The sequence below is a fragment of the Vipera ursinii genome, assembly GCF_947247035.1.
Source record: "Vipera ursinii genome assembly, chromosome: 2".
Taxonomy (NCBI): Eukaryota; Metazoa; Chordata; class Lepidosauria; order Squamata; family Viperidae; genus Vipera; species Vipera ursinii.
In genome coordinates, this window is record NC_139513.1 from 20,230,553 (window position 1) to 20,301,010 (window position 70,458).

At 42.9% G+C, this 70,458-nt stretch overlaps 4 protein-coding genes across 10 annotated transcripts; 3 read left to right on the forward strand and 1 right to left on the reverse strand.

The window, feature by feature from the left end:
- Positions 1-3,777: 3,777 nt before the first annotated feature.
- On the reverse strand, positions 3,778-27,850 carry NFKBIL1 (NFKB inhibitor like 1). 4 transcript variants are annotated; one of them, XM_083355138.1, is made up of 5 exons: positions 27,495-27,509; positions 9,555-9,871; positions 6,798-6,913; positions 6,282-6,399; positions 3,778-5,357 (listed from the first exon to the last, which is right to left on the reverse strand). In XM_083355138.1, the coding sequence occupies exons 2-5, from the start codon at positions 9,829-9,831 to the stop codon at positions 4,819-4,821; spliced, it is 1,050 nt and encodes a 349-aa protein (XP_083211264.1). In that variant the 5' UTR covers positions 9,832-9,871; positions 27,495-27,509; the 3' UTR covers positions 3,778-4,818. The 4 variants fall into 4 exon arrangements, with proteins under 4 accessions (XP_083211264.1, XP_083211266.1, XP_083211263.1 ...); XM_083355140.1 differs by lacking the exon at positions 27,495-27,509 and adding an exon at positions 11,766-11,946 and having other exon boundaries at positions 3,778-5,354; XM_083355137.1 differs by lacking the exon at positions 27,495-27,509 and adding an exon at positions 11,766-11,946.
- Positions 27,851-27,928: 78 nt separating this feature from the next.
- Positions 27,929-36,910, forward strand: CSNK2B (casein kinase 2 beta). 4 transcript variants are annotated; one of them, XM_083355141.1, is made up of 8 exons: positions 28,191-28,253; positions 28,571-28,653; positions 28,909-29,011; positions 32,333-32,448; positions 33,254-33,329; positions 33,645-33,834; positions 35,577-35,681; positions 36,160-36,910. In XM_083355141.1, the coding sequence occupies exons 1-7, from the start codon at positions 28,232-28,234 to the stop codon at positions 35,665-35,667; spliced, it is 681 nt and encodes a 226-aa protein (XP_083211267.1). In that variant the 5' UTR covers positions 28,191-28,231; the 3' UTR covers positions 35,668-35,681; positions 36,160-36,910. The 4 variants fall into 4 exon arrangements, with proteins under 4 accessions (XP_083211270.1, XP_083211269.1, XP_083211268.1 ...); XM_083355144.1 differs by lacking the exons at positions 28,191-28,253; positions 36,160-36,910 and adding an exon at positions 27,929-27,965 and having other exon boundaries at positions 35,577-36,153; XM_083355143.1 differs by lacking the exons at positions 28,191-28,253; positions 36,160-36,910 and adding an exon at positions 27,933-28,065 and having other exon boundaries at positions 35,577-36,153.
- A 5,536-nt stretch (positions 36,911-42,446) lies between these two features.
- On the forward strand, positions 42,447-46,654 carry LOC310635841 (galectin-1-like). Its single transcript, XM_083355145.1, has 4 exons — positions 42,447-42,877; positions 44,833-44,909; positions 45,935-46,106; positions 46,462-46,654. The coding sequence occupies exons 1-4, from the start codon at positions 42,869-42,871 to the stop codon at positions 46,606-46,608; spliced, it is 405 nt and encodes a 134-aa protein (XP_083211271.1). The 5' UTR covers positions 42,447-42,868; the 3' UTR covers positions 46,609-46,654.
- Positions 46,655-54,390: 7,736 nt separating this feature from the next.
- Positions 54,391-58,842, forward strand: LOC310635842 (galectin-1-like). The gene is made up of 4 exons (XM_083355146.1): positions 54,391-54,616; positions 56,884-56,960; positions 58,079-58,250; positions 58,643-58,842. Exons 1-4 carry the CDS (start codon positions 54,608-54,610, stop codon positions 58,787-58,789), a joined length of 405 nt encoding a protein of 134 aa, XP_083211272.1. The 5' UTR covers positions 54,391-54,607; the 3' UTR covers positions 58,790-58,842.
- The last annotated feature ends 11,616 nt before the right edge of the window (positions 58,843-70,458 follow it).

Sequence of the window (70,458 nt, forward strand, 5' to 3'; positions counted from 1 at the left end):
CTTTTCTGTCACTGGATTCCCAGGCAGAACTCTGCTATTTTCAGATTCTGTTCAAAAGTTGGACCAAAACATGCATCCATTTCCTGCTTCCTTTACTGCTATTTCCTATCCCTCATTAAAGTCAGCAGAAATAACAATGACCCCAAACTAGTAACAACCGGAAACTCTTCCTGAATTTCAGTTTTCCAGAGTACTTCTGAGAACATGTTTTTAATCATCTTTTCCCCTTTTGGATTTTCTTGGGGAATTCTTCAAAGCATGTCTCATCTCGTCAATCAAGTGTTCCAAAACTTCCTCTTTTTCTAAGGATTCCGCAATAAAAGATATTTACAATGGACTGTTCAGGAACAATCTAGACCATTCAGGAACAATCTTCTAAAACGTCTGTAATACTGGGAGTTATTTGCCCTTCTATCTAGAACTTTTGAGTTTTAGGGTGAGAGGTTACACCTTCTCATAGCTTCAGATTTAGTGTCTGTATACACTAAATGTCCAAATTGTGAAGTGAGCAGTGACGTAGGAATATTTTCTTAAGAAGGCACGGTCTGACCTCTTCACTGCACAGTTCAAAGCAGTTTCCTTTTTCGTCATCTGGAAATATTCTTTGCTGACTCATGAAATATGATTAAATGCCATTAACTTGTCACAATGAAATTGTCAACTATATGGGAGCGCTGTAAAAATTCAGGGAAAATATCCTAATCTACCACACATTCAGACATGAAAAATATCCGTCCCTTCGGGTAATGTTAAAAGTATTCTCATTCACAGCATCAAGGGAATCTAATGATTTGAGTAATTCTTGAAATCTAGAAAGGTCACCATTAATTCAGACCCAGGAGAAAACTCATCCAGAGTGAGAGCCAGTGCACAAATTAAAAGCTTGCCTCAGATTTGTGATATCTAAGCATGTGGCCAGGTGGGTGGTGTGAATCAGTGGCCACAGGCACCATGAAAGATTTGGGGATCGATCAATCAATCAATCAATCAATCAATCAATCAATCAGAATAGAGCTGGAAGGGACCTTGGAGGTCTTCTAGTCCAAGCTCAAGCAGGAAATCCTATAACATGAATGCTTGACTGAAAGTCCCTTGGGGAGAAGGTAAGTATGCTATAATGGTTTCATGAATCGTAATCAGATTAACCCAGGGCAGGGTGGCTTAGATCTTCAGGCTGGATTATCACTCATGAATCAAATCAGAATAGAGCAGACATGTCAAACACAAGGCCCGGAGGCCAGATCCGGCCTGCGAAGTGGTTTCATGTGGCCCGTGAAGCCATCCTGGAAACTGAGGGAACGGCCCCCACTGCCTTGGCCCTGGCCCAGAGACCCTCAGATCTGTCCCACTCCTGCCCAGGCCCCCATAGGCACCCTTGATGCGAATGATGTAGAGCTGGCCATGCCCACCCAGTAGGCCATACACACTTTAGCCACGCCCACCCAGTAGGCCACACCCACCCAGCCCCCTGAGGGCAACCGCAATGCTGATGCGGCCCTCAATGAGATTGAGTTTGACACCCCTGGAATAGAGCATCCACAGCCAACCACTGGTTTAATTAACAACTGTAGATTCATTTTAAAATCGTACTGATTTGCTTAACCACTGCCACAAAAAGGTGATAAAATTGGTCACCGACCAGTTTTACAACCATTATGAGTTACAACTGTGATAGGCAGGCTCCATTATGGTCATAACTTGAGTACTACCTCTATAGCCAATTGGAATAAATGAAGTTTTAGCCTTTTTGTGGTGCTGATTTCCTGGTCTGGAATATCTATTGGGGCTCTCATAGGGTGAGGAGGCTAAACTATTGGGCTTCAAATGCTGATCTCCAACTCGGATCCCTCTTGGAAAATAAGGAACTTGGTACAATAAATGTGAGTTGCAAGATCAAATGCCAACACAGCTAGTGGGCATCACATTTCCAAACCAAGATATCCATGTGGAGAAGGCTGGAATTGGCTGTATGTTTGCCATATTTTTAAAATGATTTTTAACAAGCCATCTTGGCTTCAATATAAAACTCAACCGTAGAGGGTGTGTGCACACATAATTGCCCTCAACAAAAGAACCTTTTTTTAAAAAAAATCTATTAAACTTACTCAGCCTGCCTAAACTAATCAAAGACATTCAAAAGTTAACACTTTATAATTTATAAACAATGCAAGAAAACAGGACATCTTCTCTCTGCTCAGGTATCCTAACAGATTTCAGCCATACACAGTGTTTCTTGACTTCAGGGACTTTTTTTTTTTAATCCTGGTGCCTGGAGGCGGTTCGGGTCTGGATGGGGAGGAACAGGCTTCGGCTCAACCCTGACAAGACTGAGTGGCTGTGTGTGCCGGCGTCTCGGGAAATTCAGATTGTTCCATCGTTAACTATGGGGGGTGAGATATTACCCCCCGTAGATAGGGCTCGCAACTTGGGTGTCCTCCTAGACCAGGGGTGTCAAACTCAATTTCATTGAGGGCCGCATCAGCATTGCGGTTGCCCTCAGGGGGCCGGGTGGGTATGGCCAGGGTGGGCGTGGCCTACTGGGTGGGCGTGGCTAGTGTGCGTATGGCCTACTGGGTGGGCGTGGCCAGCTCTACATCGTTGGCATCAAGGGTGCCTATGGGTGCCTGGGCAGGAGTGGGACAGATCTGGGGGTCTCTGGCAGGAGGGTCTCTGGGCCAGGGCCAAGGCAGTGGGGGCCGTTCCCTCACTGTTTCCAGGATGGCTTCGCGGGCCACATGAAACCACTTCGCGGGCCGGATCTGGCCCCCGGGCCTTGTGTTTGACATGTCTGTCCTAGACTCACAGCTCTCTTTGGAAGATCATATAGGAGCTGTGACTAGGGGGGCCTTCGCCCAGGTTCGCCTGGTGCACCAGTTGCGGCCCTATCTGGACCGGGATGCCTTGCGCACAGTCACTCATGCACTCGCGACCTCCCGTTTGGACTACTGCAACGCTCTCTACATGGGGCTGCCCTTGAAGACTACTCGGAGGCTCCAGCTGGTGCAGAATGCGGCCGCGCGAGTGGTGGTGGGGGTGTCCCGATACTCCCATGTAACACCTCTACTCCGCGAGCTGCATTGGCTTCCGGTTGTCCTCCAGGTAAGATTCAAGGTGCAGGTTACGACCTATAAAGCCCTAAATGGCATGGGTCCGGGTTACTTACGGGAGCACTTGCGGCCGGCATCAACTTCCCTTCGTCCAGTGCGCTTCCACAGAGAGGGCCTCCTTAGGGTGCCGTCGGTCAGAGTGTCGACTGGCGGCCCCCAGGGGGAGGCCGTTCTCTGTGGGCGCGCCAGACCTTTGGAACCGTTTACCAGTGGAGCTCCGGGTGGCTCCCGACCTTCGCTCCTTCCGACGTGACCTAAAAACATATTTATTTGAACAAGCCGGCCTGGTCTGATGGGTTTAGGGGTATTTTAATGTTATTGTATTAACGTATTGAATTGGGCTGCAATATTTTTTTTTTTAACTTTTATATGTTATATTTTATTGTATTGCCCTGTACACTGCCCTGAGTCCTTCGGGAGAAGGGCGGTATAGAAATTAAATTATTATTATTATTATATTATTATTATTATTATTATTATTATTATTATTATTATTATTAATAATAATAATAATAATAATAATAATAATAATAATAATAATAATAATAATAATAATATCCTGCCCTTCTCCGAAGACTCAGGGCGGTTTAAAATCTAAGCACAAATCAAATGTGCTTGGCAATAGCCTTCATTCTATGTATATGCCTGCTTATTAGGGCTTTCCCCCCCCCAAGCGGCATTATTACAAAGTCAGCTTATTGCCCGCAACAATCTGGGTCCTCATTTTACCTACCTCGGAAGGATGGAAGGCTGAGTCAACCTTGAGCCTGGTGGGATGCGAACCTGCAATAATTGCAGGCAGCTGGTGTTACTTAAGGAGGCATCAGCCCACTGCTCCACCAAGGCTCCTTTAAGACAGGGGTCCCCAACCCCTGGTCTGTGGACCGGCACCGGTCCACGGCATGCCAGAAACTGATCCATGCAAACAAGCGAAACCCCATCCACGGGATGCAGGCAGCATGTTAGGACTATGTCTGTTGCCTAACTGGTTGGGTTGGCAATATATAAACCAAGACTGTATGGTTGCAGTTAAAGCTGTAATGTATACCTTTAATAGTGAATGCACTGCGCTATAGTTTCTGCTGATTGGTCAGCAATGTCCCCAATGGCCATAAGAGGGAGCTAGAGACATGGCTTCTCTCTGTTACAATTCATGTCTCTCTGCTATTGATTACTGTTTGTCATGGTTTGTGCTTTGCTTTGCTACTGTATGCAGAACCTGAAGAACTGTGATTAATGTGTTTTGACTTACTGCCTGGTAAGACGAGTCTGCAGTAGATAATCCTTGGACTGTTGCTATCGGCTATACTTTAAGTATCTGTGTATGACCTGGACTGTTTCTTGGACTGTGCTATTACTTTATCCTACAAGTAAACTCTTTACACAACTCAGTGTATCTGTGTGGTTGCTGTACACAATTCATTACTCCCACAATCCTGTTTTTTCCATGCAAACTCTTGTGTTTTTTTTAAGAGTAGCTCTGCACATCCTTTTCGTAGCACATGAAACCACACCCCCTTCGGTCTGCAGAAAAACCTCTCTCTACTGAACTTCTGCCCCAAAGGTTGGGGGCCACTGCTTGAAGATGTGTGAATTTCAACTCCCAGAATTCTCAACCAGCATGCTGGCTGGGGAATTCTGGGAGTTGCAAGTCCACACATCTTAAAAGTTCTTGAGGTTGAGAAACACTGATGTAGACAAGTAGCAAGGTTTATTTGGCTGCTTCAGCCAAGCTATTGAAAGCTTGGGACAATGCTGTGACAGTGTCCAATATCTGATGGCGATCCTGTTCAGCCAAGCGTGTGCCGCAACGTTGTGCAAACTTGTCCGGATGCCACAGAGCCTGCTGACGCCGGAGGAAGCGCCGATAAGCTCTTTTGTCTGAAGGATCTACACCACGAAGGGCTGCTGCGGCCATTTCCTCAGGAGTCCCAGTTGAACTTGGCCAGGGAATGTCCTTGTAAGACAATGGACGTGAACTGTCTGAGGAGAAGACTCGGCTGCAGCCTTCCTCGTAACGTCTTCTCTTGGCTGACTGAACCTCTTCCTCCTTGGCTTGGGCACGTTTTAGGTACTCTAGATGCTCTTGCTCCAGGAAGTGCTGGAGGTGAATGGAAGACTTTGGAGCTTCTTTTTTGGGCCTTCGGTGACGCTGTTCCTCTTCTTGCCTACGTTTTTGCCTGTATTCTCGGTGTAAGCGATCAGCCCATTCCTCGAACGTTTCTGAGTTGGGACCAGTAGAGAAATCTTCTAGAAAAGAACAGGGAAATAAGTCAGGGGGGGGATGCATCATGCTCCATGAAGGTCCCTTTCAAATCTAGTTATGCCACAACTTTCTTACTTTCTAAGACAGTAGAACAAGTGATAAGATAACCTTTATTGTCGTTTTTTACTGTGGGCAGGCACAACGGCACACATCGAAAATGAAATTTAGTTGCCCGCTCTCAAAGTGAAACACATACGTGACACACACCTAACCATACTATATACAACATATGTGTAGACCCACGCCCCTACATATACATAACAAATAAATATTAAATACTGTCCATCTTGAATATATAACGGTAGGTGGAAGCTTGAGAGTTCACAAGGTTGATGCTGTATGGAATGAAACTATGGCTGAATCTGGATGTTCTGCTACGGACACCACGAAGCCTCCTCCCAGAAGGTAACAAGGAAAACAGGTCGTGAAGTGTCCAAAGTCTAAATGCTGCAAAATTACTTAAATAATAGCAAAATGGGTGCTTCAGAAAATGAAAACCAGGCAGAATCTCTGGTCAAACTGATTGAGGGAGTTATTTAAATTTTAAAAGAAGTCTAGGAGGCCTGAAAACTTGTCTCAACAGCAATAGCAATAAGACGTATATACTATTTTATAGTGCTTTACAGCCCTCTCTAAGTGGTTTACGGAGTCATATTATCCCCAACAATCTGGGTCCTCATTTTACCAAACTCAGAAAGATGGCAGGCTGAGTCAACCTTGAGCTGGTCAGGATCGAACTCTTGGCTTTGGGCAGAGTTAGCCTGCAATACTGCATTCTAACCACTGAGCTAACCCTTCTTAGTGGCAACTCCACAAATTCATCTGTCATGATCATGGCTTAGACCTCCACAGAGGAGAGCACCTTATGGACTGTGAGATCTTCACTTCTAAGGGAAGTCTAGCATCACCTTCATGCTGCCATGGGGTCTCCTGAAACTCGTCCTCCCATTCATTGAGCAGCTTGCATCTCCACTCTCTCTCAGCCTCATGTTCTGCCTCAATTTCTTCAAGTGTTTCCTTGGGACACTGTGGAGAATTAAAACACATCACTCTATATCTGAGAAAAGGTGACAAAACCCAATCAGTTGATGATCCTTCCCTTCTTCCTTTTCTTTCCGCCCTTCCTCTCCCTTCTCCCTTTCTTTTTTTTTTCTTTCCCCTCCCCTTCCTTTCCTTCCCTTCCTTTCCCTTTCCTCCTTCCCTTTCCCCCTCTTCACCAAAAGGAAACACACAAAAATGTAATAGAACAGTGATGGTCCTAAAAACAATCCTACTACAAAACATAAAAGTAATAATGATTAAAATAAATCACACAGATCTTTTTCTCTTTCTTTTCTCTCTCCTCGCTCTCCATTAAGTTTTCATTTATTTCAAGTTCCAACAGTCTCCTCCCTCTGATACCGTTACTGATGGATTACTGATACCCATTTCTCTTCTGCTGCTGTGTTCAAGAGATCTCCTGGGGTTTTTCCAGCTTTATTCTTGATGCTCATGGCAGATGGACAGTGGATTCGCAAGGGTACAAACAGATCTTCATACACTGAGAAGAAAAAACAACTTTAATGATTAGCACCATTTAGTGGCTCCTGAGCAAATTGCAGGAAATTGTGTTCGAATTTTCATAGTTGCTACACCCACGGTAAATACTGCAGAAAAACGGGCTTCTCCATTTCTAGATTGTAAAAACCAGTGTGCTAGACCATTAAGCAAAGTGCTTCACAAACCCTTAAAAACTAATAGTATAACTCTGCATAACTAGCATAACTCTGGTAAACCACAAATTGCTTCTTTAGATGTAGAGGGTATTATATAACCTCTGGATACCCTTTAATAAATCTGATGAATTGAATTACTGTATTGTCTACAAAACCTATACTATAATAAAGCAGCTTATCTTAAAAGTGTCAGAAACATTTGCTCAGCAATTCACATTAACCAGCATCTGTTCTATGACACAGAACTAAAAATCTGAAATAAATAAAGAGAAAAACATTACCAGAATTTCTGTTCCTCTCTGAATCTTTTCCTACACTTCAACTTTTTTTGGGAAGAAGAAAAATATTGAATAAAAGCAATTAGGGAAAAAATACCCTTGAAAACTGATGGAATATCTAGAGCTATTATATGTTTTGGCTCCTAATCTTGTAAAGATTTCTATGATTGTGTTCCTATTTTATTGTATTTGCTAGACTTATATGGATAGTCCTCAGCTTACATCCACAGTTGGGACCAGAACTTCCTTCGCTAAGCGATTCCATCATTAAATGAGTCATGCATGACTTTTGACACAGTTGTTAAGTAAATCACTGTGGTTGTTAAGCAAATCCAGCTTCCCCTGTTAACTTTACTTATTGGAAGGATCCTGGGAAGGTTGCAAGTGATGATCACATGACCCAGAGATTCTGCAAATGCCATAAATACATGCTGGTTGCCAAGTGCCTAAATGGCAATCATGTGACTGTATGGACACTGTCACAGTCATAAATGTGAGGATTGGTCATAAATCACTTTTTCCAGTGCTGTGGTAACTTTAAATAGTCACTAAACAAATGGTCATAAGTCGAGGACTACCTGTAGCTCACTTTTCCTCTAGTACTTTAAGACACCTCATAAGGGGTCTCCACTCACTTTATCTTAACTTTTTGTCATTCCAATAACAACCTTGCAAGGAATGTTTAGCTAGGCTGGGCATGACAGACTAAACGTCACTGTCAAAGTTGAATTGCTAAGATGCCTGCTAACTTCTATTGCTACTCAGCTTGCCACAGAAACAGGGGGGAGGGGGTAGAAAGCATCGGGAGGAAACGGGAGTCTAAGAAGCCATCCAGGGATCGTGGGAACCTACAAGAATGCCAAGATCACTAATGCAGGTGTCTTGACGGAGAGGTGGACTGTTCTCATAATAAACCAAAGACATATGATTGGGCAACATGAACACTCGGTGGGTGGGGGGTTAAGGGAAGCTATTGTTAACTAGGCAGATTTTCGTATGGGAAAATCAGAGCTGGTTTCACTTCTTCAGTTCTGAGATGTGTAATCAAAAAAGATCTATCTTTTATGGCACTTCAAAGCCTTGAAGATTCCTTGGATTTAAGTTTGTTAATCAGACAGTTGACAGTCACCCAATGACTTTCTACAACTGAAGAGGGACTGGAATTTGGACCAGGAGGAGACCCAATAAAAGATTGTTGTTGGAAAAATCTGTAGAAGCACCATGTACTTCGAGTCTGAGGTACTAAATGAAATGTAATCCTCTATGTATCTTTGACAAGTACCAATTTGCTCCAAATGAAGCTACTACCACTGATTCTATTGGGGCCTCCTGGCTCCCACCCAAGTGAGCAAAAAATAGGAATGGTTTCCACACAAATCCTCTGCACCCAAGGGGCATCTCGGAACAATAAATTAACATTTATTGTGGTCAGAGGGCACTGACCCACAATATAGCACACAGTCTGCTTTGGAGCACCCCAGCTATATCCCAAAGAGGATAATATTCCCCATTTATGGAGGACCTGTCATGTTGAGTTGTAATCCTATTAAGGATTGACCAGGTTTTACAGGGTAGATTAAATAGGGTTTCCTGCCTGAGCAGGGGGTTGGACTAGATGACCTCCAAGGTCCCTTCCAACTACTACTACTACTTATTATTATTATTATTATTATTATTATTAGTAGTAGTAGTAGTAGTAGTAGTAGTAGTAGTAGTAGTTCAGCTATAAAGCAGGGAATGTTGTGACACTCTGAAGGAGCAGCAGAGGACCATACTTGTGTTGAGGGCTAAAGCAGATTGAAGTTGTTATCCAGCAAATTTCTAGCTGTCCTAATTAAAATAAAAGACTGTGAGTGCTCCAACACTGTAGGATTTTAAGAAGAGACTGGACAGCCATTTGTCTGAAATAGTATAGGGTTTCCTGCCTGAGCAGGGGGTTGGATTAGATGACCTCTAAGGTACCTTTCAACTTTATTATTATTATTATTATTATTATTATTATTATTATTATTATTATTATTATTATTATTATTATTATTATTACTACTACTACTACTACTATACAGACAATCTGTCCTATTGCTATTTACTATCTCCATATGATAGATGAGAGATCTCCATTTTTTGGAAGCAGATGTCCTTATATTTTAACTAAGCAGCAAAACAAAGTTCTAGAGTTTTGTCTCACCACGGTCTCCTCCATGTGCTACATGTCGGGCAGCCAAATGCAGAGCTGTGTCTCCACGGTGGTCTGGGAGAGAAGGGTCTGCCCCATACTTCAGTAAAAGGATGGCAGCTTTGTGGTCCAGGAGGGCACAGCATCGGTGCAGGGGTGTGTGGTTTCTGTGTCCCTTCGTTTCGCCCAGGTCCAAGACTTTTCTGTGATGCCGCAGGAGTCTGCGCAACTTGTGACGGCGGCCGCGTTCCACGTAGCGCCATAAGCGACGCTGGTACCTCAATGCCATGGAACCTGACGGGCAATGGAAGTTGCTGCTCAACAACAAGCTGGGGGGAAAAATATAATATTAATTCCTCTGACTCAGCCTGCCCATCTTTTACAGGATTGTTGTAGGGAAAACAAGAGGCAGCAATATTAGATATGCCTGCTCTCTTGAGTTACTGTATGTGTGCGTATGTGTGAAGGACTGAGGTTGGAATTAGGAAAGTTTGTTAAAGGAATCACTGAGGCAGAAAGTTGCAGCTGCAATGAGTGTAACAAATGGTAGGGACACTACTGCCTAGCAACAAGAAAGTTACAAGTTGGAAGGATGCTAACTAAGGCATGTAGATTACATAAACTTTGGTAACCTTTGGTAATAGTAAAAGACACACCTCTTTTGATAAGAACGCGTATTAACAGCCGTGCAATGTATGAAGAAGGAGGGTAAAGCAGAACCCAATCAAAAGAAACATGTGTCAAGGAACCAATGAGTGATTCTTAGGGTGTTGGCTTCCTTAATCATAACTGTATAAAATTTGTGCTAGTGCATTGTTCAAGGTCTTGTTTTCTTTAACTGCTGAGACCCTTTTGCTGGAGTACTCCAAAAGTACAGAAGAAGCTCGAAATGCCATTCATCGTATCTGGTGGACTTTATTGGCTTTGACACTAGGCTAGGACCCATTTTGGGTACAACATATGTGTATGTGTATGTCATAAAAATATAAAATAACAATAAATAGTTATGCAAAACTATTTTGAAAAGCAGCAGTTGTAACCCACTGGGTTAGTTGAGTCCTCCAGCTCCATTATCTCTCCATGCAGAATGCCAAAATTCCTTTTCTGGGCTGAGTGATAAAGGAGAAAGGAAAGGGAGTGATTGTGGGGGGGAAAAGCCACCTAGAACTAATGAACCCCCAAATTAATCAAAACAGCCTTGATCTTCCTGGACCAGCTGCAAAAAGGGTGACCCTTGCACTTTATAAGAAGCACCATCCTAACTCCTGCTGCTTTGAAAGTTGCCTGTAATTCTTCAGGCACCTTCACCTGTTCCTCCCATTTTATTCAACCCTCTTCTGCTTCTGAAGCAGAACCCTCAACTCTTCCTTATTATTCTACCATTCTTAGTATAAAATGAGGTCCTGAACCTCACTGAGAGGGAATTGACTCTATTATTGGTACAAGGACTCAGTTCTAACACCAAAGACTTGGCCAGGGTTGACTGTGAAACAGATCATGAACTGCTCATATGCAAGTACCAAGTGAAGCTGAATCAGCAGAAGAAAGCCAGGTTTCCATGATCTTGAGCACACAACTACCATTTTCAAGAAAAACACCAGGAAACATTTTGAGGTCCTGAGCCTACTGATAGGGAACTAAAGGAAGTGAGGAATGAAATCAAAGTTATTAAGGAGGAATGTGAAAATGGACTGCCAAAGATCAAGAATTAGGGAAAGAAACCCAAAACACGCACAACTACCAACTTTAAGCAATGACAGTTTGGACACTAAAATGAAACATAGCTAGGTCTTCATTCAGTTTACGTCCGTGTGCATCAGCGAGAAAAGGGACCGGGAGGTGGGGAATGTTGGCAGGGAAGGGAAACGGTAAAGCCTCTGTGCTTCTGGTTGCCCTTTCGCCCTACTATTTGTAAAAGGGTTGAAAAAATACACTGGATTGTACTTTCGAACTGATGTCTAATTCGAATCGCTTCCTTGCTAAGGAGTGATAATCCAGCCTGAAGATCTAAACCATGGGTCTTCAAACTCAGCCCTTTTATGACTCATGGACTTCAACTCCCAGAATTCCTCAGCCAGGCATGCTGGCTGAGGAATTCTGGGAGTTGAAGTCCATGAGTCATAAAAGGGCCGAGTTTGAAGACCCCTGATCTAAACCGTCCCCTCTCCCCAGGTTAATCTGAATACGATTCCCGAAACAGGAAGGGAAAGGGGGCATACTTACCTCCCCAAGGGACCTTCGATCAAACATCTGTTATGTTATTTTTCTGTAAGTCCTTAAAATTGTCCCTTAAAAGCAAAGCATTGTGCTGCATTTAATTCGTTGAAATGCACCTTTTCTTTATTCACTCTCACTCTGGATTCCCGGGCAACTAAATTCGTCCCCTTTCCCTTCCTGTTCCTCCCTCCCCGTCCCAGAGCACCCCTCTCCTTTAATTATTGCTCTGTCCTTTCGTAAACAAACTCTTCAATACACTCTCACTTCCTCCATAAATTAAAATTAACAAGTATCCAGTACTATATACAAAAGAAGTCCGGCGTCTATAAAACAAAACGGGATAAAAACTGCCGCAAGTAAGGGCGGAAGTACTAAGGGGTTCTCTTAAACATCAACGATGATTTCATTATGCCCGTACTTGGTGTTCAACGTTTAAGAGTCCGACTGGGAAACCAGAGCCGTAAGCACAAAGCAGGCGGTTGGAGGGGTGGGGGAGGGGAAAGAAAAGAAGCAGGCTTTCTCGAATCGGATGTCCTCCAGATGTGTTAAAGCGCAGTTCCCAGCAGGCGAACATATTGTGAGGTGAAAGGAACGGGGATTAGAAACTTCCTGTGTGCTTGAATCACTTTCTTAGGTTTCTGTAGGCTACTATAGCCGGAGTGCAAAATTTGAGCAGGAGCAAATTGACGGGGGAAAAAACTTCACTGCTGCCATCTATTGGTTACCCAGGTGTTTTTTTTTTAAACTCAAACAAGGTGGTCGTAAACCAGGGGTCTTCAAACTAGGCCCTTTTACGACTTGTGGACTTCAACTCCCAGAATTCCTCAGCCAGGCATGCTGGCTGAGGAATTCTGGGAGTTGAAGTCCACAAGTCATAAAAGGGCCAAGTTTGAAGATCCCTGTCCTAAACAGATGGGTTTGGGATTAGCATGTATACTTATAATACAAATATCTGCCAAAACGAAATGTGAAAATTAGTACTATAAAATAGGAATTCATACTGAGGACGCCTGACCAGAGGGGCTTTTGCCCAGGTTCGCCTGGTGCGCCAGTTGCGACCCTATCTGGACCGAGATTCCCTACGCACAGTCACCCATGCACTCGTGACCTCCCGGTAGGACTACTGCAATGCTCTCTATATGGGGCTGCCCTCGAGGACCACTCGGAGGCTTCAGCTGGTGCAGAATGCTGCCGCGCGAGTTGTGATGGGCGTTTCTCAATATTCCCATGTAACACCTCTACTCCGCGAGCTGCATTGGCTTCCGGTTGCCCTCCGGGTGAGATTCAAGGTGCTGGTGATGACCTATAAAGCCCTAAATGGCTTGGGTCCGGGATATCTGAGGGAACACCTGCTGCCAGCATCAAGTTCCCTTCGTCCTGTGCGCTCCCACTTGGAGGGCCTTCTCAGGGTGCCGCCTGTAAAAGACTGCCGGCGGATAACACCCAGGGGGAGGGCCTTCTCTATGGGTGCGCCTGCCCTTTGGAACCAGCTGCCCGTGGAGCTTAGGACTGCCCCCAACCTCCGTTCATTCCGCCGGGACCTGAAGACCTGGCTCTTTGAGCTTTCCGGCCCAGGCTGAGAGGTTTTTTTTTTCCCCTCAGGGATCAAATTTAATTATTTTAACTGTTTTTAACTCTTGTATTGTATTGATGTTTTTAAATACTTTGTAAACCGTCCTGAGTCCTACGGGAAAAGGGCGGTATATAAATTCAATAAACTTAAACTTCTAAGCCATTGTTGTTTGAAATAGCAGAGATTCTTGTGTGTGTGTGTGTGGTTCAGGCAGACAAACACACAAATCCATTGTATTATTTTGTTTTGAGACAGGCAAGATTGTGTAGAACACAGAAAAGGGATAAGAAACAGTAAACCAAAGAAAGTAAATGCCTGAAAGAAGAAAGGGAGGAGAAAGAGATCGGAAAATATAACTAAAACTACATCAACACATTTCACTATGCCTCTACTTTTCTGTTCTTTCAAATAGCCTTTAGAATGGAATGTTCTTTCCTTCCTGGCAACCAAGAACACGTTGACCATTTTCTACACTTGCATGTCTTGAAATTTCTCATTTTTCCATTTATTTGGCTCTATTTTTGCCATTTATATTAACATCATCTCAATTTGAAATGATAATTTTCAGATTCAGATTCAGATTCTTTTATACAGTCTGAAATACACAGAACTTAAAGGTCTTATCAAACTGTAAAAAAACATTTGGATGTCTAGGACACATTTTATCAAGCGGTACTATATATATTATCTACTCTTCCAATTCTATGTGGTTTATAACCTGAGATCCAGGTTAAAAAAAGGTATTTCCAAGTATCTGAAATAACATGCAGTGGGTCAACCCACTTCTTCCCAATTGTACATTATTTTCCTTCCCAATTCCACAAAATAGTTCAGATTGTGAAGTTGTTTATTCATTTTTAAGGCATGTAATGTATATGTTAAATTGTACGAAGTCAAAGAACCAGTAGTTTCTTCTTTCCTCCTCCTATGGATGTCTTCCCTGTTTTATTCTGTTCTCTGCTACATATTAGTCCAGTGCTTCCCAACCTTGGCAATTTTAAAATGTATGGACTTCAATTCCCAGAATTCCCCAGCCAGCATGGGAATGCTGGGAGCTGAAGTCCACACACCTCACAGTTGCCACGGTTGAGAGAGACTGAATTAGACTAAAAAGCGAACAAGGACTTAGTGGCTGGTCACACTACACATTAAATAACAAAGTGGCCAAGACTGTTACAGTACACAGAGCCAATGTTAATATATTCAATAAACCATGATTAAGCTATACTTTATTATGATGTATAACTCATAGTTGGATATGCGACTATTATGATCACCAATTGTCCAAAACTGCTCAAAGATCAAAGTTCATGTAAGTACGGAGGTTGCGTTCCCAAGCTGCAGCCTTGGCCTCCCTCCGGCGGGCCTCCCGTTTCCCCACGGTTGCTGCTCGTTCTTTTCTGGATTGCCGCTTCACAGGTTCCTCTACAGCACAACGGTCATTAGGTCTGAAGTGGGTAACCTTGGGTTTAAGGTTACTGCAGAAGCCGAGGCCCTTCTGATCTCTCTTGAGGACAGTCTTAATAGGGAACTTGCGACCAGCACCACTGGGCCCCAATCCAGTTTCTTTATCCCAGCCACCTTTGACCATCAACTGGAAGCCCACGTTATTCTCAGGGATGCAGTACCGGGTGGAGGGTAACGGGTCACGTCGATTGAAAAGATGGGCCGTGGAACGCTCGTGGAGAGCCACGGTGTCCTCACTGTAGTGTGCCTGGCATACTTCACAGTATCTTCTCTCAGCTGGTAACTGTAAACTGCAGAAAGAAGGGAAATTATTTGAAACAAGGCAACCCGACGTTTCCACAAATTGAGTCAAGCTGAAAGATGGTAATGGGGGAATCCAAGGAGGGCTGTAGTTTTTTCTTGAGAAAAGTTCATCTCTTTTCTGAAATTCTATCTATGAACAGTGTGAGAGGAGCATGGCAATCTTTTTCAAAATTAACTTTGCTTAGTCCAGAGGCCTCTGATATCATCCCAGGTCTACGTTGGTAATAATTATACAGCACAGTAAGATTCACCCTTCAGAATAACTCCAGGGGAGGAATTAAATGCTACTTACTTTTATCTAGCCAAACACTGCCCCAAATTCAGTAATTAAAAAATGTAATTAATCTTCATTGATATAGTAGATGCAGCTGACAGCTATAGGGAGGGCCGTAAAATCTTCTGTCTGCTGGCACCCTGGAAAATCTATATCTGGAATATTCAGTGATCTGTTTTCATGGTTTTGTAGCCTGAACCAGTTTAGAACAACCTTACACGTATTTAGGGTGATAAAATTTTCACTTATGAACTTGTAAATGTTACTGAATAGTGTTTCAGAAGGAAGCGATGGAAGAAACAGGTTTTCTAAAGGTCTGGTTACAGTTGGACACTGGTTACAGGTAGTCCTTGACATATAACAGTTCATTTAGTGACTGTTCAAAGTTACAACACTGAAAAAAGTGAGTTATGACCATTTTTCACACTTCTGACCATTACAGCATTCCCCAGAGCACAGGTCTGCAACCTGCGGGTCCGGAGCTGCATGCGGCTCTTTCAGCCGGCTTCTGCGGCTCCCAGTCCTCTGCCATGTGCAGCCCCCCCCAAAAAAAGTGGGACTAAAAAAGTTCAACCAATCAATTCAAATATGCAGGGTAGGTGCATATCTCGCCTTGGCTCCACTATTCAGTCAAACCCTGTTCTGCGCATGCGCGCATGTATGCACATGTGCACACATTTTTTGCGGCTCCCAGTTTTTCCTTTTGTGAGGGAACCGGTTCCGAGTGGCTCTTTCACTGTTTCAGGCTGCTGACCCCTGCCCTAGAGTCATGTGATCAAAATTCAGATGATTGACAACTCACTCATATTTATGATGGTTGCAATATCCCGGGGTCATGTGATACCTTTTGTGACTTTCTGACAAGCAAAGTCAATGGGGAAGCCAGATTCCACTTAACAACTGTGCTATTAACAACTGCAATGATTTACCTAACAACTGTGGCAAGAAAGGTCAGAAAATGGGGCAAAATTCACTTAACAACTGTCTCCCTTAGCAACAGAAATTTTGCACTCAGTTGTGATCGTAAGTCAAGGACTACCTGTATTTGAGTTACCTAAAACTATTTGCATTGTATTTCATCATTTTTCTTGTGGTATATTTTATTTGTTATTTATTCATTTTATTTCAATTTTTTGGCCACCCAACTCCAGAGGACTCTGGGCAATATACAAAATATAAATAAACAAATAAAGCAAGAAACATTAAATCAACATAACATATTAAGGCCTGAAGAGCAGAAAAACTGTTCATGGCATAGAATGGATTTAATGGTCTTTGCTTGTAGCCTGTAGCCATTAATGCAATAACTATAAATCAATATTAGGGCAAACTTTTAAAATTTTGACGATATTTGACTTGCTTTTGGCCTACAATTATGTCAGTGAAATAATGCATAACAACATTCAGAAACCTATCCACTCAAAACATTTCCTCCTAGAGGAAAATTGGATGAACTCACAAACAGGAGAACTCACCTAGAGGATTCATTCTTTGCTTGAGGCCTTTTGCTCTCCCGAAGGATGCTGACCACCTCTTCATGTCCAGCTTCTTCAGCTAGATCCATAGCATCCCGGCCTTGTGATTCACAAATCCCCACCCAGGCAGCCTCATGTCTCAAAAGATAACGTACCGCTTCCCCTTGTCCAGCATAGGCTGCACACATGATGGCTGTCCAATAAAACCCATCTTTGTAATTCACATCACACCCATCCTTCTCCACAAGCCTTTGGAGAGACTTTATGTTGCCATCTTGAGCGGCTTTCAAGAGCTGATTCCCTTTGCGGGTGTCGGTTTGTCCTGGGCAGTTTGGGATGCAAGGAGACACCTGCGCTGGCCGATGGAGTACATGAACTACAGTTGGTTTCCTCTGTAATACTCTTTTAGAACTACTTGTAAGTGCCAGGCTCTCATAAAAGTTACGCACGGCTTCACCAGCTGCATTCTCTTCTTCCTGGTTGATGAAGCAAGAACTTCTGGTTTTTTTCTGAATGTGTCCATCTCTCCAACGATCTGACTCCTCTTGGGCACGAGTGAAGGTGATCAGTTGTTCACCATGGTTCATGCTGAAGCAGAATTGTTCTGGCTGAAAAGTTGTAACTACACAAACTGTTGAAAGAAAAAAAAAACAAGGTATTTACATAAAAAGATCGATTATTTACTACAAACATGTATAATCCTTATGTTTCGCAGTAGTGCAGATTGTGGCATCAAGCACAGAAACATTGTTTTTTTTATTTGTTTTTTCCCCTCTCATTAAAAGACTCTAGCTATCGTGATTGGCTGGATTTAGTGACAATTCAAACCGAACATTTCTAGAGGGTACCACATAGGCATAGTTATAGTCTGTACATTTAATTTATTTGAACCTTTCTGGGACTCCAAACAGATGCCATCCAGAAAAGGGTCCACAAACTACTCTAGAGGACTGGACGTGCATGAATTAAGTAAAGAAAACCCAGAAAGAAAAACAACCTAGTCTGTTATTTTGCCATCCCTTTGTTTTTTGTTTTTATTGACCTGTTTTTCTCTTTTAAATCTTGGGAGTCAATATTATTATTGATAAAACTAATAATATCAAGTGGGAGTAATAATAATAATAATAATAATAATAATAATAATAATAATAATAATAATAATAATAAGAAGAAGAAGAAGAAGAAGAAGTAGTAGTTGGAAGGGACCTTGGAGGTCATCTAGTCTAACCCCCTAAGGCAGGAAACCCTATACCATTTCAGACAAATGGCTGTCCAGTCTCTTCTTAAAAACTTCCATTGTTGGAGCATTCACCACCTCTGGAGGCAGGTTGTTCCACTGGTTAATTGTTCTAACTGTCAGGGAGTTTCTCCTTAGTTCTAGGTTGCTTCTCTCCTTGACTAGTTTCCATCCGTTGCTTCTTGTCCTGCTTTCAGGAGCTTTGGAGAATAGCTTGACTCCCTCTTCTTTGGGGCAGCCCCTGAGATATTGGAACACTGCTATCATGTCACCCCTCACTCTTCTCTTCGTTAAACTACACATACCCAATTCCAGCAACCGTTCCCTAGTCTATAATATTAATCATCATCATCATCATCATGTGTCTAAACCGCTCCATTTTTTTTTTGAAGGATATGCTAAGGCAGGGGTCCCCAACCCCTGGTCCATGGACCAGTACCGGGCCGTGGCATGCCAGTAACCGGGCCGCACAAGCAAGGAAAACCCCATCCACAGGATGCAGGCAGCACACAAAACCATGCACTCTCCCATCCGCGGAAAAACCTCTCTACATGGAACTGGTCCCTGGTGCCCAAAAGGTTGGGGACCTCTGTCCTAAGGGATGTCAAATCTTGGCAATGTTAAGATTTGTGGACTTCAACTCCCAGAATGCTGGCTGGGGAATTTTGGGAGTTGAGATCCATAGGTTTAAAAAAATGGTAACGTTTTGACATCCCTGCCCTAGAGCAATCATTCTTCAACCTTAGCAACTTTAAGACAGGTGGACCAACTCTCAGAATTGACATATCTTAAAACAGACATGTCAAACACAAGGCCCGGGGGGCGGATCCGGCCCGCGAAGCCATCCTGGAAACAGTGAAGGAACGGCCCCCACTGCCTTGGCCCTGGCCCAGAGCCCCTCCTCCTGCCAGAGACCCCCAGATCTGTCCCACTCCTGCCCAGGCCCCCCATAGGCACCCTTGATGCCAATGATGTAGAGCTGGCCACACCCATCCAGTAGGCCATATGCACTCTAGCCACGCCCACCCAGTAGGCCATGCCCACCCAGACCACACCCACCCGGCCCCCTGAGGGCAACCTCAATGCTGATGCGGCCCTCAATGAAATTGAGTTTGACACCCCTGTCTTAAAATCTGTCAAGGTTAAGAAACTCAAATCTAGAATAACATAATATAATTTTTTTAAAATTTGTTTTTAACTTTTGTATCTTGGTTTTTTTTAATCACCCTGTAAACCGCCCTGAGTCCTTCGGGAAAGGGCGGTATATAAATGTAATAAAATAAATAAATAAATAAATAAATAAATAAATAAATAAATAAATAAATAAATAAATAACATTGTTGGAAGGGATCTTTCGAGGTTTTCTAGTCCAATCGCCTGATCAGGCCGGAAGCCCTGGCCTATAACAATACAGACAACTGGAGAAAAATAATTGCAATTCCCCCTTAAATTGTAAAAAGAACAATGGGTAATATTTTCTACAATATGAAATATCAGCCCTTTTCTTGCACAGCGGGAAGTGTTAGCCACAGTTATGAAAATCGGAAGAATCCTACGAATTCCACATTATTATTATCCCTGACAGTGGATCTGACAAATTTTATTGGGAGGGGGAAAAAAAGGTCTCTCTTAACCCTGAAGTTTACCCTTGCGTGTCATTTTAAATTTCTATCTCTAGGAATTCCTATTTAGACCTCATAAGCAGCACGCGACCACCACACAAGATTTTTTTCAAACGGAAGCACCCGATTCGGTCGCCTGGCAACGGGCGGGAACGCTACGCAGGCGCGGCGGAGGCTCAAGTTTACACGGAAGCTCGACTTGCCCTCCAGCACTTTTTTTGAAAACGGGGTGGGTGGATTAAAAGCGCAGAATAGTAGAGAGTAGGAATGTAAAGGGAGCCTTCCACGTAGCAGAGGAAAGAGCTCGAACTGGCGGATCCTTAGGCGCCGTTGAAGCTGTAAGCCATGCGCAGTCGCCACGCGTGCTCTCCCTCACGCGCATGCTCACTTTGGCCCGCAAAGGCGCTTACTACTTTTTCGCGCCTTTTTTCCGCCTGACTCATTTCCTTCTCTGAAGGTTTACCCTAAATTCGTCCCGCTCGGCCCAGTTTTCCAATACCGTGCCTTCTTTTCAAGCATCGCTTTTCTTAGTGGAGATTTTAAGAGAGCAATTATTCTAAAAAGTCGGCACTGTGCCACCTTTCACTTGTAAGAAAATAGATTACCAAACGTTTTAAAAGAGGTGCTTCAAAACACATTTTCTGGAAAAAAAATAAATAAAGGGAAAACCAGAAAAAGGAGGGAATCTGATAAAAGATTCACGAGGGTTTTAAAAAATGTTTATGTTTATAGCTTTGGTTTACAAAGGAAAATTCAAGAGCAAAAGCCCCCAAATAATACATTAAAGTGATTATCTTTCTGAAATAGAGCTGGAAGGGACCTTGGAGGTCTTCTAGTCCAGCCCCCTGCTCAAGCAGGAGAACCTATGCCATCTCAAGACAAGTGACTGCCTAGTCTCTTCTTAAAAACCTCCAGCCCACAATTTCTGAAGGCAAACTGTTCCACTGGTTAATTGTCCTCAGTGTTAAGTTTCTCCTTAATTCCAGGTTGCTTCTTTTTGATCAGTTTCCACCCATTGTTTCTTGCTCTGCCCTCTGGTGCTTTGGAAAATAGTTTGATGCCCTTTTTTTTCAACTACTGGAAGACTGCTATCATGTCACCTGTTTCTTCTTTTTTTTTTAGACTAGCCAAACCCAGGTCCTGCAGTTGTTCATATGTTTTACTCTCCAGAGACCTTTGATCATTTTAATTGCTCTTCTCTGAACTTTTTCCAAGGTCTCAACATTTTTGTTTGTAGTTTGCTGACCAAAACTGGTTGCAGTATTCCAGATGTGGTCTTACTAGGGTTTTATAGTACTGGGCCTAAGACGGAGCCTTGTGGTACCCCACTGCTTACTTCTCTCCATGTGGATGTAGTACCATTGAGGAGTACTTGTTGAATACCGTTTGTCAGCCAGCTACAAATCCATCTGGTGGTGATGTTCTCTAGCTCACCTTTTTCTAGCTTACTAAGCTGCAGGTTAAGCTCTACTTCAGGCATGTCAAACTCCTGGCCCACGGGCCAGATGTGTCATGCCGAAACCGTGCCCACCCCATTGCTGGCAATGGGGAAAAAGTCACGATATGTCGCACGATGTCACAAGACACTGTGAGCTTGATATGCCTGCTCTACTTTGTCAAATGCCTTACTGAAAACTAAGTATTCTATTGTCCACAGCATTTCGCTGGTCTACTAATTTAGTCACTTTATCAAAGAATGAAATAAGATTGGTTTGGCATGATCCGCTTTTAACAAACCTATGCTGGCTACTAGTTATAACTTTGTTTGCTTCTAGTTGTTCGCAGGTCTGTTTTTTGATTATCTTTTCCAGGATCTTCCCAGGTATTGATGTTAGACTGATTGGTCTGTAGTTTCCTGGGTCTGTTTTTTTTCCTTTATTGAAGATGGGAACCACATCAGCCCTTTCCCAATCCTCAGGTACTTTCCCAGTGCTCCAGAGGAAATAAAGGGTTGTTCTATTATAATAATAAAAGACATATGGCCACTGCAGCCACAAGCCACATTTGATTACTAATTTTTTGAATCTTTAATTTTTAAAAAAAAAAACCTCTCAACAACTAAAATTCCGAGCAGAGTACTACAATTTTTAACTGCCTGATTTTCAGCATTAAGTCCAAGCAACTTTCAATATAAGCAATTTAAATAAAAATACAACATAGTTAGTTTGCATATGTAGAATCCATCTCAGCAGTTGGTGGTTAAAAATGTCCCAAGTAACCCAAACATTACTTATATGTGATGATTGTTATCTTACTGTACATATTGATGACGGATCTTTTTCCCATTTTTCCATCAAACAGGCATGGCTAATTAATACCGAAAACATGACAGCCATTTTGAGAACTACTACTGCAGATAGGATGAGCCGGCGAAGCAGCACCAGCATCCGTGATGGTAACTTGTTGGGGGAAGGGAGGTCAGCACTGATTTCGGGGAAATGGATTTGCTTCCTTCTTATATAGTCTTTGAATTAAAAGTGAGACAACTCTGATTTTTGTTATCCCTCTTAGCTACTGTATTCTTTTATAATAATAATGGTTTGTGATTTCAAGAAAGGAGAATATTTGTAGCTCAGGGTTGACATGAGGGATCCTTTGGTGTTCTCTGAGCTTATTTGTTTTCTTGCAGACATTTCATCACCCAAACTAAGTAACATCATCAGGACTAGTCAGTTGGCTGTCTATTTACATCAGGGGTGTCAAACTGCCGGCCCGCGGGCCAGATGCGTCACACAGAAGCTGCGCCCACCCCAGCTTCGAGAAGGGGAAAAAAGTCACAAAATGTCGCGTGATGTGGCGAGTTTGACACCCCTGGTTTACATTATATTATATTCTAGAATTTAAACTGACAGCAAACTGCACTCCTTACCAGCATTGATGTTACCTAGTTTGCATAATGATATGCCTGCAAAAAACAAAACAAAAAACAAGCTCAGATTCGTGATTTGCTTAATTTCCACTGTAGGGGACTGAGTTCTGGATTTAATTCAAGGCGCCCCATAATTAAAGGACTACTCATTCAAGCATATCTTTTTATGGACCATTTATGTTTTGGTCCACATAGATATAACGTTGATGATAGAATCATGATGAAGAAGGAATGTGCAAAGAAGTGGAAATAAGCTGCAAGGGGAACTAGCACTGCAATATTTGATTTGGCTTTGTAAAATAGTGTTAATTCTTCAAAAGCTAACTATTTTGAAAATAGCACGCCCTGTCTTGCATCTCTATCTCATTCCAATTTTTCTGTCACATTTTTGGAACTAAGCAATACAGGTAGTCTCTGATATATAACTTTTCGTTTAGTGACTGCTTGAAGTCATAACAGCACTAAAAATGTGACTTATGATCATTTTTCACACTTACAACTGTTGGCATTATCCCCATCGTCATGTGATCAAAATTCAGACACTTGGCAACAGGTTCATATTTAAGACAGTTGCAGTGTCTCAGGGTCTTGGAATCCCCTTTTGTGATCTGACAAAGTCAATTGGGAAGCCAGATTCACTTAACAATCTTGTTACTAATTTAACAACTGCAGTGATTCATTTAACAACTGTGGCAAGAAAGGGGGTAAAATGGGGCAGATCTCACTTAACTGTTTCGCTTAGCAACAGAAATGTTAGACTCAATTGTGGTCGTAAGTCAAAGATTACCTGTATCCCATATCCAGTGCTATTTATTGCTTCCACTAATCTTTTTATATAACACCAAAGTATTATAAGATATCCCCTTCTTTGCTTCGTTGTGTAATATGGTGGGTATTGGGAAGAGTATTCAATTGTATCTGGCTACCATTGTGCACCGGTCACCCAACAAATCCTGCTATACTGCATCAACATAGTGAGGTGAGGCTGGGAGAGTTGAGTGAAGAATGCCAGGAGCCTAAGCCAGAATATAAGATCCCAACAGGATTACCAGCGGTGTCAAGCTGATCCCTGTTGACCAGTTAAAGCAGCCAGGCACTTATATTCAAAAGAAGTGATATAAGGAGATCCTGGAGGCAGATGAACTATTTAGTGACCAACAACCAAAATAACATCTCTGTACATAAACATCACCAAGTGGGGTACAGGTAGCCCTTGACAAGTATAGAAAGTGGAAAGAGGGGCACATAACTAAGTCAGAATATCACCAAATAGCCCGAGCCTGCAAAGATGAAGTGAGGAAAGCTAAGGCTCAAAATGAACTAAGGCTTACAACCAAAGTCAACCAAAGCTTCTTTCAACATGTAAAAAACAAGAAAAAAGTGAAGGAAATGATTGGTCCATTAGTGGGGAAAAGTGGCAAGAAAGTGACAAGCAACAGGGAGAAAGCAGAACTATTTAACTCATTTTTTGCATCTGTCTTTACACAAAGGGAAAAAACAGTCCAACCTACCAAAAACAGTGCCATAAAAAACAGAATAGAAATGCAAGTTAAGATAGGCAAGAAAATGGTAAGTGAGCACCTGTCCAGCCTAGACGAGTTCAAATCACCAGGACCAGATGGATTATACCCCAAGGTTCTCAAGGAACTGGCAGACGTGATCTTAGAACCACTGAACTGTATTTTTCAAAGATCCTGGAGCACTGGGCAACTACCAGAGGACTGGAAAAGAGCTGATGTAGTTCCCATCTTCAAAAAAGGAAAAAAAATGGATCCAGAAAATTACAGACCTATCAGCCTGACCTCAATACCTGGGAAGATTCTGGAAATCAAACAACGAGTCAGCGAGCACCTAGAGCATAGCTGGCTCAGGAATTCTGGGAGTTGAAGTCCACGAGTCATAAAAGAGCCGAGGTTGCCGACCCCTGACCTAGAGGCAAACAAAGTCATTACTAAAAGCCAACATGGGTTTGTCAAAAACAGATCATGCCAGACAAATCTTATTGCATTCTTTGACCAAGTGACAAAATTAGTGGATCAGAGGAATGCTGAGGATATAATTTACTTGGACTTCAATAAGGCATTTGATAAAGTAGATCACAACCTTCTACTTAATAAGATAGAAAAATGTGGGTTAGACAGCATCACCACCAGATGGATTCGTAGCTGGCTGACCGGCCGTACTCAGCATGTGGTCCTCAATGGAACTGCATCTACATGGAGGGAAGTGTGTAGTGGGGTGCCCCAGGGCTCTGTTCAGGACCCAGTGCTCTTCAACATCTTCATCAAAGATTTGGACGAGGTGATAGATGGGGAACTCATCAAATTTGCAGATGACACCAAGCTGGCAGGAATAGCCAACACTCCAGAAGACGGGCTTAAGATGCAGGAGGATCTGGATAGATTGAATACTGGGTGCTATCTAACAAAATGAAATTCAATGGTGAAAAAAGTAAGGTTCTACATTTAGGCAATAAAAACCAAATATACAGGTATAGTATAGGGGGTACCTTGCTCCATAGTAGTAACTGAGAGAGATCTCAGAGTCCTACTGGACAATCACTTAGATATGAGCCAGCCGTGTGCTGCAGCTGCCAAAAAAGCCAACATAGTGCTAGGCTGCATTAACAGAGGGATAGAATCAAGATCACATGAAGTACTAATACCACTTTACAATGCCTTGGTAAGGCCACACTTGGAATACTGCATCCAGTTTTGGTCACCAGGATGTAAAAAAGATGTTGAGACTGGAAAGAGTACAGAGAAGAGCAACAAAGAGGATTAGAGGTCTGGAGGCTAAAACATATAAGGAACGGCTACTGGAATTGGGGATGTGTAGTTTAATGAAGAGAAGGGTGAGGGGTGACATGATAGCAGTGTTCCAATATCTCAGGGGCTGCCCCAAAGAAGAGGGAGTCAAGCTATTCTCCAAAGCATCCAAAGGCAGGACAAGAAGCAACAGATGGAAACTCATCAAGGAGAGAAGCAACCTAGAACTAAGGAGAAATTTCCTGAGAGTGAGGACAATTAATCAGTGGAATAAGCTGCCTCCAGAAACGGTGAATGCTCCAACACTGGAAGTTTTTAAGAAGAGACTGGACAGCCATTTGTCTGAAATGGTATAGGGTTTCCTGCCTGAGCAGAGGGTTGGACTAGATGACCTCCAAGGTCCCTTCCAACTTTACTATTATGAAAATTATGAAATTATGACTTACAACCATTCATTTAATGACCAAAGTTACAACATCACTAAAAAAAGTTAAATGACCAGTTTTCACACTTGTGACCATTGCAGCATTCCCATGGTCACATGATCAAAATTCAGATCCCTGGCAACTAAACTCATATTTATGACAGTTGCAGTGTCCCCAGTCAGGATCCCTTTTTGCGACCTTCCGACAAGCAAAGTCAAGGGAGAAAGGCAGATTCTCTTAACAACTGTGTGACCTAGCTTAACAGCTGCAGTGATTCACTTAGCAACTGGGTCAAGAAAGATTGTAAAATGAGACAATGTTTCTTAGTCGTAAGTCAAGGATTACCTGAATCCAGATTGACTCTATTACTATGGACTCAGTTCTAACAACAAGGTCTTGGCCAGGGGCTGGCTGTGAAACAGGTCATGAACTGCTCATATGCAAGTACCAAGTAAAGCTGAAGCAGCAGAAGAAAGCCAAACCCGTTTCCATGATCTTGAGCACACAACTACCATTTTCAAGAAGAACATCAGGAATCATTTTGGGGTCCTGAGCCTCACTGATAGGGAGCCAGAGGAACCGTGGAATGAAATCAAAATTATTAAGGAAGAATGTGAAAAGAGACTTGCCAAAGATCAAGAATTAGGGAAAGAAACCCCAAACACGCACAACTGCCAGCTTTAAGCAACGACAGTGAAGACACTAAAATGAAAACATAGCTAGGTCTTCATTCAGTTTACGTCCGTGTGCATCAGCGAGAAAAGGGAGCGGGGGGGGAAGAAACTGTTGGCAGGGAAGGCTCTGTGCTTCTGACTGCCCTTTCGCCCTACTATTTGTAAAAGGGTTGAAAAATTACACTGATTTATTATTATTATTATTCCATTTATATCCCGCCCTTCTCCGAAGACTCAGGGCGGCTGACAAGCTTAGCAGTAGCCTTCATTCTATGTATATGCCTGCTTATTAGGGCTTTCACACACACCCCCAAGCGGCATTATTACAAAGTCAGCTTAATTGCCCCCAACAATCTGGTGTGTATAGTCAAGGCTATGGTCTTCCCAGCTGCAATGTATGGCAGTGAAAGCTGGACCATAAGAAAGGCTGAGCGCCAAAGAATTGAAGCTATGGTGCTGGAGAAGACTCCTGCGAGTCCCTTGGACTGCAAGGTGATCAAACCGGTCAGTCCTAGAGGAGATCAACCCTGACTGCTCTTTAGAAGGCCAGATCCTGAAGCTAAAACTCAAATACTTTGGCCACCTAATGAGAAGGAAGGACTCACTGGAGAAGAGCAAAATGCTGGGAAAGATCGAGGGCAATAGAAGAAGGGGACGACAGCGAATGAGGTGGCTGGATGGAGTCACTGAAGCAGTAGGCGTGAGCTTAAATGGACTCCAGAAGATGGTGGAGGACAGGAAGGCCTGGAGGGGCATTGTCCATGGGGTCGCGATGGGTCGGACACGACTAAGCAACTAACAACAACAACAATCTGGGTCCTCATTTTACCTACCTCGGAAGGATGGAAGGCTGAGTCAACCTTGAGCCTGGTGGGATGCGAACCTGCACTAATTGCAGGCAGCTGGTGTTACTTAAGGAGGCATTAGCCCACCGATGTTCCTTGCTCAGGAGTGATAATCCAGCCTGAAGATCTAAAACCGTCCCCGCTCTCCCCAGGTTAATCTGAATACGATTCCCGAAACAGGAAGGGAAAGGGGGCATACTTACCTCCCCAAGGGAGCTTCGATCCACCATCCGTATTATTTTCCTGCAAGTCCTGCTGCTCGTTGGTCCCTGAAAAGCACAGCGTTATTTGTGCTGCGTCTCATTCGTTGCGCGCAAGTATATTATTACCAGGCAAACCCGCTTTTTTAAAAAAATACTTTGTAAACCGCCCCGAGTCCTATGGAAAAGGGCGGTGTATAAATTCAATAAACTTCGTAAACTTTTTCTTTCTTTTTTTTTTACAATCGCCGAGGGTTTTTCGGGAAAGGCACTTCGTTTGACGAACGGTTCCTTGGGAGAAAAACAGCTGCGATTGAAAGGAAGTTTAAGACTAGCTTTCCCCTCCCACCCTCTCGCACCGTCCATTTCCTTCTCTGTTGCACTCTGGGACTGGTAGTTTCCCGTTTGCCGTCGGTCCATTTTTCTCCCGATTCTCAAGTACTGCAATCCCGTGATGCCGTTTCGTCGGCGAAGGTAAGCGCGTGCGCCGTTGAAGCTTGGCAGAGGCCTTAAGTGGTCCGAAGCTCGTTCGCAGCCCGCGTCCCCTCTCCTTGAGGCAGTTGTGCCTTTTGGGGTGAGTTATTGGGCTACAGATGTTAGAGAGTTTATTGGCCGAAACGTAATGGGGAGGAATAGTCAGGTAATGGGAGTTCTGCAGTTAATATTCGGGGAAGAGCGGAGGTGGCGGTGAAGATGCGTGCCGGGCGTTTACAAAAAAAGGAAGGAAGAGCGTCGATTGCATGTTTCTTGCAAAATGGTGCGGTAAGGGAGATATTACTGCTCTGGAAAAAGCAATTTTTTTTAAAAAAAAAAAAGTGATAAGTCGGAAGTGGGTATTTATTTGCAAAGGAAGAAACGGCTTATGGGATTCCTATGTAGCGTCGGTTCCCATGCACAGATGCAAGACGGTAGCTTATCGGCCAGCGTAAAGTAGGGTTGGGGAACGCGAGCTGAAAATTCTCTGGAGACTGTTTTGTGTAGAGAGTTTTTCCACAAAGAATTTTTGTGTGTGTGTGTGTGTGTGTGTGTGAGCGATGGCTGTTAACACTGAGGATGCTTCTGTTCCTCTCTTTCTCTAGAGGACGGGAAGATGAGTAGCTCTGAGGAGGTATCTTGGATTTCCTGGTTTTGTGGCTTGCGAGGCAATGAGTTCTTCTGTGAGGTGAGTTGGGAAGCCTTGTCCACTAAATGTTTATGCAGACATTTTCAGTGGGGGCTGGAAATTAGGAGGGTCTCTTTAAAAAAAAAGATTTGATTTGAACAACATATTGAGAGAGATGTTAGAAGATTTTAAATAAATGGGAGCTGCAGGCAATTTCAGAAATGGGTTACTTGGGTCTTATTGTACCTTGAGAAAGTAAAGTACAGGCAATTGAGAAGTCAAGATCAATTGATCCTGGTTTCTGTTTGTTTTCAGGTGGATGAGGACTACATCCAAGACAAGTTCAATTTAACTGGCCTCAATGAACAAGTTCCCCATTATCGCCAGGCTTTGGATATGATCCTCGATTTGGAACCAGGTGGGAAACAATCTAAATCTGTTTATATGAGGGATTACTTGACATTACAGGGACTTTTGAAAACATTAGTGGGCTGTAACCTCTTGACCCTGCTATGCCTCCATGCTTGATGTTGCTATGCATGCTGGAAACATGCACTTGGCAGGTATATAATAGCCATTATTCAGAAGACATTTTGGGGAAACTAATCAGGGCCCATTGGATATGCCACTGGAAACTTTTCATAGATATATAGCCAGGATCAGAAACATGACTTTCCACAGGTTGATCAAATGGGAAGCTTTTGCTAACCAAGGTAGAAAATGTTGGGATTCATAATCTTCAGGCATCTTTTTTCTTCTTTCCAATTTTTCAAAACAGACTTACCACAACTGAGTCCAAAATTTCCATTGATAAGCAAGGCAGTTCAGTGAGTTGTGCCCATTTTACAACCTTTCTGCCACAGTTGATAAGCAGTCATTCTAGTTAAGTAAATCATGTGATCATTAAGCAAATCTGGCTTCCCCCACTGGCTTTCCTAGCTGGAAGCCGGCTGGGAAGGTTACAAATGGTAATTGCATGTGCAACAGTGCAACTGTCATAAATACATGCCAATTGCCAGTCGCCTGAATTTTGATCACTTGACTGTGGGGATGCTGCAGCAGTCATAAGTGTGAAAACTGGTTATAAGTCACTTTTTTTAGTGCCATTGTAATTTTGAACAGTCACTAGACAAATAGTTGTAAGTTGAGGACTGCCTGTACAACAGATGGAATTCTCTCTTGTTTGACAATTTATCACCAGAATCACTCTCTAAAAACAAAATAGAATGGGTCCATATTTGATGTATAGGGTCCAGGGCAGAAAGCCAACAAAAGGAGATTGAACTTGAAAATGGGCTAGATCTAATGTAAGGTTTTAGAGGAAAATATTCCTCCAACTTTTGAAGATGCAGTTGGGCAGTAGCATGGAATGTTGTTGACTGCTTCCTTCTAGGCCTCCAAATTCAAGGTGCTGGTTATTACCTATAAAGCCCTACATGGCCTGGCTCTGGGGTATTTGAGGGAACACCTGCTGCCGGCATCAAACGCCCTTCACCCAGTGCGCTCCCACAGGGAGGGTCTGCTCAGGGTTCCGCCGGTAAGAGATTGCCGGCGGGTGACACCCAGGGATAGGGCCTTCTTTGTGGGTGCGCCTGCCCTCTGGAACCAGCTGCCGGTGGAGTTGAGGACTGCCCCCGACCTCCGTTCATTCCGCCAGGGCCTGAAGACCTGGCTCTTTGAGCTCTCGGGCCCAGGCTGAGGAGAAAATTATTTTAATTGGGGTTTTTAATAATACAGGGTTGATTTAATATTTTTTAAATTGGTTTTTAACTTTTGTATGCTTGATTTTTAACTCCCTGTAAACCGCCGAGTCCTCAGGGAAAGGGCGGTATATAAATGCAATAAAATAAATAAATAAATAAATCTTTTCTTCCAGTCGTGTGACTGACAACAGAGCATTTGTATCCTGGGCCGCCATGTCACCATGGACATGCACAGAGGCAGTAGGCAGAGAAAGCAGAAAACTGCATATCCAGATTACTTTCTAACAGAAAAAAAATATAGACTCCGTCTATGGCAACAGCTAGCAAAGCGTTTGGAAAGAATTCCAGGAACCACACTTTGCATACTTTTTTCTGTTTCATGTCATAAGAATAGAAGCCCCAGGTTATACAATACGCTGTTACGAACCACCCTCTATTCGACTGTCTTCATAAATGTTAATTCTCTGAGGACCTGGTAATCTGAAATGAATCCTGCTTCAGTATCCAAAAGCAGGATTTTTAATTATTTAATTTTCCAGTTTTCTGTTAACATTCTGCAGGGCACTCAAAATGTCAAATATTGTTTCTTAATTTAATTTAATTTAATTTATTAATATTTCTATACCGCCCTTCTCCCGAAGGACTCAGGGCGGTGTACAGGGCAAGAATAAAACAAAGTTACAAAAATTAAAAAGTAATTAAATACATGCCCATAAAAACAATAAATACATTAATAAAAACCCCAATAAAATGATAATAAAAAACCCCAGCAATCCCACCCTCAGGCCAGGCCGGCTTGTTCGAACAGGTATGTTTTCAGATCGCAGCGAAAGGAGCGAAGATCGGGCGCTGTCCGGAGCTCAACCGGTAACTGGTTCCATAACTCCGGGGCGCCCACAGAGAAAGATCTCCCCCTGGGGGCCACCAATCTACATTCTCTGACCGGTGGCACCCTGAGGAGGCCCTCTCTGTGGGAACGCACAGGGCGGAGGGAAGTTGACGCCGGCAGCAGATGTTCCCTGAGGTACTCCGGCCCCCTGCCATGTAGGGCTTTAAATACCATAACTAGTACCTTGAATCTCACCCGGAAGACAACTGGCAGTCAATGCAGCTCACGGAGCAGAGGTGTAACGTGGGAGTATCGGGAAACTCCCAACACAACTCTCACGGCTGCATTCTGTGCCAGTTGGAGCTTCCGGGTGGTCCTCAAGGGCAGCCCCATGTAGAGAGCGTTGCAGTAGTCTAGTCGAGAGGTCACGAGCGCGTGAGTGACCGTGCATAGATCATCCCGGCTTAGATAGGGCCGCAACTGGCGCACCAGGCGAACCTGGGCGAAAGCCCCCCTAGTCACAGCTCCTATATGTTTTCCACCTTCGAGTTAGTCTTGATTCTTGGCAATTACATGGACAAATTCTTGCAGTTTACTTGGCAGTGTTTCTGGTATTGGTTTACCATTGTCTTCTTTTTAGGTTTAAGAGAAAGGGCCTGGCCCTAAGTCACCAAACTCTTTTTGTAACTAAGGCAACACTAGAGCTCACAGTCCCCTGGTTTCTAGCCTGGTAGCCTTTAACCAGTACACCAGTTCACTCCCTCTCTCTGATGTTAATATGTATCAAGATAAAGATTCTGAGGCTTGCTAAGAGTAACAGTAAGAATATAGAAGGAGTAGGAGAAATATACACTTTAAAATATGTTGATTTGAAACATCTGAGAAATGACAGACAGCTATCATGTTTGAGAAATAGATAACAGTAATTTAAAAGTTTCTGATCTTAATTTGCTAAAGTAAACCTATCAAAATATGTGGCCAGTTGTATTACATTGTGTGTAGGAGTAGGAGTAGCAGGAGTAGTGAAAGACAAGATGGTTAGGAAAATACTGGGTAAATAAATGAATAAAGTGAATAAATGAATAAAGTGAGATAACCGTGTAGAATCATTATCGGTTAATGCTTCTCTAGGAGAGTACAACTTTCTTCCTCTTTGTCAATGTCACAGTGCATTGCAGCAGAGCACTTCCTTCCCTTTCTCTTGCAGATGAAGAGCTGGAGGATAATCCTAACCAGAGTGACCTGATTGAACAGGCAGCTGAAATGCTCTATGGACTTATTCATGCCCGCTATATCCTCACAAACCGTGGTATTGCCCAGATGGTAATTATCCATGCTATTTAGTAAGCGGGTACTCTGTAAATTTTTTGTTTATTGTTCCTGGACAGATGATCCCAATCAGAGTTTATAAAACCTAAAAGAGAGTAAATTTTAAACGTATCCTGCAGATTAATCTAGATCAGTGGTCCCCAATCTTTCCAGCTTTGTAGCCGGGGGCGGGGGAGGAGGAGAGGGGATGATTCTGCACGAGCGGTAGGTGAGCATGCGCATTCACACAGCTCCATTTATTTTATTTTTTATTTTTATTACATTTATATCTCGCCCTTCTCCGAAGACTCAGGGCGGCTTACAAGCTTAGCAGTAGCCTTCATTCTATGTATATGCCTGCTTATTAGGGCTTTCACACACACACCCCAAGCGGCATTATTACAAAGTCAGCTTAATTGCCCCCAACAATCTGGGTCCTCATTTTACCTACCTCAGAAGGATGGAAGGCTGAGTCAACCTTGAGCCTGGTGGGATGCGAACCTGCACTAATTGCAGGCAGCTGGTGTTACTTAACGAGGCATTAGCCCACTGCTCCACCAAGGCTCATTTGTGCAAGCAGTGGGCATGTATGCCTGCCAGTCGTATAAATGGAGGCTTGCACACTCAAGCATGCTCACCCACCCCAGTTCCATGGCCTGGAGGTTGGGGATCCCTGATCTAGATGATTTAAGTTAGTTGGCAAGTGCAGCTTCCTTAAAGATTTTCCTTAAAAGATTTCTCTGTCCCGAGTCAGCAAATTAGTTCCTTTCAAATTTATAGAAAGATTCTATTTTCTATACTTTTTCTCCTCTATTTCTAGCTTGAGAAATACCAGCAGGGAGACTTTGGATACTGCCCTCGAGTTTATTGTGAGAATCAGCCTATGCTGCCCATTGGTAAGTTATATGACGGAAGAAATGATTCAGAGCTAACGTAAGGGGTCTATTTTATAGTAGGAGATGAAGAAAAAAAATTAGACTACAGAATCAGGACGAAATAGCAGAGAGATTCAATCATAGGATGCTTTCAGTTCAGGCACTTTTATAACTAAATTCTTGAATCATCTGTTTTGGACACCTGCAAAATGTAGATCTGGGGACTGTTGATGGAAATCAGGTCGGTGAGTCTGCTCTGTAACCCATACCAAGTAACTTCTTTAAATGAATTTAACTTCTGAATTCTATCTTACTGTTGTTTGTCTTCATTGTTAGGTTTGTCTGATATCCCAGGGGAAGCTATGGTCAAACTATACTGCCCCAAGTGTATGGATGTCTATACTCCCAAATCTTCCCGCCATCATCACACAGATGGTGCGTATTTTGGAACTGGTTTTCCTCACATGTTGTTCATGGTGCATCCTGAATATCGGCCGAAGCGACCAGCCAATCAGTTTGTGCCCAGGTAAGGCCCCCTCAAATGTGTAATAGAGTATATTGAATAAAAGTTTGGTTATCCCTGATGTTATTGCTGCCACCCAAAGAAGAAAGGAGGTAGTAGTTCCCTAAATGAAGGATCCCTTCATTGTTAAGGATAGAGTTGTAGTAGAGACTTCTCAGACAAAGTGGAAACCTCTGTGCTGCTGCAAAGACTTGAAAACAGGTCTATTTTTGGGTTGTCAGGGCTACTTGCCTCTGTTGTCATAGCTCATAAATTCTCATTTCATTACTAGCCAGAGCCTGTGATGTTATTATTATGGTCTCCAGAGATTAGGTGAATGTGGAAACATAGCAATGTTAAGCAATACCAATAGGCTCTCTATAAGGGCTGGCTGTGCTGCTTCCCAATACTTTGCTCAAGAAGAGGTGCAGTTCAAATCATTGCTAAGTGTGATGAAACAGGAGAGTGGAAGTAAAGTTTAGTTTAGTTTAGTTTATTGAATTTATATACCGCCCTTTTCCCATAGGACTCAGGGCGGTTTACAAAGTATTTAAAAACGTCAATACAATACAAAATTTAAAGACAGTTAAAATAATTAAATTTAATCCCTGAACAAATATAAAACCCCATTTAAAATCTCTCAGCCTGGGCCGGAAAGCTCAAAGAGCCAGGTCTTCAGGTCCCGGCGGAATGACCGAAGGTCGGGGGCAGTCCTAAGCTCCACGGGCAGCTGGTTCCAAAGGGCAGGCGCACCCACTGAGAAGGCCCTCCCCTGGGTGTTATCCGCCGGCATTCTTTTACCGGGTTAATAGGGTTAATAGGATGCTTCCCTGTAAAGAAGGAAGGAAGGAAGGCAGGCCAGAAGCTAAGAGAGGGGTAGGCAACCTCGGCTCTTTTATGACTCATGGACTTCAACTCCCAGAATTCCTGAGCCAGCCATGCTGAAGGGAAAGGGAGAGGTTTCCAAGCTGAGCCAAGCTGGCTCAGGAATTCTGGGAGCTGAAGTCCATGAGTCATAAAAGAGCCGAGGTTGCCTACCCCTGATAAGAGAATTGATGGATAGGGAGTGTAAAAGAAGCAGTTGACTGACAGAATTAAAAGAGCAAGGAAATGGAAAGAAGCAGTATATATAAAACAGGCAGATACTGGTAGTTCTTGTGACAATTTAAACAATTGTTGTATAATAATGAAAATCTATAATATACAGAATAGTATGTTTTTATTAGATCAAATTTTAACTGCTTATAAAAAACTAATTCTCTGAATAAATATAACAACTCTCCTCCTACTCCAAAACCAGTTTGAGATACTATGCTGTCAGAAAAAGAGAAGAATCTCAGTCTAGAAACTTATCATTATTTGGGAAAGGTTTTAAAGTATATTTTTTTTCCTCGAAACAAAGTCACAAAGTACATCTTGAGAATGTTGCCTTTTGAGAAGTGTAATAAGATTTTATCCAGAGAAAATATTTTATTTTCTTCTAAACCACATGTGCTTTTCCTGTCCTTAGGAAGTTAAGTAACTTAAGCCAACGTTACTTTCCTGAGGCTCGTAGGTGTAACATTGAGCCGATTCCCACTTCTAACAAATTTTGCAGTTAAAAAAAATAAAAAAATCTAAGGTTTCTTATTTGAACCAAATATTCATACTGAAATCATAACAAAGCCTGTATATACTTTAACTGAAAATATATGTTGTTTATTTGGGCAAGACTTTTAAATCTTCCATCCCACCCTACTTTATTTTAACTTCTTTGTTTCTTTCAGACTTTATGGTTTCAAGATTCATCCTATGGCTTATCAGCTGCAGCTTCAGGCCGCCAGCAATTTCAAGAGCCCGGTCAAAACTATCCGTTGATCTTCTGTATCCAGGTGCCCAGGATCTTTCCCTGAAAACTTACTTTACTCCATTCAGGGCTGCTCATACTTTGATTTTTGGTGAAGTCCCCTACGGACTGTTTGTCACTTTCAGCCTGGTTTTTAGTCTCATTTCTGGTGCGTGGTTAAAATGAATAATAAAACAATTTCTGTTAATTCCCAGAAACACAGACTGTGACAGATACATTCAGTAGTCAACTTGAATGTCATAATTTTGTGGGCCTTTTTCTTTTTTAGGAATAAAAAAATTAAAAAATGTAAAAGTTTAGAATTAAGGGTTCTTTTCTGTCCAAGAGAAAGGAGTAAATTGTGGCAAGGAATGCTATAGAAAAAAAGTAAAGAATCAAAAGAAAAAATACATAGGATTATACTAGAAATACAGACCTGAAAGCCCTGAATTAATTTGGTAGAATCTCAGATTCTAAACGGTAAATGTAATATAACCTACCACTCATGTGTTTTTATTTCACAGTAATCGTCCGCTTGAGTATGTTTATAAGGAGTGAAGGAAGATGGAACTATTTGCATAAATAGACTTTTAAATAAATAATTTTGATAGAGTTAGAAATATATCCAAATGACTTTATTGTCATTGTTAAGCAGCAGAAAGGAGCGTGGGGGATCACCTGATGAGGATGCTGGGTTGGAGGTTAGCAAGCCCTCATTCGAAACCTGAGTGCTGCTGTGTGGCAGGGTGAGCTCCCGTCGTTCGCTCCAGCTCCTTGACAGGGACATGAAAAGAGCACCCCTCCCCACAGGCAACAGTGATGTCACCGGATAATCCTTTCACCCCGGAAGTGCCTTGACCGCCGCCTCTGACATGAATGGGACGGGAGGACCAGAAGACTTATATAAGATTTAACTCGGAAAGGAAAGATCAAAGTAACAAGAAATTCTGCATTGTGGGCACTCTGTGTGAATTGCCATGAGAAGAAAGGTGAATCAGAAATATTTAGTGAGAGAGTATTTCTAGCAGAGAACATCATCGTTTATATGCCCAACCTATTTGAAGTGTGAGCTGTTGTTATATTACAGAGAAGCTGGATTTCCTGTCAAATTATTAACAGTTTAATTGTATATCCCTCTTAAGCTATTACTCCTCACTAACTTAACCTAGGAGGCATTATGTTTCAGGCTAGCTCTTCACACTTCGTACAATAGGAAATTCAGTGGCCTACAATGCTTTTGCTTTACCCATATTCTGCAGTGGTGCTGTTGCTATCGCCTCTATTGTTGCTGACTGCTTTCCAGTCACGTTGCCCAAGTCACTTATGGTGACACTGGGTGGCTTAGGGAAGTAAAACCTCAAATACAAAAAGCAACAAACTCAGCTCTCTAGTGACAACTTTTTGCAGAAGGTAGGTATGTGTTTCAGCCAGGTGACTTCAACCAGGTGCTAGGCCAGGGGTCGGCAACCTAAAAAAGGAAAAGGGAACCGGTTCCATCACAAATTAAAAAAAGTGGGAGCTGCGTGCGTGTGTCCATGCACATGCATGCGCAAAAAAGTTTTGCGCATGCGCAAAACGGTTTTTTGCACATGCGCGGACTCACGCAGTTGCCATTTTTTTAAAAAGTGAGATGGAACCGGTTCCCGGTTGCCCGACGGTGATGTTCTAAACCAGCCCTCTTCTCGCACCCCTAATCAAAGGAAGAGTCTGGAAAGCGTCCAAGATCAAAAGGCTTCTGCCAAGTTTTAATTACACTGTTACAAAAATACAAGAGCTTGACTTCTCAAAGAAAAAGTTGCTTTCAGCAACTAGCCCCTCCCCAAACACTTCTTTTATAGAGAGCTCAGGGCGTGGTCTCCCTGTGCCTCCTCCCGAGGAGTCCCATAGCCTTCCTTTGTTTGTCCCTGCTCGTCTGCCTCCTGCGTCGGGCGTCCTTGAACAGGGCCAGCTGTGGGTCATCATCCTCCGCACTCTCGGGCTCACACAGCTGAGAAGAGGTTCCCGGCTGAGGACTCTGCAAAGTCTCCAAATCATCATCAGCCGGTTCGTTTCCCTCCTCCCCCACATCTGAGTCCTCCGATACATCGGACCCGGCTGTCGGGCCCACAGGCTGGCCCTGAGTCACAACAGGTGACGACCCGTCTGCAAAGCTGCCGCTTTCAGCAGCTTTGCAGACGGGCCGCGGCAGCTTCCTCAAAGAGCAGCGCCCCTGCCCATTCTGAGAGGTGCGCGCGCACCTCTCCGAATGACCGGAGGTGCGCGCGCACCTCCCCAAACCTTTGGAGAGGTGCGCGCGTACCTCCGCGCGAACGGGCAGAGGTGCCGCTCTTTGAGGAAGCTGTAGCGGCCCGCTTTCGGCAGCTTCGCAGACGGGCCGCTACAGCTTCCTCAAAGAGCAGCGCCCCTGCCCGTTCGCACGGAGGTACGCGCGCACCTCTCCAAAGGTTTGGGGAGGTGCGCGCGCACCTCCGGTCGTTCGGAGAGGTGCGTGCGCACCTCTCAGAATGGGCAGGGGCGCTGCTCTTTGAGGAAGCTGCCGCGGCCCATCTGCAAAGCTGCCGAAAGTGGCAGCTTCGGAGACGGGCAGCGACAGCTTCCTCAATGAGCGGCACCTCTGCCCGTTCGCGCGGAGGTACATGCACACCTCTCCAAAGGTTTGGGGAGGTGCGTGCGTACCTCCGCCCATTCGGGGAGGTGCGCGCGCACCTCTCCAAACGGGCGGTGCCACTCTCCATTTGGAGAGGTGTGTGCGCACCACTGCCCGTTCAAAGAGGTGCGCGCGCACCGGGCGGCTGGGAGCCGCAGCAGACGGCTCAAAGAGCCGCATGTGGCTCCGGAGCCGCGGGTTGCCGACCCGTGTGCTAGGCCATTAGGACCGTTTTTTCTCCCCTCCAATTCCATAGAAATGTTGCTTTGGGTAATTGCTATAATTGCTCTCCCTTTTTTTTTTCTTCGCTAGCTTCTCTCATATTTTCCCAAAGTGAGTGATATTGCCATGTAGGAAGATTTCCGGTTATCTTAATTCCTGCAAACAAGGTTTACCCAAGTAGGAGGCTAGGCTCCACCTCAGGATTGCAGAAAGAAGGAATAACTGGGAACTAGAGAGATGAAGGGTACAGTAATTCATAGGGATAACATCTCATTTTTTAATGAATAACTGCTAGAAGAAGGGCTGCAAATTCCTTTTATGATATTTTTGATGATATTTGATGATATTAAAATTCCTTTTATGATATTTTGATATTTAAAATGAGCTAAAATAATCCAACTCACACCTTCCCTTCAGGAAATGCATGGATGCCACTGGATCATTAAAGGAGCATCATCAATCTAAGTGGTTCTTGCAACACTGTTCCTGCAATTCCAACTTTCTGTTGTCTCTTGTGCATTCTTGAGCTTTGTAAGAGTATCTCCCTGGTTTGGGAGAATATCATAACCAGTAGATTTTGGCCCCCAGGGATATTTTTAACTTATCCCAGGCCCCAATCTCAAGGGTTAAACTGAGAATTCTAAATGTCTACAAGTCAGAATTTTTTTCTCAAATATACAAATTTGATAAATTAGACAAAGCTTTAGTAAAAGGTAAAGGTTCCCCCGCACATGCGTGCTAGTCGTTTCCGACTCTAGGGGCCGGTGCTCATCTCTGTTTCAAAGCCGAAGAGCCAGCGCTTGTCCGAGGACGTCTCCGTGGTAATGTGGCCGGCATGACTAGATGCCAAAGGCGCACGGAACGCTGTTACCTTCCCACCGTAGTGGTCCCTATTTTTCTACTTGCATATTTTTTTTATGTGCTTTCGAACTGCTAGGTTGGCAGAAGCTGGGACGAGTAACAGGCGCTCACTCTGCTACGCGACACTCAGGATTTGACCCGCCAAACTGCCGACCTTCTGATCGACAAGCTCAGCGTCCTAACCCACTGAGCCACCGCGTCCCTAATAAAGCTTTAAGTACATCTAAATCATGGAGCTAAAAAGTATCTCACATGTGTGAAGCTTGTATATTGGGGAGGAAGTGGGCTGCATTCATTTGAATAACAGAACTTTTGGAGTATATAATAATCACATTTCAAATTAGTCTTCTAATGACTCTTAATTTTTTTTAGAAAGCATAGGAGGGAAACTGTTCCCCAAATGAAGTGAAAATGCTTCCCACAATTTTGATTTGAGCTTTTGTCACTGGCATCTTCTAAAATGAAACACCTTCCAGCTTAAGGTTAACAATTTACCAATCCAAATAGGGCAATTCAAGACAGATAAGGATAATGATTTTTCTACAGTCAAAAATAACTCATTTTATGATTTTAATAAAAAAACTATCAAGATCAACTCAAGTGTTTAATCTTTAAGGTTCCGTGATGGACTAAATTGTAGTAAATAGTACAGCAAATGCTCAGCCTGAATTTCAGTGTTGCCTTGTTGAACCTTTGACCAGCTTTGCGGGATCCGATCATGAATCTGTCACTGGGACCAGAGGTTTGTTCTTCCAAGCTTTCAGACTTGTGCTAGAGTCCATCCTCAGGGAACTTCTTAATCTCCAGCATGTCTGCACACATCCTGGAGATTTGAGAAGTTCATGAGGATGGGCTCCAGCACCAGTCCAAAAACTTAGAACAACAAACCTCTGGTCCCGGTGTTCGATTCAGATTGGATCCTGCAACATTATCCTGGGACATATATATCTGCCTTCATTCCCAAAACCAGCTTTATTTCTCATGGCAAAAGGAAGTATGGATTAGAAAATAAACTTTTTTTCTCCCAGGAGTTTGATATAAAACTGGTACAGAGTTGCAAACAAGAACGGCTTTATTATTCGTTTTCTACTATAAAACTACAAACCCTTGGGAGGGAAATTGAAGGTGGTATTTGCATTTGCTTTATTTTTTAAGGAATATTTTATTTGTAATAAGACTGTCCCATTCAGATAATCAAGTCGAGCTTTTTTCAACTTTGTTGCAAGCATAGATGCTTATATAGTAATAACCAATAGATCAAACTCTGGCTAATCTAATCTTAGTCATAAATATAAATGTGGCATCCACAGTGCTACAAACTGGAAATTCAGAGTTCAAACACTGCTAAATAAGTACCTAGAACATAGATAGCAAGCAGTGTTTTTTATTTTTGCATTTTTGATGGGTGCCTTCTAATCATTTTTGGCTCTTGGCAGGTGCCTGACACATGTCCCAGCCTGGTCCCTTAAGCTCTACACTCAAACTATTTTTTTTAACATTGTGAGCATTTAAATGCAGAGTAGGCAACCTATTTTGATTTCAGATATCTGAGTGCAGCTTCTGCAATCACCACTGTGATTGTGCTGATTGCTGATTGCTTCGATGATAGTTGCCCAAAACATCTGGATGACACTTCATCTCCAGCAAATCCCAAAGAGAGTTGAACGTCCGTGGATTAGTGATCAACCGAATCAACTAAAAAAAACACTATCTGAGCCTGTCTGCAACATTTGTAGGTGCATTTATATGGGCAGGAAATAACAGTACAGTGTAAGCGCGGTTGTGGGGTGCTTTCAGCCATTGATCTTAATTCTTTCTGGTCACAACTGAATGATTGCCCCTTTGATTTCAAATAGGAGATACATGAATGGGATGGAGAGCGGGCGAAATTTTCAGCAACAATGTGTCAGCAACAGCATCTGCGTCCAATAACAGCGAACTGAAGGTGTGAAAAGGAAGGCGCCTGGAGTGACTACAACTCCCGGCATACCTCGCGATTAGGCTTTAGAGCCTCGTTGCTTTGATCGCTGCTTAACGGGAGAGGGAGTAGGAATCTCAGCAACCTGATCCATTTCCCTTTTGGTTGGTGGCCGATCGTATCATCGTGCTTCGGTTGCTCCGACGATCAGAGGCGGTGGAACCACATGGACCGGGGATCCCCTGAAGAGAACGGGGCAATGTGGACCCCGGATGATTAGGAAGCGCCCTACGCAGGATTTGCACCTGACTCTATAAAGAGCCTTTCCCATCATGTTGACTGGCTTATTTGGCTTTCAGGCAATGGTGGATGGACTAGCATCTCTTTCTCTCTATAGCCAGTAATATGTCTACCATTTTTATACACCTGGGCAAAAAGGAATCCGTAGGGAATCACTTCCAAAAATTTTCCATGCGGTGTAAATCCCTTTTACTCTAAGCTTGTCTCAGGGATTCAGCAGATAAATATTGAATGGGTTATGGTTTAAATCTGCCAATCTGGATTTAAGGGCTTTTATTTGCCTTGTGAGAAATCTTAATGATAACACTAATATTTGGGGGGGAATTACAAAACATTACTTTTTTAAAGAAATCTTGGCTGCTTTCCTTTTTGTCTGACTTTTCCTATCCGGTAACACTTAATTGAAGTTTTCAGCCGAGGTGTCCATATGCTTGCAGTTCTGGCTGCAATCTCTTCACAGGGTTCCCTTGTAATTTATTTTTATTTTATTTATTTTAATTCCATTTATATCCCGCCCTTCTCCGAAGACTCAGGGCGGCTTACAATTTAAGCACAAACCAATTCTTTCATTGAATAGGAATAATTAACATTTCCACCTGCGATCTGCGTAAAACCTGGCGCCCTTTACAAAAACGCTCCCCCTCCGCTTAAGAGATTTTCATTGGGCCGTAAAATTGCAAATCTAGACCCGTTCCCAATGCAGCCAATCCGCAACACGCTCCGAAAGGCTGCTGGGAACTGTAGTCATATGGCTCTCCTTTTGCCCCCTCTCCTGGCCATAAAAAAACATTCCTGGGTATGATCAAGAGGAATTCTGGGAGTTGTAGTCTAAGTGGACCTTTCTCTCCAGGGGTGGGCAACCTCGGCTCTTTTATGACTCGTGGACTTCAACTCCTGAAGTCCACGAGTCATAAAAGAGCCGAGGTTGCTTACCCCTGTTTCTCTCTATATAAAAAAGATAGGTATCTCTCCAAGCCAGGGATAGAGAGATTGCAAACATTTTTATTACTTCTGTTTTTTAACGTTTATTTAACACACGTGTACGCACACGCCCTCTCACCGCTCCGTTGATGAACTCTCACATCCCACCTGGAAAATGCTATAGATCCGTTTCTCCATCTCATTAATTGGTGCTCAGCGTTTCACTCCTGATTGGCTGGTAGTAAAAAAAAGCACCTGCAGCTGAAAGCTATTTCAAGATTGCGGGGAAAGAGCCTGGGACGATCAAAGGTGTTGGTTTGATTTGCGGAGCTTGCTGCGACTTCTCTGAGAAATCGACAAAACGATGGCAGCGGTGAGTAGAAAAGGCAGTGTAGGGTTTTTTTCCCCCCTGGAGTTCAGAAGTGCTGATGTTGCAGCTGAGAAGTGATGGGAGTAATATGATTATACTGTGTAGAGCGGTGTTTTTGAGGCTCGGCAACTTGAAAACGGGTGGACCCCAACTCTCAGCATTTCCTAGCCAGCATGGGAGTTGGAGTCCACCAATCCTTCAAGTTGCTCAAGTTGAAAAACATTGCTTTAGAACTTTGGTGTAATAAAAGAAGTTAGCATTTTTTTTTCCAGAAGTGCGAAGAGAACACTTAAGGGAGTGGTCTATCTTGGTCAGATTTTTGTTTTGCCAAATTGGAGAAAAATGCACCAGGGCAGCTTCCTTCCTTTTCCACAGCCCTGGTGGGAGAGTCTACAATGCAGTATTTCTCAATTTTGGCAACTTTAAAGTAGGTGGACTTCAACTCCCAGAATTCTGGGAACTGAAGTCCATCCATCTTAACCTAACCAAGTTGAGAAACAGGGCTGTAGTGCATCAGACACTGAGGGTAATTGACCCAGCTGTCAGGTTGCTTTTCCACATTTTGATCCAATCCATTTTGTGAGTGTTGTGAATTGAAGATTATCCTTATGTGGGGTGTAATTGGATTATGTAATGAAAAGATATTGTCCACTGATTTGGATCTGTAACTGTTCTCCTTAGGAAAACCTGGCTTCTCATTTTGAGAAAAGGAGAAAATATTTTTTTCCTCTGCAATATGCATGATATGTAAGAACTTTCTCCTACTTACCTTTGCATAAATGCTTTGTACTTTCCAAACTAAACTATCTGAAATTGACCCAATTACTTGATCACCTGGGCTTCAACACAGCTGCAGTTTCATACTGAACTGCAAGCTTGTTTTTTTTCTTTTCCTTACATACTTTTTTATGGAAAGCTGTTTGTACCGAGTTTCATGTATACTAGATGTTTTCTACCTATCTAGGATAACTTTATTCATAAGCAATTAAGTTTACAGGACTTAGCCTAAACAAAACCACCTTCATGCATTACGCTAAAATTTAATTGCTTTTGCTTAGCTTTAACATGTCCAACCCAAACATTTGTACTATTGTAATAGAATGAGAGAGAGATCTTGAAATGCAGAATGAAGAATGGTCAGATAAGAGAGGGCGTATCCTATAGTCCAGACATGTCAAACACAAGGCCCAGGGGCCGGATCCGGCCCGCGAAGTGGTTTCATGTGGCCCGCGAAGCCATCCTGGAAACAGTGAGGGAACGGCCCCCCACTGCCTTGGCCCTGGCCCAGAGACCCTCCTTCTGCCAGAGACCCTCAGATCTGTCCCACTCCTGCCCAGGCCCCCATAGGCACCCTTGATGCGAACGATGTAGAGCTGGCCATGCCCACCCAGTAGGCCATACGCACTTTAGCCACGCCCACCCAGTAGGCCATGCCCACCCTGGCCACACCCACCCGGCCCTCTGAGGGCAACCGCAATGCTGATGCGGCCCTCAATGAAATTGAGTTTGACACCCCTGCGTATAGTCCGTAATGGGCAGAGAATAAGACTCGCAGGAGACCCTCCTTAGTTTCTCAGACTGTAAAGGAGACAGAGAAAATTCCTATTTTCAGACTTGCAAGATTCTGTTATAATGTAGCTTTACAACAAAATAGAATTAGCTGTCTAGTTACATCTCCTCTCTGGTCTCCCTGGGAAAATTAAGAAAAATACGGTAGGTTAGTATGATGTACAAATCTAGTCAATTGTGGTTTATTCATGAAACCATGTGAAATCACAGTGATATGAGAATTCGGCTATGGTCTAGAGTAGAAATAGAAAAATTTTTTTTCTGATTTTCCCCCCTGTTCCTTTAATTCTTATCACTAGTCATGAGCTAATTACAGAATGTTGATTAATGTTCTTTTATGTTTTGGGCTGGAAGTTTGGCAATTCTCACCCCATGCTCTTCTTTTTTAGCAACTGGTTGCTAACATTAAAATCAAGTCTGGCGATTGCATCAAAGTGAAAGCCCAGGTAGAAATAGATGCTGAAAGGTTTGTCAATAATAGAATTGTAGTTTTTTAAATTTATTTTATTTTAATCCCATTTATATCCCGCCCTTCTCCGAAGACTCAGGGCGGCTTACAATTTAAGCACAAACTAATGTGCTTAGCACATTTGATTACAAAGAATGTGGGGTTGAATGGTTATTGGGTTGAATTCATTCTGTGATAAAGGGACTCTGAATCCATTTCTGTTCAGTGGAAAGCTGAGCCTGCACATGTATCATTTAAATGTATCTTTCCTTTGGTGTAATTTTTTTGGAGAGCCTGGGTAGTTTTTTTTTTAAATGTCTCAATTGTCTTTACATATATAATGATATTCCCTTAATGAATGCCAAATAATGTAAAATTCCTCAAGGAACTATAGTACCAAGTCATTTAAAACAGAAAATGAAGCATGTTGGTCTTTGATTTGCAAAAAAGTTTGAGCTTGGAATTGTTCTGCAATTCAGGGTTTTTTTTTTTGCATGTGCAGTACAAGCAACATGATGTGATTTTTGAAACTTGCCAACTTTTAAAATGTGTGGATTTCAGCTCCCATGTTTGCTGGCTGGGGAATTCTGGGAGCTGAAATCCACACACCTCTTGCTGATATTGAAAAAACACTGATCCAGGGAAGGCAGGGTGTTAAAATTTGCCAGGCACATAGAATGAGAATGTGAACATGGTCTGGCACATCAGGTCTAACCTTTGAATGACTGAAAGGTCCAACATGTATTCATAAATTGCTTATTTCTGGATCAGGTCCCTAATTACTCTGAGGGTAATTGATGGACAGTTATTCTAATGCAGTCGGACTGCATTTCCTACTCTGGAAGAGAAAAGCTTAATTCTCTCCTGTGGAATTGGGAAATAAAGATGAAAGTACAGAGTAGCCTTGTAAGTAGGGCTGCTCTGGACATCTCGTCTTTATGGTTTCTTTTTTATACTTGCACATGTACCGTGAATGTAGAGGTATGAATATGACAATAGAATTCTTGGACTATCTACTAATGATCAAAACTTGTTCTTTCTAGTTTTGCCATCAACTTGGGCCAGAATGAGTCTGAGCTGGTCCTTCACTACAACCCTCGCTTTGACAGTCGAGGGGATGTTAGGACCATTATTTGCAATTCCAAAACGTGTGGAGAATGGGGTATGGAGGTCAGGGAGGCAGCATTCCCTTTCCAACAGGGGGAAGAATTCAAGGTAAGAAAAACCTACCCCTCCACTTGGTATCTTCCTAATGTGTTGACTTCAAACCCCAGCATGGCTATCAGACCTGGAGGGCACCAAATACAGGAAAATGAACTCTACAACTAATCATGCTTTTGCCTGTTTCCCAGGGCTGAGAGAGGGGGATCAGCCCAAAGTCACGCAGCTGGCTTTGTGCCCAAGCTGGGACTAGAATTCACAGTCTCCTAATTTTTACCCTAACGCCTCAAGAATGACACCAAACTGACACACTCCACGCTAAACTGATGCACTCGCACTCGCATGAATCTTATAGCAGCTAACAATATAATAAACCATCTGAAGAGATTTCCTTTTTGATTTCTTCCAGCTCTTTGTCTGCTTTGATGCCAAAAATGTCACTGTGAAGATGCTCAAGGGCGAGGAAATGAAATTCCCAAATAGGTTGAAACTGGATACGATGGAATACTTCTCTATTGTTGGAGATGTTAGAATTAAATCTGTCAGATTTGATTGATCCCAACTCTTGTTTTGCACCCAGAAATAAAACTTGCATGAATAAAGTGAAACTATCCTGGCGTGATTCTGTCATTCATTGGTTGCTCGTGCTTAGAAATGCTGGTTTGTATTTCTTTGCATGCAGTAATTCCAATTTTGCTTCTTGTTCAAATATGAAGAAAGGACTGCTGGGATCTTTTGAAACTAATTCTGTGAAGCAAGGCGTCAAATGCACATGCAGTTCATGAAAACCTATGCCTTAAATCAGGGGTAGGCAACCTCGGCTCTTTTATGACTCGTGGACTTCAACTCCCAGAATTCCTGAGACAGCATAGCTGGCTCAGGGATTCTGGGAGTTGAAGTCCATGAATCATAAAAGAGCTGAGGTTGCCTACCCCTGCCTTAAATAAAAGGGTTAGTTTTAAAAGTTGCCACCAGACCCTTCCTAAATTTTGGCTACCCGGGAGAGCAGAGTAAGAAGCAGATCTCTTCTCTTCCATGGCCCAGCTATGAAACTTGCTGAGGGAACTCAAGTTTGGACAAATTCAAACCAAGTGGACAATTCTACTTGGCCAACAGAGTTTGCTTAAGAGGGAGCAAAGAGTCTGAGGTTGCTGTATGGCTGGAGCTGCTGGGAATTGTGTTCTACAGGCTGCTGAATTACAAGTTCCATACTCTTGGGCATGGTGTATATTTTTGATGACATGATGCAGGAAAAGTCAACTATAGATCTGTGGACTAGTTTGCCTCTAAATGGGGAAATGCTGGATGTAGATTCAATGAGCTTCTTTATAGTTTAAACTATTATTATTATAAATATTGTGTATTTGTGAGAGGCCTCGCGAGACCGATGGCTCGTTGAGGTGCTTCCAAGAAAAAGGCAGCACGCAGGGATGCAATCAGGTGAAGCTTTATTTAGATATAAAGCAGAGAGAAAGAGTTCCCTGGCATGGAGGCACCCATGCCTGGATTGAGCCCATGGATCAGTCCCAAAGGGAGCTAGAACAAGAGCTAAAGAGCAGCCCCTGTGCAGAGGTTTTTTATGGGGGTCCCCGGCCCCTCCCTTACCAATAAGAGTGAGGGGGCCGGAGGGCCATTAACTCTCTGCAATGGGGCTGAAGGGCCGGAGACCCCTGACCCACCAGTGCAGACATGTCAAACACAAGGCCCGGGGGCCGGATCCGGCCCGCGAAGTGGTTTCATGTGGCCCGCGAAGCCATCCTGGAAACAGTGAGGGAACAGCCCCCACTGCCATGGCCCTGGCCCAGAGACCCTCCTTCTGCCAGAGACCCTCAGATCTGTCCCACTCCTGCCCAGGCCCCCATAGGCACCCTTGATGCGAACCATGTAGAGCTGGCCACGCCCACCCAGTAGGCCATATGCACTCTAGCCACGCCCACCCAGTAGGCCCCGCCCACCCTGGCCATACCCACCCGGCCCCCTGAGGGCAACCGCAATGCTGATGCGGCCCTCAGTGAAATTGAGTTTGACACCCCTGCACCAGTGGGAGCAAAGGTGCTTCTTTGCTCCCATCTGGTGACCTTTTAAGGAACTGCCATGGCTGGCACAAAAACATCTGTTTTCTTCTGTTGTCTTCCTGCCATTTCTCTCCCCCCACCCCCGCCCCTGCCATCTAGTGGAATAGGCTAGTCTGGCATCCTGCAATCTTCATAGCTGAGTGGAGATTTGAATTGTGGACTTAATTTTAGGTTATTCCCTACCACTCACAGGCTATTGATCCCTGGAGGTTTCGAATAGAGTGGAATGGAATTGGAATAGACCTTGGAGGTCTTCTAGTCCAACCCCCTACTCAGGCAGGAAACCCTACAAATGTTTATCCAAACTCTTCTTAAAAACTTCCAGTGTTGGAGTACTCACAACTTCTGGAGGCAAGTTGTTCCACTGATTAATTGTTCTCATTGTCAGGAAATTTCTTCTTAGTTCTAGGTTGGTTCTCTCCTTGATTAGTTTCCATCCATTGCTTCTTGTCCTGCCCTCAGGTGCTGTGGAGAATAACTTCCCTCTTCTTTGTGGCAGCCGCTGAGATACTGGAACACTGCTATCTTGTCACCACTTCTTTTCATTAAACTAGTAAAGGTAAAGGTTCCCACGCACATGCGTGCTAGTCGTTTCCGACTCTAGGGTGCTCATCTCCATTTCAAAGCCAAAGAGCCAGCGCTTGTCCAAAGATGTCTCCGTGGTCATGTGGCCGGCATGACTAGATGCCAAAGGCGCACGGTACGCTGTTAACTTCCCACCATAGTGGTCCCTATTTTTCTACTTGCATTTTTACGTGCTTTCGAACTGCTAGGTTGGCAGAAGCTGGGACGAGTAACAAGCGCTCACTCTGTTACGCGGCACTCAGGATTCGACCCACCAAACTGCTGACCATCTGATCGACAAGCTCAGCATCCTAACCCACTGAGCCACCGCGTCCCATTTCATTAAATTAGATATACCCAATTCCAGCAACTGGTCTTTAATATATTTTAGCCTCTAGTCCCCTGATCATCTTTGTTGCTCTTCTCTGCACTCTTTTTTGGTGAGAGTGTTTCTAGCACAGAACATCATCATTTATATGCCTAGCCTATTTGATGTATGAGCTGTGATATTAAAAAGAAGTTCAATTGCTTGTCAAAATACAAACCCTTGGGGGGAAATAGAAGATAGTAATTGCATTTGTTTTTTTTTAAAAAAGGAATATTTTATTTGTAATAACATTCTCCCATTCAGATCATCAAGTTTGAGCTTTTTTTAAACTTCGTTGCAAGCATAGATGCTTATATAGCAATAACTAGTCGATCAAACTGTTTAAGTGTAGTTTTTTTTTAATATAGGCTGGCTAATCCAATCTTAGTCATAAATATAAATGCAGTATCTACAGTGCTACAAATTGGAAATTCAGAGTTCAAACACTGTGCTAAATAAGTACCTAGAACTTGGATAACAACCAGTGTTTTTATTTTTTAATTTTTGATGGGTGCCTTCTAATAATTGTTGGCTCTTGGCAGGTGCCTGATGCATCTCCCAGTATCTAGCCTGGTGCCTTAAGCTCTATACTCAAAAACTATTTTTTTTAACATTGCGAGCATTTAAATGCAGAGTAGGCAACCCATCTTGATTTATTTCAGATAGTGCAGCTTCCACAATCACCACTGTGATTGTGCCGATTGAAGCTGATGGTAGTTGCCCAAAACACATGGACGACACTTGATCTCCAGCAAATTCCTTAAAGAGTTGAACATAGGTTCAGTTGATCAGTGATCAACCAAATAAACCCAAAACACTTTATCTAAACGTGTTCTGCAAGACTTGTAGGTGTATCTACGTGCAGGAGATCGTGTAAGAACAGTTATGGGGTGCTTTCAGCCATTGGTCTTAATTCTTTCTGGGTCACTTGACTTGAGCGATTGCCCCTTAGATTTCAAATAGAAGGCACGAGGGAGATTAGATAGATGATAGATGGATAATTTTCAGCAAGGAAGTGTCAGCGGCAGCATCTTTGCGTCCAATAACAGCGAACTGAAACGGGTGTGAAAAGGAAGGCGCCTGGAGTGACTACAACTCCCAACATACCCCGCGATTAGATTTAAGAGCCTTGTTGCTTTCTACACAGCTAATGGGAGAGGGAGTACGAATCTCAGCAACCTGATCCATTTCCCTTTTGGTTGGTGGCCGATCGTATCATCGTGCTTCGGTTGCTCCGACGATCAGAGGCGGTGGAACCACATGGACTGGGGATCCCCTGAAGAGAACGGGGCAATGTGGACCCGGGATGATTTCCTCGCCTGCAGCAGGGAAGCGCCTTACTCAGGACTTGCACCTGGTTGAAGTTTAGAGCCACGCTGCCTGGCTTATTTGGCTTTCGGGCACTGGTGGATGGAGCGCCAAAGAAGACACGTTTCTTAAGGCCCTTTTTTAAAGCCGTCACTCTCTTTTAGCTGCTGGTCTTGGAAAGTTGCAAGATCCACAATAATACCGAATTGCTGCTTTTCTTCAAGGGGAGGCAGTGCTAGTAGAGCGAGCAATGGGGGGGGGACACGTGCAAGGGGGCGGTGAAGAGCAGCGTTTTGCGGAGGGACATGCGGTGGAAGGGGTGATGGTGGTTCCCTGAGTGGGATTGGATGCGTCCTTGTGTCGTCCAGAAAAAGATGTGAGGATTAAACCAGGGGTCTTCAAACTTGGCCCTTTTATGACTTGTGGACTTCAACTCCCAGAATTCCTCAGCCAACTTATGCTGGTTGAGGAATTTTGGGAGTTGAAGTCCACAAGTCATAAAAGGGCCAAGTTTGAAGACCCCTGGATTAAACGATCGTTCTCAGTAAATTATGCTAGCAGGAGACAGGTGTTTCGAGAGGCACTTTGCGTTTGAAACGCTGAGGAGAAATTCCAAAAGTTGCGGAGGTGCCCGGAATTCTTAGCTAAATAAAACCCATTTCTGCTGAGCGAAATCCTAACAGCTCTCAACCCCGTTTTAGTTCCCCAGTCTTTTTCTTTTGGCCACAACTGTGCTATGCAAAATCTCGTATCTCTCTCTGTGTGTGGTGGACAAAACCCTCCACTATCTCTTGCCCGGTGTATTTCTGTGGGATTTTCTCTGGCCAATGAGAGCCAAATACGGCTCCGAGCTACGTCCCTCGGTATGTTAGATCTCAATTAAGCAACAATCAAATTTAAGTCAGGATTTATTTGAAATGTTTCAGTTAAAAAGATTTCCTTTTTAGAGGAGAGGAACCTGGTACAAAGGCTTACATTTGTTTTATTGTTTGCAACCCCCCCCAAAAAAAACATATTCAAAGAAAAGGTTGGCTGGTTTAGGACAGGGTGGCTCAGTGGGTTAGGACGCTGAGCTGGTCAATCAGAAGGTCAGCAGTTTGGCGGGTCGAATCCCGAGTGCAGCATAACAGAGTGAGTGCCTGTTACTCGTCCCAGCTTCTGCCAACCTAGCAGTTTGAAAGCATGTAAAAATGCAAGTAGAAAAATAGGGACCACTATGGTGGGAAGGTAACAGCGTTCTGTGTGCCTTTGGCGTCTAGTCATGCCGGCCACATGACCATAGAGATGTCCTCGGACAAGCGCTGGCTCTTCGGCTTTGAAATGGAGATGAGCACCGGCCCCTAGAGTCGGAAACGACTAGCCCGCATGTGCGGGGGAACCTTTACCTTTACCTTTAGGCAACCTTGGCTCTTTTATGACTCATGGACTTCAACTCCCAGAATTCCTCAGTCAGCTGAAGTCCATGAGTCATAAAAGAGCCGAGGTTGCCTACCCCTGGTTTAGGAAAAGTCATCTGTCCAGTTACATCATGAAAAATTAGACATCCAATAATATGTAAGCATAAGGATTGAAAACAGCATCGTATTCTGAATAAAAGCAAAAGAAACAGGCTTGGGAACAGCTGAAAAGGAAATTGTTTTTATCTGCAATGTAGCAAGCACTTTGGCAAGGTCCTAGTTTCTAAAAGTCTTTTTACATTCTTGTTAAATTAGACTTAAGGCCATTTATTAACAATACATTTATAAGATAAGATAACCTTTATTGTCATTTTTTTTTACTGTGGGAAAACGGCACACATCAAAAATGAAATTTAGTTGCCCGCTTTCAAAGTGGAACACATACATGACATACCTAAACATCCTATATACAACACATATATAGACCCACACCCCTACATATACATAACAATAAAATATTAAATACTGTCCATCTTGAATATACAACGGAAGGAGGAAGCTTGAGTGTTCACAAGGTTAATGCTGTATGGAATGAAACTGGCTGAATCTGGATGTTCTGCTATGGATACCACGAAGCCTCCTCCCAGAAGGTAACAAGGAAGAGAGAAAGAAATAAGGCCAATTAAAATGTAAGAAAACCCCTATTAGTTAGCCGATGCAACAGTACTACAAAACCCAATTGCAAGTATCACAAAGTCCATTCTATGTGGCCATCACCAAAGAGACGCTCCCAACACGATACTTTATCTTGAAAACATCCATTTTACAGTATGTTGGGTTTACAAACTAATATTCTAAATCAGTCTTTCTAAATGCCAGAAACCTTATCACAGCTGCTGGATGTTTGTGTGTGTGTGTGAGAGAGAGAGAGAGCACCTTGGAGTCAGTATTTTTTTTAAAAAAAAAAACTTATGGAAACTACCTGAAATGGTTCTTTCCTAGGGCTGAGAGTGGCTGGCCCAAGATCACCCAGCCAGCTTTGTGTCTATGGTGGGAACTCCCAGTCTCTAGATCTCTATTCTGGTACCTTAGCCATTAGACCAGAGGTAGGCAACCTTGGCTCTTTTATGACTCGTGGACTTCAACTCCCAGAATTCCTGAGCCAGCATGGTGATCAGGAATCCTGGGAATTGAAGCCCACGAGTCATAAAAGAGCCAAGGTTGCCTACCCCTGCATTAGACCAATGGTTCTCTCTGGATGCTTTAAACCGTGAAAAACCTACTGTGCTGCATCCCCTTAGAGAAGAGCTGACTCCCTACTCAAATGTACACATTGCTTGCAAGGTTTTTAAAGAGTGGGCAGAAAAATGCTTCAAATAAATAAGGATGCACGTGGACTAGCTAGCATCTCTTTCCGTAAGTCAGCAATGTGTCTACCATTTTTATAGGTAAAGGTAAAGGTTCCCCCGCAACATGCGTGCTAGTCATTTCCGACACTAGGGGCCGGTGCTCATCTCTGTTTCAAAGCCGAAGAGCCAGCGCTTGTCCGAGGACGTCTCCATGGTCATGTGGCTGGCATGACTAGACGCCAAAGGCGCAAGGAACGCTGTTACCTTCCCAATGTAGTGGTCCCTATTTTTCTACTTGCATTTTTACATGCTTTTGAACTGCTAGGTGGGCAGAAGCTGGGACAAGTAACAGGCGCTCACTCTGTTACGCAGCACTCGGGATTCGACCCGCCAAACTGCCGACCATCTGATCGACAAGCTCAGCGTCCTAACCCACTGAGCCACCATTTTTATACACCTGAGCAAAAAAAGGAATCTGTAGGGAAACACTTCCAAAAATTGTTATGCTGCGTATAAATCCTTTTTACTCTAAGGCTGTCTCTGTGATTCAACAGATAAATATGAATGGGTTAGAGTTTAAATGTGCAAATCTGGATTTAAGCGGTTTACTCGCCTTGTGAGAAATCTTAATGATGGCACTAATATTTTGAGGGGAATAACAAAAGAGAAAATAATTTTTAAAGAAATCTTGGCTGCTTTCCTTTTTGTCTTGCTTTTCCTATCCGGTAACACTTAATTGAAGTTTTCAGCTGAGGTGTCCATATGTTTGCAGTTCTGGCTGCAGTCTCTTCACAGGGTTCCCTTGTAATTCTTTCATTGAATAGGAATAATTAACATTTCCACCTGCGATTTGCGTAAAACCCGAAGTCCTCTGCAAAAACGCTCCCCCTCCCCTTAAGAGACTCTGCTTGGGCCGTAGAATTGCAAATTTAGACCCGCCTCCCAATGCAGCCAATCCGCAACACGCCATTCTTTATCCACAAATCAGAATTGCACCATGGCTAAAAACGATTGGTTAGTCGTGCTCCGAAGGGCTGCTGGGAACTGTAGTCATACGGCTCTCCTTTTGCCCCTCTCCTGGCCATAAAAATACATTCACGGGTATGATCAAGAGGATTTCTGGGAGTTGTAGTCTAAATGGACTTTTCTTTGCGTACGTTCAAAAAGATAGGTTTCTCTCCAAGCCAGGAATAGGTCGTGCAAACACTTTTATCGCTTCTAATTTTTAAATATCTGTTTAACACACGTGTACGCACACGCCCTCTCACCGCTCCGTTGATGGAACGCTCACATCTCACCTGGAAAACGCCACAGATCCGTTTCTCCATCTCATTAATTGGTGCTCAGCGTTTCACTCCTGATTGGCTGGTAGTAAAAAAAAAGCACCTGCAGCTGAAAGCTATTTCAAGATTGCGGGGAAAGAGCCTGGGACGATCAAGGGTGTTGGTTTGATTTGCGGAGCTTGCTGCGACTTCTCTAAGAAATTGACAAAACGATGGCAGTGGTGAGTAGAAAAGGCAGTGTAGGTTTTTCTTTTTCTGGAGTTCACAAGTCCTGATGTTGCGCAGCCGGGAAGGGAAGTGATAACAGTAATATGACTATACCAGGGGTCGGCAACCTCGGCTCTTTTATGACTCGTGGACTTCAAGTCCCAGAATTCCTGAGCCAGCTATGCTGGCTCAGGAATTCTGGGAGTTGAAGTCCACGAGTCATAAAAGAGCCGAGGTTGCCGACCCCTGGACTATACGGTTTAGAGCGGTGTTTTTTAGGCTCGGCAACTTGAAAACGGCTGGACTCCAACTCCCAGCATCTCCTAGCCAGCATGGGAGTTGGAGTCCACCCATCTTCAAGTTGAAAAACATTGCTTTAGAACTTTGGTGTAATAAAAGAAGGTAGCATTTTGTCAGAAGTGCAAAAATTATATGGAGCTCGTGATAAAATATACTGAAAAGAACATTAAAGGGAGTGGTCCATCTTGGTCAGATTTTTGTTTTGCCAAATTGGAGAAAAATGCACCAGGGCAGCTTCTTTCCTCTTCCACAGCCCTGGTGGGAGAGTCTACAATGCAGTATTTCTCAATTTTGGCAACTTTAAAGTAGGTGGACTTCAACTCCCAGAATTCTGGGAACTGAAGTCCATCCATCTTAAAACTAAACAAGTTGAGAAACAGGGCTGTAGTGCATCAGACACTGAGGGTAACTGACCCAGCCTGTTGGGTTACTTGGGAGAGTCCTGAAGGAGAGTCTACAATGCAGTGTTTCTCAATTTTGGCAACTTTAAAGTGGGTGGACTTCAACTCCCAGAATTCTGGGAATTGAAGTCCACCCATCTTAAACTAACGAAGTTGCATCAGATGCTGAGGGTAATTGACCCAGCTGTCAGGTTGCTTTTCCACATTTTGATCCAATCCATTTTGAGAGTGTTGTGAATTGAATATTATCCTTATGTGGAGTGTAATTGGATTATGTTATGAACAAAAAGATATTCGTTTTCCACTGCTTTGTTTCTCTCACTTATTGCTCTCCTCGTCAAAACTTGGCTTCTCACTGTGAGAAAAGAAAATATTGTCTTTTTTTCTACAATGTGCACAGAAATGTACAAACTTTGTACTGCATACCTTTGCATAAATGCTTTGTACTTTCTAAGCTAAACTATCTGAAATTGCCCCAATTACTTAATCTTCTAGGTTTCCCCACAGCTGCAGTCTCATATTGAATTGCAAGCTTGTTTTTTTTCTTTTCCTTACATAATTTTTTTATGGAAAGCTCTTTGTAATGGGTTTAATGTATACTAGTTGTTTTCTACCTATTTAGGATAACTTTATTCATAAGCAATTAAGTTTACAAGACTTAGCCTAAACAAAACCAGCTTCATGCACTATGCTAAAAGTTAATTGGGTTTGCTTAGCTTTGGTTTAATATGTGCAATCCAAATATTGTAGGTTGCAAAATACAGCAAAATGTAATGGAATGCAAGAAAGTCCTTGAAATGGGGAAGAGAGGGCATATCCTGTAGTCCATAATGGGCAGAGAATGAGGCTCAGAGGAGACCCTCCTTAGTTTCTCAGGCTGTAAAGGAGACAGAAAAAAAATCCTATTTTCAGACTTGCAAGATTCTGTTATAATGCAGCTTTACAACAAAATAGAATTAGCTCTCTGGTCTCCCTGGGAAAACTAAGAAAAATAGGTTAGAGTAAAATATTAATAAAATATATTTTAAAAAAGAAAAATGGGTTAGTATCATGTGCAAATCTAGTCAATAGTGGTTTATTCATGAAATCATGTGAAATAAATCAATGATGTGAGAATTCGGCTATAGTCTAGTAAAGATGGAAAATTTGTGGAAACTCTGAAGTGGGTGGAAAAACAATTGTACGTTTCTGGGAAAACACTTCCAGAATTTGAAATGCATGCCATTTTTTTTATAAAATAACATCTGTTTAGTGTCTTTTAATCTCTAAAGTAAAAATAACAAGGGAAGCACGTCTAAGCATAAAGGAGGAACAAGTGGTTTTTCGCATGAAAAGAACTATTTTCCTAAAAACAATCACCTTGAAAAGTGCTTAATACATCATCTGCTGCTCAGAGAAATCCTGCATGTTGCTTTTCATAGAAGTTTTATATAAAGGGGGGGGGGAACCCTCAAGATCCCTGGGGAAAATTTTTTTTCCTGGTTTTTTTCCCCCTGTTCCTTTAATTCTTATCACTAGTCATGAGCTAATTACAGAATGTTGATTAATGGCTATTCTCACCCCATGCTCTTCTTTTTTAGCAACTGGTTTCTAACATGAAAATCAGGTCTGGCGATTGCATCAAAGTGAAAGCCAAGATAGAAATAGATGCTGAAAGGTTTGTCAATAAGAGAATTGTAGTTTGATTACAAAGAATGTGGGGTTGGATGGATATTGGGTTGAATTCATTCTGTGATAAAGGGACTCTGAATCCATTTCTGTTCAGTGGAAAGCTGAGCCTGCACATGTATCATTTAAATGTATCATTCCTTTGTTGTAAATTTTTTTTGGAGAACCTAGGTAGTTTTTTTTTAAAGTCACAATGAATTATCTTTGCATAGTTATATAATGATATTCCCTGAATAGAATATAATACAATGGAATAGGAATTGAGTAGAATAGAATAACAGTGTTAGAAGGGACCTTGGAGGTCTTTTATCTAGTCTATCCCCCTGCTCAGGCAGTAAACCCTATACCATTTCAGACAAATGGTTGTCCAAGATCTTCTTAAAAAATTCTAGTGTTGGAGCATTTACAGTGAATGAATGCCAAATATCCTTCAAGGAACTAGAACTCCAAGTCATTTAAAACAGAGAAAATGAAGCATATTGGTCTTTGATTTGAAAAAATGTTTGAGCTTGGAATTGTTCTGAAATTCAGGGGGTGGTGTTTTTTTGCACCTGCATGTGGAGTACAACCAAGATCTAAGGCAGTGTTTTTCAAACTTGCCAACTTTAAGATGTGTGGATTTCAGCTCCTGTGTTTGCTGGTTGGGGAATTCTGGGAGCTGAAATCCGCACATCTCTCGCTGATATTGAAAAAATACTGATCCAGGGAAGGCAGAGAGTTAAAATCTGCCAGGCACATAGAATGAGAATGTGAACATGGTTTGGCACATCAGGTCTAACCTTTGAATGACTGAAAGGTCCAACATGTATTCATAAATTGCTTATTTCTGGATCAGGTCCCTAATTACTCTGAGGGTAATTGATGGACAGTTATTCTAATGTAGTCGGACTGCATTTCCTACTCTGGAAGAGAAAAGCTTCATTCTCTCCTGTGGAATTGGGAAATAAAGATGAAAGTACAGAGTAGCCTTGTAAGTAGGGCTGCTCTGGTCATCTCGTCTTTATGGTTTCTTTTTTATACTTGCACATGTACCGTGGATGTAGAGGTCTGAATATGACAATAGAATTCTTGGACTATCTACTAATGATCAAAACTTGTTCTTTCTAGTTTTGCCATCAACTTGGGCCAGAATGAGTCTGAGCTGGTCCTTCACTTCAACCCTCGCTTTGAGAGTTATGGGGATGTTAGGACCATTATTTGCAATTCCAAAACATGTGGAGAATGGGGTATGGAGGTCAGGAAGGATGCGTTCCCTTTCCAAAAGGGGGAGGAATTCAAGGTAAGAAAAACGTACCCCTCCACTGTTTTATCTTTCTGATGTGTTGACTTTAAATCTCAGCATGGCTATCAGACCTGGAGGGTACCAGATAGAGGTAAATTGAACTCTACAACTAATCAAAATAAAATCAAAGTAGCTTATCAAGATAAACAGAAAGCTTGACATCACTGGACAACATTGGTGGAGATTGTATTGGAGGGAATGACTTTTCTGGAAGCAAATAGATGTCTCGTGGATTGCATTTTTTAAAAACCCTATTGCACCAGTGGTTTAACCATTACAAGATGCCTCAAAAATGACAACAAACTGATGCACTCTCTCTCATGAAGTTTAATAGCACCTAACAGTATAATAAACTATCTCAAGAGACTTTCTCTTTTTATTTCTTCCAGCTCTTTGTCTGCTTTGATGCCAAAGAAATCACTGTGAAAATGCCCAAGGGCGAGGAACTGAAGTTCCCAAATAGGATGGAAGTGGATACAGTGGAATACTTCTCTATTGTTGGCGATGTTAGAATTAAATCTGTCAGATTTGATTGATCCCAACCCTTGTTTTGCACCCAGAAATAAAACTTGCATGAATAAAGTGAAACTATCCTGGCGTGATTCTGTCATTCAGTGATTGCTCGTCCTTAGAAATGCTGGTTTGTATTTGTTTGCATGCAGTAATTCCAATTTTGCTTCCTGTTCAAATATGAAGAAAGGACTGCTGGGATCTTTTGAAACTAATTCTGTGAAGCAAGGTATCAAATGCATATGCAGTTCATGAAAACCTATGCCTTAAATCAGGGGTAGGCAACCTCGGCTCTTTTATGACTCGTGGACTTCAACTCCCAGAATTCCTGAGACAGCTGGCTCAGGAATTCTGGGAGTTGAAGTCCACGAGTCATAAAAGAGCCGAGGTTGCCTACTCCTGCCTTAAATAAAAGGGTTAGTTTTAAAAGAAGCCACCAGACCCTTCCTAAACTTTGGCTACCCAGGAGAGCAGAGTAAGAAGCAGATCTCTTCTCTTCCATGGCCTAGCTATGAAACTTGCTGAGGGAACTCAAGTTTGGACAAATTCAAACCAAGTGGACAATTCTACTTGGCCAACAGATTTTGCCTAAGAGGGAGCAAAGAGTCTGAGGTTGCTGTATGGCTGGAGCTGCTTGGAATTGTGTTCTACAGCCTGCTGAATTACAAGTTCCATACTCCTGGGCATAATGTATATTTTGACAGACAGGATGCAGGAAGAGTCAACAGGGCATAGAGTAGTTTGCCTCTAATGGGAATCGCTGTAATTAGATTCAATGAGGTTTCTTATTGCTTCCTTATAGGTTATAAATCTTCTGTTTTCTCCTGTTGTCTTCCTGCCATCTCCCCGCCCCCCTTTAATCTTGTGGAACAGGCTAGCCTGGGGTCCTGCAATCTCCATAGCTGAGTGGAATTTGAATTGTGGACTTAAAGTTTAGGATATTCCCTACTACTCGCAGGCTATTGACCTCTGACAGTGCTGAATTTCTATTGAAGCCAGGCTAGACCTGTATACTGAGGTAAAATGGTTTGCCTGGATTTGGCCTAGAAGGCTGGGCCACTCCAACCATAGGTTGTAAATCATGGCTTATGGTTTGGCATATTGTTAGAAGAGAATATATGTACCTCAGGGTTAAACTGTGGGGTCCTTGATATTCTATGAGCTTGGTGATTTGCTTGCAGACATTTTATTACCCAACTATCATCACTAAAATCATCTGGCACTGATGTTACTCAATTTTGTAATGAAACATCTGCAATAAAACCAAGTTCAGAGAATACCAAGGACTCTCATGGTTTGGTATATGTTTAAATCTGGTTTGTTTAATGGCTCGGGGTTTTCTCGCTGCCTTCTGCAGAACAGTTTTGGAGTCAAAATGAATTGCCTCCGAGTTGGCCAGCCCACGGTGTAATGATGTGCAATGCAGTGTAATTAAGAAATTAATTGCAATTTTATTTATTTGCATTGCTGTGGGAGATGCCATGGTGTTAATTAATAGTAAATATTAATTAAACATATTATTTAAGTAGTGTTTAATAGCTAAGTGCTTATTTAACATTTAGAACCAAATATATTTGGTTTTAATATTTTTATTTTAAATGCTCTATTTTCCGGTTGTGCACCACCCAGAATTTGGTACAAGATGGAGAGGCCATATAAACCTTTTCAATAAGTAAAATGCTATCTTATGGGGGACTTTCAAATGTCAAATTCAGATTTTCAAACATTTTTGACTAGTGGAGTCAAATGGTGACTGGAAAGTACTGAGGTTGTTTTTTTTTTTTAATTTGCTCCAATTCTGTCCCCGTGGAGTTGAAGGAGTGTCTAAAAAGTGTGAAAAAAAATTCCTCCCTTAAATTTTGAACAACCACCTTGTGAGACGGTACAAGAAATTTGTTTTTTTTTTTAAGAGGGAAAAACTTAACTGTGTCTGAAAGCATTTCATCAGACATATGTATTCCAATATGTGGGTGGAACTCATTTCAATGACTTGTTGGGGATAATGGACAGGGATTGTTTGTAAGCCTTTTTTTAAAAACAAAATCAGGAAGTACAACTTAATTATATCAAAATTACTAGAAAGAAAGATACAGGTAATCCTCAATTTAGCAACAGAAATGTTGGGCTCAGTTGTTATAAGTCAGACATGTCAAACACAAGGCCCGGGGGCCAGATCCGGCCCGCAAAGTGGTTTCATGCGGCCCGCGAAGCCATCCTGGAAACAGTGAGGGAACGGCCCCCACTGCCTTGGCCTTGGCCCAGAGACCCTCCTCCTGACAGAGACCCTCAGATCTGTCCCACTCCTGCCCAGGCCCCCATAGGCACCCTTGATGCCAACGATGTAGAGCTGGCCACGCCCACCCAGTAGGCCATATGCACTCTAGCCATGCCCACTCAGTAGGCCACACCCACCCAGGCCACACCCACCCGGCCCCCTGAGGGCAACCGCAATGCTGATACAGCCCTCAGTGAAATTGAGTTTGACATCCTGGTTATAAGTGAAACAGATGTTAAGTGAATTTTGCCCCATTTTACATCTTTTCTTCTCACAGAAAGCTGGATGAGCATCACTGACTTATGCTGGTGTTGGGGGGGACATCAGTACTGTATTACATCTGCTGTCTCTGCCTTTACATTTTGCACATTTGCCTAGTACAGGGGTCTGCAACCTTGACAACTTTAAGACATGTGGACTTCAGCTCCTAGAATTCCTCAGCCAGCTATGCTGGCTGAGGAATTCTGGGAGTTGAACTCTACGAGTCATAAAAGAGCCAAGGTTGCCTACCCCTGGCCAAGATGGTGATCGCGCGACCCTCGGATGCTGCAGCCATCGCAGATATAGACTGGTTGCAAGCGCCGATATTTTCACGGTGTCAAACTTTTATCAGTTCATCAGCATATCAAATAAAAAGAAAATGAAAATAATGGGAAACTAGGGGAGGAGAGAGGAGAAATGCTAGAAAGGGGTTATATAAACAGAGGCATAGAATCAAAATTGTGTGAACTATTATTACCTCTCTATATATCCTAAGTAAGACCACCCATGGAATACTGCATCCATCACATTATGAAAAAGATGTTGAGACTTTGAAAAAAGTGCAGAGAAGAGCAACAGAAATGGTTAAGTACCTGGAGACTAAAACATATGAAAAACGGTTGCATGGGTAGCCTAGAGATAAGAAGGAATAGGGGTGACATGATAGCAGTGTTCTAGTATTTGAGGGCTACCACAAAGAAGAGAAAGTCAACCTATTCTCCAAAGCAGCTGAAGGCAGGAGAAGAAGCAACAGATGGAAACCAATCAAGGAGAGAAGCAACCTGGAATTAAGGAGAAACTTCCTAACAGTGAAGACAATTAACCAGTGGAACAGCTTGCCTCCAGAAGTTGTGAGTGCTCCATCACTGGAGGCTTTTAAAAGGAGACTGGACAGCCATCTGTCTGAAATGGCATAGTGGAATAAAAAATAATGTATTTAGAAAATGAGCAGTAAAACTAGAAGGTGGAACAGCTAAAAACCCCAATAAAATATACATTGATGGACATATTATTTATTAGCCTAAACGCTGTAATGACAATAAATGAATGGTTTCAGGATGTTCACAGATAATAACATTAATTATGTTTTTAATTTTTTAACTCTAATTTTTAATTTATTTTAATTTTAATTTATTGTACAGAGGCCTTTAATTTTAATTTTATCTTAACTTCTGTATTTATTATATGTTGTTGTTGTTAGCCACCCTGAGTCCTTCGGGAGATAGGGCGGCATATAAGTCCCAGTAATAAATAAATAAATAAATAAATAAATAAATAAATAAATAAATAAATAACCAGAACTTAAACTACATCACTGACTATTACTATCATCCCTGAATGGAGTCTTTAGAAGTAAACATTATTAAACTATTTTTCATTGTGTTGCCACCCAGTGACCAACTACGGAATAGCAGGTATAGTAGAAAATTTACTTACAGTAAATTAAATACCCAGGCAACAGTCACTTTCAGAATGATCAGCAGCACTTTTCTTTTCTTTTGGCCTTTTGAAGTCATTCTTGACTCCTAGCAACTATAAGGACAAGTCCCTGCACTTTTCCTGCCAAGGTTCTGGAAGTGATTTTGCTCTTGTCTTTTCCTTAGGGCTGAGTGAGAGTGACTAGCGGCCCAAAGTCACCCAGGAGTCTTGTGGCTATGGTGGAAAATTTGTGGTTTCCTGGTTTCTAGTCTGGCAACTTAACCATTACACCAAACGGGTTTATTTCATTTTGTAAACTTTTTGTAAAGTAGGGCTCTGCAGTATCCCGATATAATCTAACCAAGGATTAGAACAGTGCAATGTGTATACAGGGAGTCTTCAGCTTATGACAGTAATAAATCCTGAAATTTTTGTCATAACTGAGACATCTACCTGACTAGAGCTTGTAATGGTTGTTAAATGCCAAAGCAAAAACTAGGGTGTTTTTTGTTTTCGTTTTTGCCAAAAATCAGCCCCAAAGTCAAGAAACCTGGAAAACAAATGAGTATGGGCAGTTACAAGCTAGATCACGGGTCGGCAACCCACGGCTCCCAGCCGCCCGGTGCGCGCGCACCTCTTCGAACGGGCAGTGTTGCGTGCGCACCTCTCCAAATGGAGAGTGGCACCGCCCGTTTGGAGAGGTGCGCGCGCACCTCTCCGAATGGGCGGAGGTGCGCGCGCACCTCTCCAAACCTTTGGAGAGGTGCGCGTGCACCTCCGCCCGAACAGGCAGTGGCGCCGCTTGTTGGAAAAGCTGCCGCGGCCTGTTTGCACAGCTGTCGCTCTTTCCCAAAGAGCGGCGCCACTGCCCGTTCGTGCGGAGGTGCGCGTGCACCTCTGCTGGTTCGGAGAGGTGCGCGCGCACCTCTCGGAACGGGCAGCGGCGCCGCTTGTTGGGAAAGCTGCCGCAGCCCGTTTGCAGAGCCGCAAACGGGGCGCGGCAGCTTTCCCAACAAGCGGCGCCACTGCCCGTTCCGAGAGGTGCGCGCGCACCTCTCCGAACCAGCAGAGGTGCACGCGCACCTCCGCACGAACGGGCAGTGGCACCGCTCTTTGGGAAAGCTGCCACGGCACGTTTGCAGCTCTGCAAACGGGCCGCGGCAGCTTTCCCAACAAGCGGCGCCGCTGCCCGTTCCGAGAGGTGCACGCGCACCTCTCTGAATGAGCGGAGGTGCGCGCGCACCTCTCCGAACGAGTGGAGGTGCGCGCGCACCTCTGCGCGAACGGGCAGCAGTGGCGCCGCTTGTTGGGAAAGCTGCCGCAGCCCGTTTACAGAACTGCCGCCTTCCTCCAAAGGCGGTAGCTCTGCAAATGGGCCGTCGCCATCGCGCAACCTGTTCCATCACACATTAAAAAAATGGCAATCATGCGCGTCCGCACATGCGCAAGAAAAAATGTTTTGCGCATGCGCAAAACGGTTTTTGCACATGCGCGTGCATGGACGCACGCACGCGGCTCCCACTTTTTTGTGTGTGTGATGGAACCGGTTCCCAGTGGCTCTTTTCCTTTTTCTGGTTGCCGAACCCTGAGCTAGATGGAAGGAAGATCAGAAAGTTGGTATTTCGATAACTGATGAAAATTTGGTAAAACAAATTAGAGATCAAGGTCAAGCACATATAAGAAGGATATATAATTCATTGATAGAAATAGACACAGAAATGGAACTTGTTAAAGATTGTATGATAAAATGGGCCCAAAATTTTCAGGAGTTCATAACAATGGATACTTGGGAAAAGATATGGGTTAGAAATATAAAATTTACACAGGCTCAAAATTTTAGAGAGAATTTTTATAAAATGTTTTATAGATGGCATTTAGACCCTAAAAAATTAGCAAGTATGTATCCGAACTGTCAGCCTAAATGTTGGAGGTGTGGTTGTGAGGATGCAACATATTATCATATATGGTGGACTTGTAAAAAAGTCAAAGCTTTTTGGATTAAAATTTGGTGGAATTTGCAGAAGATATTTAAGAAATAGATAAGGTTTTCTGCACAGTTATTTATGTTGGGTATTTTTACAGATTGTACTGTTATAGATACTAAATTGATGTTGAATTTAATTATGGCAGCAAGACTTTTAGTAGCGCAATATTGGAAGAAGGAGGAACTGCCTACTATAGAAGAGTGGACTTTGAAAGTTTCAAACCTGGTGGAAATGGCAAAGATTTCAGCATATTTGAAAGAACAATCGCAAAAGAGATATATTGTGGAATGGAGAAGATGGATCAAGTATATTCAGAATAAATATGGGACTAAAAAGTTTCATTTAGCATATGAATAAGTATTAGTTTTATATGATGTATTATTAGGTATTCATTATTAGTTATTTAGTTATGTTTAAGGGGAGTTAAAGTGTGATAGAATTTAATGTGGTTTTTTTTAGTTAGTTAGCATATTTTAGCTTAAGTTTGTAAAAGTTAATACCCTGTATTCAGTTCTGGGAAGTCAGGGGGGGAGGGGGAGGGAGGGTAAGTGGGGGGGGAGGGGGAGGGAGGGAGTTTATGTTTTTAAAATGTATTCTAAAACTTTTCAATAAAAAAAGAAGAAACCTGGAAAACAAATTGTAAATTCTACTCATGTGACTGCAGAACACTCAACCAATCATAAAGGTGAACCAGTTGCCTGAAACATGATCATGTGCGTATGTGTGTGCACGCATGCAGCCACTGGAACTCGGCTGTAACTAGCTTTTGGTGATCTGTTGTAACTATGAATGGTTGCTAAGCGATTGGTCATTAAGCAGGGACTACCTATATCTAAGAAGAAAGCAAGAAGGTATTTGAGAAGAAGGAGGCCACTTTCAAATAGGTTGCTAGAAAACTGGAGGGACTTGTTCAGGTTCTTGCCAGGACTCAAAATTGATTGGGAAAAATGTGCTAGTAAATTTGTTAAGAATTGCCAGATTCTGTTTTGTGAAGGCTTGGATAAGACAGAACTTTCTATAGACTCCAATCAAAACTCTAGATCAGCATCATTGAAAGAGGAACATTGGTGTCAAATCCAGGGACTGGCAATTTAGTCAGCCCCACTTTCTTCTGGTCATTTCCTGGAGCTGTTTATCTAAGGGCATTGCTGGTATTTTCACGTTTATGAGCAGCAATTGCTGCTTTTTCTTTCCTGCTTAAGTGACTGACAGCATCAAAGAATGAATCACACTTGTAAAAACTGCACCTTTTGGAAATATAGAGAAAGGAACTCCAAGGGGGTTTTCTTTTAAATATTTTAAGTTAAATGTTTGGAATTGTGGGAGGTTTAAACACACACACAAACACACACACACACACACAAAATCACTTATGCCTGTTTCACTGGGAGGCCATGCAGCCTCCTTTAGAGGAGCATCTTGATACATCAAGCATGCAATAGCATAACTGGTTTACAGACAGAAGCAAACTGCTTTCTTTGACCCTCACCAGCCTGTATTGAATCCATTTAAGGATGATTTGTATTAGAGCAGGGCTTTTCAACCTTTTCACCCATTGTACCACTTTTAGGATATGGCAACATCCGAGTACCACCAGTCGCCTAGCAAGGTGTCAAAAACTTGATGACCAAAAAAAAAAAAAAAAGGAAAAAAGTGATGAAGTACAGGTAGTCCTCTACTTACAACAGTTCGCTTAATGACTGTTCGAAGTTACAATGGCACTGAAAAAAGTGCCTCCCAAGCCACAGCCGAGCAAGACACCTGCCTGCCTGCCAGGCGGTGCTCTTCCTCCTGTCCGAGGTTTTCATTGTTGTGAGCATTTCTGTTGAGGATTGGCAGCAGGGGTGGGGTGGGGTCGGGTGTTTGGTTTTTATTGCCCCCCCCATCTGCTGGGTGGTTGCAGCAGGTTTTGGCCACTTCACATGACCCTGGGACACTGTGACCGTCATAAATATGAATCAGTTGCCAAGCATCTGAATGTAAATCACAAGAGCCTGGAGATGCTGCAACATTCCAGCTGATCGGCACTTCTTCTGGGCTCAGAAGTGCCAAGATCAGCGCCGAGCTCCAGCTGGAGCCTGGCGCTGATCCTGGCGCTTCCGCTGAGCCCTGACAGACCTGCAGCTCCAGCCATCTCTCGCTCAGGCTTGTGCAGTGCTGCCACCAGTTCAGCTCATTCCCCTCCCCCACTACCACTTTTGTAGGATGGTCACGTACCACCTGCCAGGTGCCAATGTACCACAGGTGGTACCCGTACCACTAGTTGAAAAGTCCTGTATTACAGAATATAGTTTTGCTTTGAAACCCTTTGTCAGACCCTCGGCATCTATCACTTTTATTTTGCTTTTATTTCTGCTTTCAGGTCTATCATTATGCTGGGAGTGGGAGGATGGCCCTTTTTTCTAGTCTGCTGGGAGGGGGGGAGGGGAAATTTGTGTTTCCTCCACTTTGTTCTTTACACATTTGATGTCTCTGGGTGTGAACAGAAGAAGGAATGTGCCATGGGTCATCTGCCTTATCTCCACTCTGAGGGGAGGAAGATGAGAGGAAAACAAAACCCCATGAACTACACCTGGGAACTGCGCTTATCCCTTCAGTTCCCATAACAACTTTGCCATTGAGGTGGGGTTTGTAAGGGGATGTTTAAATGTAATGTTTTGCACAGGAAAACTTTAGATCTTGGCTTTGCTCTCTTGTTATACTACCTCTCAGTAAAAGTTCCTTTTGAGACAATGCCTGTTTCAAGAGTTTTGCTTTCTTGGAAAGACTAGTTGAGGCAGACCTTTCATTAAGCAAGACCTTACACTGTCAATAATAATAATAATAATAATAATAATAATAATAATAATAATAATAATAATAATAATAATAATAATAATTATTAGTAGTAGTAGTAGTAGTAGTAGTAGTTGGAAGGGACATTGGAGGTCATCTAGTCCAACCCCCTGCTCAGGCAGGAAACCCTATACCATTTCAGGCAAATGGCTGTCCAGTCTCTTCTTAAAAACTTCCAGTGTTGGAGCATTCACGACTTCTGGAGGCAGGTTGTTCCACTGGTTAATTGTTCTAACTGTCAGGAAGTTTCTCCTTAGTTCCAGGTTGCTTCTCTCCTTGACTAGTTTCCATCTGTTGCTTCTTGTCCTGCTTTCAGGTGCTTTGGAGAATAGCTTGACTCCCTCTTCTTTGTGGCAGACCCTGAGATATTGGAACACTGCTATCATAATAAACCTTTATTGTCAAAGTACAACATGTGTACATTGAGATTAGCTGAGCCTCCCCCCCCCGTGCTCTCTCCCCCCAACACACAGTGACAACAAACCCTCCATCCTACCACACCATGTGAGCCAAACTACACCACACACCGGCCTCCCAAGTCAATTCTGCATAAGTTCACAGAGATTATATCCCATTTAAAAGCCTAACAGCCCACGGATAAAAGCTATTTTTCAGCCTGTTGGTACGGCTGGCTATACTCCTATATCTCCTACCAGATGGTAGGCAAGTAAAGAGATACCGTCCAAGGTGTGAGTCATCCCTGAGAATCTTCCTCACTCTTCCAAGGCAACGAGCCCTGGCGATGTCATCCAGTGGTGTCAGGGGACAGCCCACAATATCTTGTGCTGTGCTCACTACCCTCTGTAATACTTTCCTGGCCGCGGCTGTCAGACCAGCATACCAAACCACAATACCATACGAGAGGACGCTCTCTATAGTAGACCGGTAAAAGAAGGTCATTAGCCGTTGTTCTACCCTGTTCTTCTGCAAGACCCTAAGAAAGTGAAGCCTCTTTTGGGCCTTTCTAGCCACCTGGGTTGTGTTAACTTTCCAGGTCAGATCTTCACAGAGGTAGACTCCCAGAAATTTAAAGGAGGAAACTCTCCACACAGTCCTCCCCGATGTAAAGTGGGCAGGTTCCTCCTTTTTCCTCCGGAAGTCTAACACCATCTCTTTCATCTTGCCAATGTTTAGGTGCAAGTTGTTGTTACTACACCATATGGATAGTTGTCATGTCACCCCTCATCCTTCTCTTCATTAAACTACACACTCGTCCTTCTCTTCATTAAACTACACATACTCGTCCTTCTCTTTATTAAACTACACATACCCAATTCCAGCAACCGTTCCCTTCGTGAAATGGCTGTTCCCGATGTTTTTTTTCTGAGTTTGGTCACACTTCCCACAGGATTCAATGTTAAGATCCTCACCAGACTGTATTGAATCCATTAAGGGTGGTTTGGTTTGTATTAGAGAATATAGTTAGTTTTGCTTTGAAACCCTCTGTCTTTCATGCAATGGTTGTTCCTAAGGTTCTTTCTGAGTTTGGTCACACTTTCCACAGGATTCAATGTTAAGATCAGGATTCTTTCTTTTGGATAAAGATAACTTGCTCATATTTAGATCCAGGACTTTAGATCCAGGATTTAATTTAATATGATAAGACTGAGCGACTACATCAAAGGTCTTTTTTCAGAAAGTCTCTCCTTCCCTTTATTGCTGTTAAGTATTCAGAGTTTGAAACTGCAATCTTATGAAGTCATTAAGCATTGCTTGGATACGAACTAACTCTTGTCACTTTTAAGACAATTTCCCAGGAGGCTTTTTTTTTTGACAAGGGCAGCAGATGAATACAGCAGCTCCCTCAAGGGAATGAGCTACTAAATCTAGAGAGCCTGGACTTTAATTCCTTATTGTAGAAATCAATTGCTGGCTGACACTCTCCATTTGCAAGATCCACTCCAGTACATCCAATTTGTTTAATGAAAGCCCAAGAGACTTGTTAACACGATTACCATTATTATTTTCATCACAATTCCTTTTCTGAAATCCTTTGAGATGGTCATCTTATTTGGTGGGTTGGATATCTTGTGTATTGCCTGCACACTGAGTTCATTTTCTGTAACACCTTTTTCTTCTTCTAATCGGAGTGTCTCTGGTACAAAGGAAGTGCAGATAAAGTTAAGTCTTCTCTTGGAGGATAAGACTTAATTGAACACCATTTCTTTCAGGATCTGGGAAAATAAAACTAATGAAAGGTGTTTAGAAATAATAAGAGCGTTTTAATAAAAATCTATTTGCATCTCATCATTGTAACTCTGCCACTGAGAACTCAAGTCTCTCAAGGCTAAAGAAAGTATGTTACAGCTGCATTTGCTGGTCTGTGACAGTAATAAAGATGTTATAATTGCCACTGGAAGGTTGTTTCCTATAATAAAATACATACACCCCTGGCCCCTCACCCAGCCGGAAATACAGAGAAAGAACTACATTTTGTGCTCCCCAATTTAGTGACCCCCTCAATGAATCACCTTCCCAACATTGCCAATTAAAATGACTTTGCTGTCTGTAAACAAGAGAGATTGTCTCATATGTGAGTGCATTTGGGAAACACTCATCCAGATTGTGAGAGAAAATACAAACTACCATTGGGATATTTAAGGAAAAAACCTGAGGTTTTGTTGGTCTATATTTATCTTGGTGTAGCACTGAAAGTTTTGAACTTGAATTGAGAGACCCAAGTTTTAATCTCCTCCCCACCATGGAAAGTGTGTGTGGGGGGGGGAGGGAGGAAATAACAGAGTTGGAAGGGACTTTGGAGGTCTTCTAGTGACCCCCAGCTCTGGCAGGAAACCCTATACCATTTCAGATAAATGGTTGTCGTCTTCTGGTGTTGGAACATTCACAACTTCTGGTGGCAGGGGGTTCCACTGATTAATTGTTCTAACTGTCAGGAAATTCCTCCATAGTTCTAGATTGC

Coding starts and splice junctions, on each gene's coding strand:
- NFKBIL1 (XM_083355138.1), bottom strand. CDS start 9,831: ATGGCATTGAGGTACCAGCGTCGCTTATGGCGCTACGTGGAACGCGGC. Junction 6,400..6,797: donor CAGCAGCAGAAGAGAAATGG/GTATCAGTAATC, acceptor AATTCTCCACAG/TGTCCCAAGGAAACACTTGA. Junction 5,358..6,281: donor GACCCCATGGCAGCATGAAG/GTGATGCTAGAC, acceptor GTTCTTTTCTAG/AAGATTTCTCTACTGGTCCC.
- CSNK2B (XM_083355142.1), top strand. CDS start 28,232: ATGTTTCTTGCAAAATGGTGCG. Junction 28,254..28,570: donor GTTTCTTGCAAAATGGTGCG/GTAAGGGAGATA, acceptor CTCTTTCTCTAG/AGGACGGGAAGATGAGTAGC. Junction 33,835..35,576: donor GCCAATCAGTTTGTGCCCAG/GTAAGGCCCCCT, acceptor TGTTTCTTTCAG/ACTTTATGGTTTCAAGATTC.
- LOC310635841 (XM_083355145.1), top strand. Junction 44,910..45,934: donor GTAGAAATAGATGCTGAAAG/GTTTGTCAATAA, acceptor TGTTCTTTCTAG/TTTTGCCATCAACTTGGGCC. Junction 46,107..46,461: donor AACAGGGGGAAGAATTCAAG/GTAAGAAAAACC, acceptor GATTTCTTCCAG/CTCTTTGTCTGCTTTGATGC.
- LOC310635842 (XM_083355146.1), top strand. Junction 56,961..58,078: donor ATAGAAATAGATGCTGAAAG/GTTTGTCAATAA, acceptor TGTTCTTTCTAG/TTTTGCCATCAACTTGGGCC. Junction 58,251..58,642: donor AAAAGGGGGAGGAATTCAAG/GTAAGAAAAACG, acceptor TATTTCTTCCAG/CTCTTTGTCTGCTTTGATGC.